This window comes from Sorex araneus, chromosome 1 (assembly GCF_027595985.1).
Source record: "Sorex araneus isolate mSorAra2 chromosome 1, mSorAra2.pri, whole genome shotgun sequence".
Classification (NCBI taxonomy): Eukaryota; Metazoa; Chordata; class Mammalia; order Eulipotyphla; family Soricidae; genus Sorex; species Sorex araneus.
Window position 1 is genome coordinate 291,432,328 of NC_073302.1, and position 70,099 is coordinate 291,502,426.

At 53.3% G+C, this 70,099-nt stretch overlaps 1 protein-coding gene across 1 annotated transcript; it reads left to right on the forward strand.

Annotated features, from left to right (window-relative positions):
* The first annotated feature begins 6,927 nt into the window (after positions 1-6,927).
* TM9SF2 (transmembrane 9 superfamily member 2) lies at positions 6,928-53,459 on the forward strand. The gene is made up of 17 exons (XM_004614064.2): positions 6,928-7,295; positions 22,084-22,151; positions 25,156-25,249; positions 28,212-28,339; positions 34,207-34,336; positions 35,861-35,985; positions 36,605-36,716; positions 39,532-39,611; positions 40,675-40,783; positions 42,639-42,771; positions 43,049-43,168; positions 44,901-44,958; positions 46,469-46,628; positions 48,780-48,931; positions 49,668-49,779; positions 51,070-51,241; positions 52,729-53,459. The coding sequence occupies exons 1-17, from the start codon at positions 6,933-6,935 to the stop codon at positions 52,794-52,796; spliced, it is 2,184 nt and encodes a 727-aa protein (XP_004614121.2). The 5' UTR covers positions 6,928-6,932; the 3' UTR covers positions 52,797-53,459.
* Positions 53,460-70,099: the final 16,640 nt, after the last annotated feature.

Consider the following 70,099-nt stretch of genomic DNA (forward strand, 5'->3'; position numbering starts at 1 on the left):
CACACCCAAGATGCTCAGAAGCTACTCCTGACTCTGCACTCAGGAGTCACTCCTGGCAGGTTCAGGGGACCGTATGGGATGCTGGGGATCGAACCTGGGTCAGCCACATGCAGAGTAAATGCCCTGCCGGTTGTCCTATCGCTCCAGCCCCCACTCCCATTAGTCTTAATGCATATTTAGATTTTATTAACATGCATCAGAATCAGGATTTGCATTAAATTGATCACCCCCAAATCTCTCCAGCCTTTTGCAGACAGAACTTCCCTCGTCCCTAATACCTGGCACTAGCAAATAATTTTTTTTTCTTTTTGGGTCACACCCATTGATGCTCAGGGGTTACTCCTGGCTCTGCACTCAGGAATCACTCCTGGTGGTGCTCAGGGGACCATATGGGATGCTGGGAATCGAACCTGGGTCGGCCGCATGCAAGGCAAGGTGTGCTATCGCTCCAGCCCCTAGCAAATAATTCTTTGTCGCTATAGATCTACATTTTTGAAAATGGGATAAAATGGATCCATAGAATCTGTAACCATTTGTTTTTGTCTTTGTATTGGAACCACATCTAGTTGTGGCTCAGGGTGGCACTCAACGAGACATGAGTGCTGGCACTTGAACCTGGGGTACCAGACCTAGGCACGTGCCCAGCCCTTTGAAGCATCTCCCAGGCCCCAGAGACCATATTCATCCCTGAGGTGCAGCGTTTCCAAAGCCCTTTCCTGCCCTGTTGTGCCGGAGTGTACCGTTACGTGAACAAACCGTGGTTGGTTTGTGCACTTCAGGGTGAAGGACCTTGGGTTGTTTCAACTCCAGCGCTCATGAATAGAGCTACTATAAATATTTGCGTATACAGTTTTGATGCACGTTTTCTTTCTCTGGCATTTAAATATGAAAGAGTTGAATGTGTGGGTCACAGCTAAGTGGTTTCCTACTTTGTAAGAAAGTGCCAGGCTTTTTTTTTTTTTCTTTTTGGGTCACACCTGGCGATGCACAGGGGTTACTCCTGGCTCTGCACTCAGGAATCACTCCTGGTGGTGCTCAGGGGACGATATGGGATGCTGGGATTCGAACCCGGGTCGGCCGCGTGCAAGGCAAACGCCCTACCCGCTGTGCTATCGCTCCAGCCCCAGCCAGGCTGTTTTTTGAGAGTGGCTATAGCAGCACAGGAGGATGCTAGACGTTCCGCCATCCTTGCCAGCACCCGGTGTCTTTAATTCTCATCATTCCAATAGGCACACAGCGATGGCATTTCATGGTTTTAGTTTGCGTCTCTTCATTGACTCATAATGTCTAGTACATCTGTACAGATTTATGCTGCACTTATCCTCTTGGTAAAGTGTCTTCTGAAGTCTTTCACCTTTTAAAAAAAGTGTTTATTCTTTTTTTTGGTTTTATTTTGTTTTGTGTTTAGAGGACACCCAGTGCAGTGCTCAGGGCTTATTCCTGGCTTTGCACTTTGCATTCCTGGGATGCTGGGGATTGAACCCAGACCATGTGCAAGACAAACACTCCACCCGCTGTACTATCACTCCAGCCCCTTTTCTCTCTTCATAGCCCAGAAACTGTCATGAACAGTATTGCAAACAAAGGCGTCTCAATAAAAAACGATGAAAATTACACCTAAAGAAAGGTTAAAAAAAAATCAACAATAATCCTAGCACAATTCAGTTTCTTGAATGCGGCGCAATTCCTCTGTCAGCCGGCGCCCGTGCAAGCAGGAAGTTGGGACAGATTCATGGCAAGTACAGTTAGCCCCATAGTTAGAGAATGTTCTTCGGCACAGAACCACAGCCCTGCAGATGTGGGTTTGGGATCAGGCCATTGTAGTCTTCCCTGAGTGACAGTTGGGCATTTGACTGTGGCTTTTGGGTGTTTGGGTACTGTGGTTCAAGTAAGCTCTCTGGTTGACCAAAGAATCCCTCTTCTTGTTGCAACTTGTTCTTAAATCCTGGAGAGTTTTCTTGAGGTTGGGGAAGGGGAGGGGATTGGGCCACACAGAGGGGTGCTCAAGTAACCCCGGGGCTACTGCGCTTGCTACAGGCGGTGCTGGGTGACCCCAAAATGTCATGGATCATACCTGGTGACCCAGAGGGGCATCTCCTGCTGACAAACTGTCTGCCCAGCCCCTTTGAGATATCTTTCCCGTCTCTCCTGGGAAGTTTTATTTTAAATGCGCAGACCTCTTACATCCGGGCTCTCAACCAGGGGGAGTGGTGTCTACGGCCTCCAAGTATTCACCACCAGGTTGAGCTCCTGGATTGCAGGATTTAGTCTGTGAAGGAAAAGCATGGATGACTTTTGCTCCCCTTGGAGGGTCACGACTTTATATTCCAGGTCGGAGGACATGAAGATGATCTCGAGCGTTGAGAAAGGTCTTACAAACCCATTCATATTTGGCATACACATAAACTAAACTACCTAATTGTGTTTATCTGAAAATTAAAAGCCCCCTGGGCATCCTATACCTTCCATCATTTTGCGAGTGGGAAAACGGTGGGGGTGGGTGGGAGGAGGGGGTGGAACGAACCAGCTGTCCACATCAGTCTGGCAGAGACAAGGAAAAAGCAACAGCCGGGGGAGCGGCCGGCCAAAGGCCAGCCCCAGGCCACGTCCTTCCCAGGACCAAGGCCCGGGTCACCGGAATCAGCGATTCCAGGAAGGCAGCAGCGTCACCGCCAAGGAAAAGTGCAAATTGCTTCATAATTTGCACTCGGCCCTTCTGCGGGACGGCAGCCAGCAAGGAAGTACCCACGAAGCGCGCCTCTCGCATCTTCCAAAGCCGACAAGGGGAAGCGCTGGGGACGCGGGGCCGGGCTCACTCGGGCGTCACGTAACCTAGGAAACCCGGGGCGGGGCGGGACAGGATCCGGAAGTGAGGCGCTGGCCCCGCCCCTCGACCGAGCCACGCCCCCGGCCGCCGCGCCGGGTGACGTGTCTGAACTCCGCAGGCGGAAGTCGGGGTGAGGTCGCCGCGAGAGGCGTCGGCGAGGCGCGGCCACCCGAGCACCCGCGCATGCGCGCCGGGCCGCTCCGGCCGCGTCTGGAGTCCCGGGACCGTTTCCATTGCTGAAGCGTCGGCCGCTCCGGGTTTTGGCTCCAGCTGAGCTCGGGAGGTGGGGCGGGGGCGGCGCGAGGTTTTGCAGGGAAGATGACTGGGGACCTCCCCCCGCCCCCCAACACACACACACACACACACACACACACACACACACACACACACACAGAGGACCTCCCCCCGCCCCCCAACACACACACACACACACACACACACACACACACACACACACACACAGATTACTCGTTTCCCAGACCCCTGCGCGCTGTCGTTTTCCCCCCCTCCCCCCTGCCCAAGGAAGTGGCTTAACCTGGGAAACTTCGGGTTCTTTGCAGCGCTGGGAGTCTGCGATTCCAAACGGGGGACCGAGAAGGTCGGGGCTCCCGCCGGTGGCAGCCCTGTTCTTAGCCTCATTCCGTGCCAGTCGCTGCTCCGGGGCTCCAGGTGGATGTGCAACGTCCGGGTTGCACGTCCGCCCGGGCACGGAGAAGCGGCTCATTGCAGAGTGGAAAGGCGGGGGCCGGGGGTCGCCGGGTGGCGCCCGCGAGACCTTAGCGCTCAGCCGAGAGGGTCGGGCGCGGTCCTCCCGGAGACCTGACACGTGGGTGTGAAGGGATGGGGGGGGGGGCGGTGGCTAGGACTGGAGCCACAGCTCCGCGGGGAGGACGCTTGCCTTGCACACAACTGACCCGGGTTCCATCCCCAGCATCGCCCGAGGGTCTCCCGAGCCGGCCAGGAATCACTCCTGAGCGCAGAGCCGGGAGTAACCCCGGAGCAGCCCCCGGAGTGGCCCACTCCCCTCCACCCAGAAAGTATTGGGAAGGTTTAGTTCAGCGGTGCAGCAGACAAACTTGCTGGAGGCCTTGGAGAGTGCAAGAGGAGGACAGGTGAGTTTCCAAGTTGGAGGGCCTGAGAGCAGGGGAGACGGGTGCAGAGGTGCAGTTTCCTGAGATGGGGACATGGGCGAAGGAAAGGCGGGCGAGGGCAGCGGTGGCAGCGACAGAGAGTGAGAGAGCCAGATGGCTCGTATCAGTTACTTAGTAGCACAGAATAAATAGAAGATCGTGAACTTCCTTTTCACTTTCTTCCTGGTTCCTTCCCAAAGGCAGAGGTGATCAGCTGCCGCCTGGTACCCCTGGAAATGACCTTGACGCCAAGTGCAGAGCATTCTAAATCAATTTCCCGAGCCCAAAGCCCCGTGTGCAACCAAGTTTGCACCTCAGTGATTGACTCCAGGGGGGAGCGTATGCAAAGGAGAAGCCGCCTCCACAGGCTTCTGCTCCCTGTGGGATGAGCTGGGGCAGCTGCAGTTCCTTCGTGCCACACCGGGCGCTTTACGCATGCGATGCCCACTTTGGTCGCCCTAGAGAGGGTGATCATTCTTCACTCCTTGGCCTCTACCCTGTTCGGCTTGATCCACGGGAGTGCCCAAGGTCACATAACTAGACAGCAGTTCTCCAAGGCTGGCGCACTGGAGCAAACTACCTGGACAAACATGAACTTGATCTTCCATTGTTCAGACGTCCCGGCTTACACAGGGCTGCTGCTGTGCGGCCCAGTATGACTTTTTGTTTGTTTGTTTGTTTTGCTTTTTTTGGGTCACACCCAGCGATGCTCAGGGGTTACTCCTGGCTTTGCACTCAGGAATTACTCCTGGCAGTGCTTGGGGGACCATATGGGATGCAGAGGATCGAACCCGGGTCGGCTGCGTGCAAGGCAAATGCCCTACCTGCTGTACTATCGCTCTGGCCCCTGTTTGTTTGTTTTCCTTGAAGGGTAACAGAGTCCTTTGAGAATGGAGTGAACCTTTAAACTTGCCAGAGAGGAAAGTACACGCAGGCGGAAGAGTTTACCTGGAATTACGCCACGCTTTCCTGCCCTGCCCTGAAGTTTAGCAAAGGGGCTGGTTCTTGAGTTCTGCTCTGGACATACTCTGGGTTATGATTCCTGGCTATTTGCTTTAAACCAATGCACTCTACAGGTTGGGGAATGTGAGGCCACACGGATTAGGTTGGCTGGAAGTGACACTGACATAAGTGGAGGAGCTCTGGCACACGGTGATGATAAGGTGATGAAAGGAGCTCGCACCAAACCACTGTCCGTAGGTGAGGTGGGAAGGAAGGTCTGACCAGAGGTGACAGGACCACAGTGGAGGGCCCTTAGGACGTCAGAGGCAGTGGCCAGTGACTTTGTGCATCAGTACCACAAATCTGAGCACTATCGTACCCTATTACCTAAACGGTCACTGTCACTGTCACTGTCATCCCGTTGCTCATCGATTTGCTCAAGCGGGCACCAGTAACATCTCCATTGTGAGACTTGTTACGGTTTTTGGCATATCGAATATGCCATGGGTAGCTTGCCAAGCTCTGCCGTGCAGGAGGGATACTCTCAGTAGCTTGCCGGGCTCTCCGAGAGGAATGGAGGAACCCGGGTCAGCTGCATGCAAGGCAAACGCACTACCCACTGTGCTATCACTCCAGCCTTAAACGGTATCACTGTATCACTGTCATTCCATTGTTCATCAATTTACTAGCGCGGTAATTAAAAATAAATACAATTGATGCACTTTCCTGACGTATTTGATTGACTCCAAGACCAAGTTGAACTGATGCTGTCACTGAACGCAGTAGTACCTTGAAAAGTACTCAGAGATCACACCATTCATGCACCCAGATATGGTGCACACAGGAACATGGTGTGTATCTCGGCAGGCAGAAGCAACAGGTGGAACTCATGCTAAGGTTAGCAACCCAGCTGACCATTTTTGGCTCCCACTTTCCTCAGCGGGCAGCTCCAGTGCCCCCTGCTTTGCTTACAAAGAAGTGTCAGTGCCACCCTCCGCCCACTTTGTCTCTGCACTGCAAACCCACTCAGGACTAAACCATGCGTTTATCCCTAGCCACCAGGGCTCCACTCGAGAAGGCACTAGCCCGTGCAGTGCTCAGACCTGTTGGCAAAGCAAACACCCTCAGGGCCTGTCCGTGCAACGTCCAGCTAGTTCACTTCCACTGGCTTCCTTCCGTGGCCCACTCCCCACTGCAGCCTTGGGAGTTCCCCTTCGCCCCACCAAGCCTGCTGTCCCCACCAGTGCTCTCGGAGCACCAAATTCTGTTCCAGGGGTGGGTGTATCCCTAAGGCCACTGCAGGAAATCTGGGAGAAACTGAGCCCAAGCAGACCTTTATTACTTCCCAGAGGTAAGTTCAAGGCAGCTTCTAATCAATCTGTACCTTTTTAATTTTTCACTTTTGTTTTGTTTGTTTTGTTTTGGGGCCACACCCGCATGCTTGGGGGGGGGGTGATACTAGGGGATCAAGGGTCCTTGCCAGAAATCAAACCCAGGTCTCCCACATGCAAACTATGGGCTCGGCCCTCAGAGCTGCCTCTCCCGCCCCTTTTCTACTGCTTGTCGGTTCCTGATGGCTCTGTTTTTTTTTTCCCAATAAATTTCTCATATTTGTCCATCAGTTTCTGTGTCCATGACACGTGCACATTGATTCTCTCTACAGAGAGAATTTTTTTCCTTTTTTTCTCTTTTCTCCTTTTCTAATATTTTATTTTTCATATCAGCCACATTTTATTTTGTTCCCCATTTATTTTTTTTTAATTGAATCAGCGATACGCACATTTACAAAGTCGTTCACGATTGGCTTTCAGCCGCACAACCCTCCAACACCACCCGCACCTGAGTTCTAGGTGGGAATTCGGAACCCGGAGGGGAGCCCCGCCCCGCCCCGCCCGGCCCCGCCCCGCCCCGCCCCGCGGGCGCGCGGAAACCCCGGGCCGCGGATCCCGGGCCGGCCGAGCGCGCGCGCTCCCGGAAGCGCGGCGGGGCGCGGGCGGCCGCTCGCACTGGGCCTGCGCGGGCCGGCGCGGCGCATGCGCGCTGGGGCGCGGTTCGGCGTCTGTTGCGGGAGCCGCGGAGCCTCCCGAGCGCCCCCCGGAACTGCCGCTCGCGGGCCCGGCCTCCCTGGGCGCCCCGCGGCCTGGTCGTTGCGCTCCCGCCCGCCGCCCCGCTCCGCGCCCCCTCCGCGCCCCGAAGCCGCCGTCATGAGCCCGAAGCTGCGGCCGTCGCGTCCGGCGCGGTGGCCAACGCGGCCCCTCGGGCTGCCGCCGCCGCTGCTGCTGCTGCTGCTGCTGCTGGGGGCGGCCCCGGGTCCGCGTCCCGGCGCCGCCTTCTACCTGCCCGGCCTGGCGCCCGTCAACTTCTGCGCCGAGGACAAGAAGAGCGACGAGTGCAAGGTGGGCGCCCGCGGGTGCACGGAGAGGGGGTGCGGGGGCTCCCCGGGTGCACGGAGAGAGGGCGGCCGCGCCCCGCCCCGTCCTGCCGTGTCCTGCCCTGCCCTGCCCTGCCCTGCCCAGTCCCGTCCCCCCAGCCCCCACTCCCTGGGAGCCGAGGGCCGAGGGGGGCGTAGCCGTGGGTGGGCTCGGCGGAGCCGGGGAGGCGCTGGCCGGGCGCGTGGAGTGGGCGCGGAGGCCGGGACCCCCCGAGTGCATGGGCCGCGGGCTCTGCCGGTCTGGCCAGGGACTCGAACCCCGGGACTCGGTTTCCCCCGCCGGCATCGGGGGGCTGGGGGCTGTTGTGTGGTGCTCGGGATCCCGGGACTGGAGGCGTGTCTCGGGACTCCGCGCCCCCACGACCCGGCAGTGCCCGGTGCGCCCGCGGCCCGGGGTCGCGCAGCTGCTGCCCGTGGGGTCCGACTTTCCCTGCAACTTGGGGGTGGTCGGTTTTGGGAGCTCTTTGCACGGTCCCGGCCCCACCCCCCGGGGTGTCTTTGAACTTGAGGGTTTGTCGTGGGGAGGGGCGGAACGTGGAGGGGGTGTGGAACCGCATCAGCTGCGGGGACAGCTGCTGTCTGTCGTGGGCCAGGCGCTTCGCGGTGGCCTTTTTAGTGGCATTGTTGTTGTTTTTAGTTGCATTTAAGAAAAAAAAAAAGCGTGAAAACAGCCGGGCCCCGCACCGTGACTTCCGTGAGATTGTTTCGAAACGCTTTCAAGAGGAGGCACGGAAGATCCTGGCGTTTTTTTTTTTTTCCTGCCCGGGGCTCCAGGTTTGGGGTGGACCGGCCAGTGGAGGGGGCGTCCTGCCCGGTGGGTCGCGCAGACCCCGCGACGCCGCAGTCTGGGGTTTTGCAGACGCAGCGTGAGGATTTTCTCCGAAACCGTTAATAATTTTAACAGTGCCAATAATCGTCTGGCGAACTTTTACAATCTATAAAGAGGTTCAGTTACTAAGTATGATTTTTTTTCTTTTTTGCTTTCCTTTTTATTTCATTTGTAAGCTGGTGTTTATTTTATTACTGCTCGCTTTACTGTAGCTGTGGATTTTGGCCTTGTTTTAGGGCACTAATGAATCTATTAAATGTTTCACCGCGCCTTGCATCTGTTTGAACACTCTCTCCCAGTGGCCAAGGGTCTCGTGGTTGCCTTCTGTCTGCATTGCTTGGAGTCCGGTCCCTCTTACAGATTGCCCGGCAAACACACGGAGGAAGTTCTGACAGAGAATTGGACACTTACGAAGCGGGTTGGCACTACTGTTTTTGTTTTTGTTTTTCCATTAACAGTTTGACCAGCTCTAAAACCAGCTAATTTGGTCTTGAGGTGCATTGTTGGGTTGGGTTTTGTTTTTTGTCACTTCGTTGTATTTCTAGTGACAAAAAAAACAACAAAGCCGACCCCAAAAATCTCCTTTTTGGCAGAAACAAAGTAAAAAATCATAAACTTTTTTGTTTGGGGGCCACACCCAGTGGTGCTTGGGGGTTACTCCTGGCTCTGTACTCAGGAATTACTCCTGGCGGTGCTTGGGGGACCATGTGGGATGTTGGGATGGAACCCGGGCGGCTGCTTGCCAGGCCAGTGCCCACCTCACTGTAGAATCGCTCCAGCCCCAAAGACATAAGCTTTTTAAGAACTGATGACCCGGGGCTGGAGCAATAGCACAGCGGGTAGGGCGTTTGCCTTGAACTCGGCTGACCCGGGTTCAATTCCCAGCATCAGGGTCTCCCTGAGCACCGCCAGGAGTAATTCCTGAGTGCAGAGCCAGGAATAACCCCTGTGCATCGCCAGGTGTGACCCAAAAAGAAAAAAAAAAAAAGAATTGATGACCGAGGTGTGACACATCGTGAATTACACTGGCGTGGAAAGGAAAGGTGTGTGGGACCCGAGCTTCCGGGTTGACTGCCAAGAAGCTGGATTTCAGAGAACCGCCAAGTGAAATCTCCTGGTGGCCTGCCCCCCTCCCCCCAGCCCTCTTCTCCACAGGCCCTTCTTGAGCACTTCACTGTCTAGTTCATCATAAGGTTGATTTCAGGAAGGACTTTTACTGTGAATTTTTTTTCGATTTTAATTTTTAATTTTCAAAGGTGGGGGATCAAACCCACAAGGTGATCACTGACCTGGAATGTTTGCCATCACCCTTGTGGGGTCAGTGGAAATTGCTGAGAGAGCAGCAGAATGATGCAGTTTGAGTAATTTTTGTCTACTATTTGGCTAGTGGATTTGAGGTCAACTCTGGCGTGTCTTAGCTTCTCAAAGAGGAAACATTGTAAACCGGTTCAGTCCCTCAGTACTCGGTCATATGTTAAGTTTTCTCTTCCCCGTCCCACATCTGATCAGGAGTACCATGTATGCACTGTTCAGGAAAGCGAAAGGGACCGATGGGAATGTCAGATGTGGGACTCGAGAGGTAGGGTCACTGTCTCCGCACGCTGCTGTGGGCCAAAGAGCCAGGAGTTGGAGGAATTGGACAGGTCTTGAGGCTATTTCTGTTCATTTTTCCATCTGCAAAATGGGAATGATTGCTTATTATTACATATTCCCCTAAAGGGTTTATCTTAAGGAGTATAATTTTCATTGGTTTGGGCTTTTTGTTGGTTTCAGTTTGCTTTGGGGCTGTGCTCAGGGTTTCCTCCTGGTTCTCAGCTCGGGGATCACTCCAGGTAGTGCTGTTAGAGGACCATATGGGATGGTGGGGATCGAACCCGAGGTGACCACAGGCAAAGCTAGCACTCTACCCTCTGTAGTGCCTCTTGGGCTGCAGGAAGTATGATTTTTGAAAAGTTGCTGTTGCCCGGAGATAAGTGTAGAGATGAAACAAGTGTATCTTTAATCTTAGTGTACTTTGTTACTTTTTATTTTTACTGTACTGTATAAATCCAGGGGCTGGAGCGGTAGCACAGCGGGTAGGGCATTTGCCTTGCATGCGGCCAACCCAGGTTCGATTCCTCCACCCCTCTCGGAGAGCCCGGCAAGCTCTTGCCCACACGGCAGAGCCTGGCAAGCTACCCATGGCGTATTTGATACCCCAAAAACAGTACCAAGTCTCACAGTGGAGGCATTACTGGTGCCCGCTCGAGCAAATCGATGATCAACGGGATAAAGTGATGATGATAAATCCATGTTGATACTCGGGCCACTAAATGGCTCTTTAGAGATGGTGGAAAGAGCCCTGAACATTTGGTCAGTTTTTTTTCTCTTAAAATCAGTTAATGTTCATTTTACTGGCAGAAGTTGACAAGTGAACAAAAGTTCCATTTATATTGTTCTGACTTCTGATTTATAGTCTTCCTTAGCCTCATAAAATACCATGACTAATTTCTGGATGTTTTCACTTGCTATGGTTACTGTATGCTTGAATATCAACTTAATGCACTTCCTTATTTCTTACTGACTCCATTGTATGTTGGAGGTGATAATACTGTGGTGTCCTAGCCACTTGGTTTTAGGCTATCCAGATTGGTGCCAGGTTTTCTCTGTTGCTAATAACCTCTGTTAGCATGTAGTTAGCAGGAATTACTTGCTTATTCCCAAATATATAAATTATGAAATTAAGCTGTTTAGCTCAGGTGACTGTTGTCAGGTTTCTGTCCAGAAAGACGCGCTTGCTAGCTCAGTGAGTCCTTCCATCTGCAGTCTTTACGGTTTCTAGCAATGTAGCTAGGTGGGGGTACCACGCCTCTGAAGGGGGTGCAGTGCTCAGAGGCTGTTCCCAGCCCCTTACTGAGGAGGTGGTGGGATCAGCCCCCAGACATGAAGCCAGGCCTTCTAGGCCATAGGCCTTTGAGCTTTCTCCCTGGCTGCCGCCTGCGTCCTGATTCACTGCTGCATTACTCTCAGTGCTCTTTGGGATTTCTTTGTCTTCTGTTTATTTTTGCCTTTTTTTTGTTTGTTTGTTTGCTTGGTTTTGGTTTTGAGTCACACCTGGTGATGCTCAGGGCGTTAGTCCTGGCTCAGGAATCACTCCTGGTGATGCTCGGAGGACCTTTTGTGGTGCTGAGGGATGAAGCCACATCGGCTAGTGCAAGGAGGGCACCTTTGCCACGGTATACTCTCTTTCCCGTCCCTGTTTGAAGCCATAAGTCAAAGGGTTGAGCCGTGGTGTTGCTTTCTTCTTGAATCAGCTTTCCTTACTCTCCCCAGCTTTTTTTTTTTGGGGGGGGGGGAATCACACCCAGCAGTACTCAGGGTGTGATTGGGCTTGGGGACCATATGTGGTACCAGGGATCAGTCCCAGGTCAGCCGTGTGCTAGGCAGGCACCCTGCCACAGTACTCTCCTCTCTGCCACTGCCACCCCCACCCCCTTTACTTTCTTACGTCTCTGGGCTGTGTCGACTGCAGTAGGCACAGCAGAAGCCCCAGTCAGAGGGGAACGGTGGATTGTCACCCAGTCCCCAGTAAAGCGAGCCGTTCCACTCCGCTCTGTAACAGTTTTGACTCCGATTAGTCGCTGCACGCTGTTTAGCTTCAGACGAGTCTGGAGGTGTGCTGGGGCATTCTGGTGGTTAATAGCTGAAAATTAGTTCACTCTGTAGCCTTTAAAATTCATGTATTGTTGGCTTGTCGGCATGAATTCAGACCTAACAGCTAAACTCTCCCAACCTCTTAGGTGAGATTAAGATTTCCTTTCCTGTACATTAAGGGGGAAAGACCAAATATGTCCCCTAGTGGTTTTCATTTTTAAAGAATGTTTAAATGGTTAGTTCAAGAACTTCTTGTTAAAAAGGAATCATGCTTTCAGACTTTCTTTTTTTTGGGGGGGTGGTTATTTTTAGGGACTTTTCAGAAATAATTGTTATTTTAAAAATCATTGTTATTTTAGCAGCAATTGCCTACAAATGTGGAATGTCAGAATTGAGTTTTTGATATTGCTCTGCGGGTATAGGAATGAGTATACATTCATTTGTTTTATTTTAGCCCTAGAAACAATTTGAGTTGTTTGGGGTTTTCCCCCCCTGGGTGTTTGGGCCACACTCCGCCATGTTCAGCCCTCAGTCCTGACTCTGGGCTCAAGTGTCACTCCTGATGGCGCCTTGGGGACCAGAGGTGGGGCCGTGGAAGAAGCCTGGGCCAGGTACACGTGTGGCGGTACCTCACCCACCGTGCCGTCGCTCTGGCCCGTGAAGATCCCGACATGCCTGCTTAGAGATAGCATTTACGTGTGTTTGTTGGTGTAGTTTATATTCTGGTACTCGGTTTCACATTTTCACAGCGTCCTGTGGAGGAAGAGCCCAGTCTTGGCTTCTGAGTCTAAGATGTGCTGTTGCAGGTGTGGTTTCTAATCTGAGGTCTGGCCTCGGAAGGATGTCTTCAGAGAGACTGTGTGGGGGGGCTGCTCGGGCTGACCCCCGGGCGGGCGAGCTGGGGGCACGGCCCGGATCCCGCCTGGCCCTGCGGGGTGGGGGGGGCAGGGTAGAGTGGGCCGGACGGCTCTGCTGCTGGGCTGGGCAGCTCACCCAGCTCTCTGGTTTCTTTCTTCCTTGTGCTCTAAAGTAGAGAATTCATTTTTCCCAAATGGGATTCCGAAACTCCGTCTCACTGGGGGAGGGGGAGGCCACATTCTGCTGATCAGGTGACTTCCGAGCTCAGAATCATTCATTCGTGAGGTCCAGAATTTCTTGTGATTATTATTATTGTTATTATTTTTAAAAGGAAGAGAAAGGAGATCCCTAACTTGTTTTGTTGGTTATTCTGGGGCCCACACCCAGCAGTGTGGGTACTGTTCCCCGGGCCCCGGAGGGGCTTCGAGACGCCCACCTGCCAGAGACAGAGCCCTCTGAACTCTCACCCCAGCCCAACTTCCAGAATTGCTGGTGAGATTATTATTTTTTTTTTAATCATGTCTCAGTTAAGACTTCTCATTTTCTGTTTTCTTCCCACCATGGACTTCTCTAACTTTTAGCCACTGAAAAGTCCAGGACCGGAGTGACAGCACAGCAGGTTGGGCATTTGACTTGCATGCGGCTGACCCGGGTTCAATTCCTCCATCCCTCTCGGAGAGCCCAAGCTACCGAGAGTATCCCGCCTGCACAGCAGAGCCTCGCAAGCTACCTGTGGCGTATTCAATCTGCCAAAAACAGTAACAACAAGTCTCACAATGGAGATGTTACTGGTGCCCGCTTGAGCAAATCAATGAACAACTGGATGACAGTGCTACAGTGCTATAGAAAAGTCCAGAGGTGGTTTTTTGTTAGTTTGTTTGTTTTTTAAAATAATGTTGGGTATTTTACGGTCATGCTTTGGAAAGTCAGAACTCTTTTGTAACTGGCCACTCCCCCAGATCCTAATTCAAAGCCCGTTTCTTCACTGAGATTTCCTTTTACTTTGAAAACCAATTGTACTTAGAAAACCAATTGTACTTGAGTGAGTTGGATTGTGTGTTGGCAGTTGGGTAAGACAGGGTCAAAGCAGAAACAGAAGAACAAGGAAATAGAAATGCAGGTCCAAGGCGTGACCCGTGTTCCTGAATGTTGAAATGAGTTTGATGACAGCTGTGGTCAAACGGACAGATTGGACTAGAAATGACAGCCCATTTAGGAGCAGGGGACTTAGAAGGGCGACCATAGAACTCTAAATTAAATAAAATCATTTCTTAGGCCAAAGCGATAGTACGGCTGATAGGCTCTTACTTGCATGCAGCCAGCCGGGTTGATCCCCGGCACTCCGTATGGGCCCCAGCCTGCCGGGAGTGATCCCCACGCACAGACCAGGAGTCAGCCCTGAGCTCAATCAGGTGGGGCCCAAAAATGTGTGTGTGTGTGTGTGTGTGTGTGTGTGTGTGTGTGTGAGATCATTTCTGGAAAAAATTTCTTCTGGGCTGGAGTAATAGCATAGTGGGTAGGGCATTTGCCTTGCACACGGCTGACCCGGGTTTGATTCCCAGCATCCCATATGGTTTCCTGAGCACCTGAGCACCGCCAGGGGTAAATCCTGAGTGCAGAGCCAGAAGTGACCCCTGTGCATCGCCAAGTGTGACCCAAAAAGAAAAAAAAAATTTCTTCTGTAGGATTTTAATCCATCTTGCATGCCTGGGTTTCATTTCAGCATTTATTCATAAGTTTCTTAAAAAAGCTTGAGTGTCATCGAGTCTTCCCCTGCTGGCTGGCCCTGAGACTCCCTGTGGGCACTTAGACAGGGGCGATGCACAGTGAGCAGGCCGAGGCTCTCTCGGGCCCTGGTGCCCGTGTCCTGTTGAGCAGTTTTCCAGAGGGAGACGCACTTGTTTGGACCAAGTGGTGCCTGGCGTTGAACCCAGAGCCTCACATGTGCAGGGCCTGGGGTCTGCCGCTGACCTCATCCCTGGCCCAAATGTTGCTATTTTAATTTGGGAAAAAGTACCTTAGAGGCTCAGTGGCTACCCAGGGGTGTGGGAATGGCAGCGTCACTTTTCAGTTTCACTGTCTCAAGCGCTGGCCTTGTCTCCTCCCCCTTTGGGTGACGAATTCTCCGGAGGCAGGTGCGCAGATATTTGGGCCATTGGTGAGCACCTCTGGACAGGACCCTGGGACTCAGTGCACGTGTCGGTTGGGTGACGGTCTCCGGTATTCCCAGGGCGTGTTGTCAAGGGGCGTCAGGTTTCACATGAGTTAAAAGTTGATTTCCCATATTTTGTAATTGTCCTAAAGTAATTTTTCCTGCTTCTGGAATGTCCTTCCACGCTTAAATTCACTCCTTTGTCTTTCTGATTACTTTGATTTTGTTTCCATTGCTTCACGTGAAGACTGAAGTCACCTAAAGTTTGAAGTCTTTTTTTCCCACATTTACTTATGACTGCATCAACATTCAGAAAAGTTGAGAATTAGTATGATGATTGTGTCTAAGACCTGGGCTGCACATGGAGCAGGGTTTTTGGGTAATTTTGCCTAATTGATGTGATTCTCTTTTTTAGTGAATGAGTGTTGTATCTGTAGAACTGTTCGTGACAGCTTTTAATGCTTGTCCATTGGGATTTTACGCATATTATTCCTCTCATACTTTTGAAATGTCTTAGTTCTGTCATCAGGGTTGATACTTAAGATATAATATTACAAATAAAGCAGACTTTAAAATCTGTTCTTCATTCTGTGTTAATGTCAATTTATATTAGCATGTCTTACGGTGCTTGCCGTGCTGGCTCTGGTTTGATTCCTACTCTCACTTGTGTTTCCCCCAAGCACTGCCAGGAGTAGCCCCCGAACACCTCCGGGTGTCACAAAAAAATACTATGAAAAGAACAGAACTAAGGTGTAAATTTACTCAGTTCGGTGTAGTTCACAGCAGGGGTGGGGGATCTCATTGAGTGGGGATGGTTGTCTCTGGTGGGCTAACTCCCCAGGAAGGTAAGTGTGGAAAAGTGTCAGACAAGATGGGAGGAAGGAACATGAGGACGGAGCACAGCCTAGGAGAAAGGTGACAGTCGCCCGTCCCATCTTACTTGGCTCACTCTTGTCTCCGGTCTGCAGTCTGCTGCTTGCAGTCTTGGAGTAGAGCAACAAGGCTGCGTTTCTGCTGGTCAGTGTTGAGATTCAGGAATGTGAGTTTCGTCAAATTTTCCCACTGCAGAGACTGCCTTGCTAACTTAACCCTGCAAGTTGCAGAGGCTGTAACTGTAGCACACAAATGCCCTATTACTCATAGTCCTGTAAACTACAGACATGGCATAACTCACAGCCCTGTAACCTACAGACATGGCATAACTCACAGCCCTGTAGCCTACAGATACTCCGTAACTCACTGCCCTGTAACCTACAGATACTCCATAACTCACAGCCCTGTAGCCTGCAGATACTCCATAACTCACAGTCCTGTAACCTACAGATACTCCATAACTCACAGCCCTGTAGCCTGCAGATACTCCATAACTCACAGTCCTGTAGCCTGCAGATACTCCATAACTCACAGCCCTGTAGCCTGCAGATACTCCATAACTCACAGCCCTGTAACCTACAGATACTCCATAACTCACAGCCCTGTAGCCTGCAGATACTCCATAACTCACAGCCCTGTAACCTACAGATACTCCATAACTCACAGCCCTGTAGCCTGCAGATACTCCATAACTCACAGCCCTGTAGCCTGCAGATACTCCATAACTCACAGTCCTGTAGCCTGCAGATACTCCATAACTCACAGCCCTGTAGCCTGCAGATACTCCATAACTCACAGCCCTGTAACCTACAGATACTCCATAACTCACAGCCCTGTAACCTACAGATACTCCATAACGCACAGCCCTGTAGCCTACAGATACTCCATAACGCACAGCCCTGTAACCTGCAGATACTCCATAACTCACAGTCCTGTAGCCTACAGATACTCCATAACTCACAGTCCTGTAGCCTGCAGATACTCCATAACTCACAGTCCTGTAACCTACAGATACTCCATAACTCACAGTCCTGTAGCCTACAGATACTCCATAACTCACAGCCCTGTAACCTACAGACATGGCATAACTCACAGTCCTGTAACCTACAGATACTCCATAACTCACAGCCCTGTAACCTACAGATACTCCATAACTCACAGCCCTGTAGCCTACGGATACTCCATAACTCACAGCCCTGTAGCCTGCAGACACGGCATAACTCACAGTCCTGTAGCCTGCAGATACCTGTGGTAACTCCCATTCCTGTAGCCTACAGACACTGGGTAACTCGGGGCCCAGGAGCTTCCCAGTACTTTGTCGTTTACACTGCAGTTCACAGACGCCGGGTAACGTGCAGATGCTGCTTACCAGCCACGGGCCGGCTTCTGTACGGTGCTTCTCAGAATAGGCAGTTGCCAGAGAGCAGGTCCTGGATATCAGGGTCGCCGGATACTGGATATCAGGGTCGCCGGGGACCTGAGTGGACTGGGCAGCTGCTTCTGTGTTGCCGACTGCCTGTGTGCTGTGTTCAAGCGGATGTTGCTTTAGCTGAATGATTTGTGAAAATGACTTCAGGGGGTTTGCTATTTTGGAAATTTTCTTGATAGCCCTTGGTGATTTTAGGCACAAATTAAATTTGTCTAGACGCAAGTATAAATCACAAAGCAAGGCTAAAATAGCCTCTGTAGGGGGCATTGTTCATTCCTTTGCTGTTCGGAAGCAGAGTTTTCTTCCGGGGGCTGGGGCATTTGTCTCCCACTGGCAGCACTCGGGGCCTGTTCCTGAGCCCTTGCCTGGCTCCGGGGTTCTGCGTGGGGCCAGTCGTGCAATTCAAGGGCCTCATACCCGCCGCTACCCCAGGAATGGAGTTTGACGCCATTTACCAGATCAGGAAAGGTTGGTCAAAAATAGGTAACTGTAATTGGTACTTGATGTTAGATAAAAATGCCAGGTGTAAGAAGGGTGAGACAGTAGGGCAGTAAAGAGTGGATGCCGGATCACAGACTGAAGCAGTCTCCTCAGTACTCAGGTATATATACCAAAGGGGGAGGCTGGTGGGGGCGAGGGGGGTAGTGCAGCCACGGCCTCTCGTGTAAGGCAGATGCCCTACCGCTGAGCTCAGAACCTGGCCGCTGAACACCCTAAAGGATTAGAATCCTAACGGATTGTTCTTCTGGAAGCTTGCATTGAGGTCTGGCCGTGTGGCTCACTCACAGGTGGAACAGGGTAGAACTCAGTTTGAGGGGAGCGCTGCGTGGAGGCAGAACTCCAGGATGAACACTGGAGGCAGTGAAGCGGAGGGGGCCTTCATTCAGCAAAGGAATGCGTGTTCTGCTGCTGGGAGTATGGTCTGGCCGCTGTGTTTAACAGGGTAAAGCCAACCGGGAATGGATTTCCAGGTGCTGGCCTTGGTTCGATCCCCGGCATCCCATATGGCCCCCTGAGTACCACCAGGACTAATTCCTGAGTACAGACAGAGCTGGGAGTAACCCTTGAATATTGTCACGTGTGCCCCAAAACCAATAAATAAATAAGCTACTAGAAAAAGCGGGAAGTAGTAAATTACTTTGTTTATGGTCAAGTGAAGCAAGTAGTGTTAAAGGTCTGGAAGAACAATTAGCAGTGAGCCCATTTGAGGTGTGTGCTCTCACACCGTTAGGAGGCGGGTGAAGGAAGAACGGCATTGAAGAACCTGTGCTTTCGGGCGGGAAGGCTCATGAAAAGTAACTGCCGTTCTCCGCATGGCTGAGGCTTTGATGTCTAGCCCTTGAATTCCGCTTGTGATTCTCGCTGCCGTATCTTTTAAGAAAGACATGAGAGGGGTGAGTTCCCGAGCAGAGCAGCTGACGCCGGCCAGGAGCGAGCTGATGAGAGATTAAGACCTTCCCTTTTTGAAAGGCCCAGACTCAAAGGAGATATGAGGGAAACCGGAGAATGAGAACAGGGCTTTCCCTCCGTCTTGGAATCCCACAGCCGAAAAATGTTCTATGGAACTTCAGAGGGACCTTCACAGGCTCCGCTGAAACCCTTGCCGCGTCCGTTAGCAAGAGGCAGGCGCGTGTGCCCTGAGTGTATGTGCCTTGGGTCCGGGCCCGAAGGTTCTTACCGTGACCGCAGATCTGTGGACCTTGTGCCCTGTTTGGGGTTCCTCGGTGTGTGCATTTAAAGGTCACGGAAAAGTCCCTAGAGAACCTAAGCCAGGATGAACTCAGCAGAAGTCTGTCCAGCGCAGGTTTTCAGGGGCTTTGAGCCCAGAGAGGAGAATGATTTAGCTGTGGAGTGAAAAGTATCGGGGAGTTCTGCTTGGGCCTTAACTAAAGTTTCACAAAGCCACAGGCCCTCACTGGACTGAGCAGTGCCCTGCAGCGAGAGGTTAGCGCACCAACACCCCTGGCCCTCTGGCCAGAGTGAAATTGCCAGAGGCAGTCAGGTGAGGAGGGCTGTTGCTTCGCAAGGGAATTGACTCTGGTTTGGTCCCTGAGCACCACCAGGTGTGGGCCAAAGAGAAGAAAGCCAGTTATCTTGAGGAGGGAACGGAAGCCGTGCTGAGCTCTCTTCTACTCTTCCCCGCGTCTGTGCTAGAAAATGCAGGCGCCAGTAGCCGTCTCTGATTGTTTCGTTTTATTTATTTACTTATTTATTTATTGCTTTTTGTGTCACACCCGGCATTGCACAGGGGTTACTCCTGGCTCATGCACTTAGTAATTACTCCTGGCGGTGCTCAGGGGACCATATGGAATGCTGGGAATCGAACCCGGGTCGGCCGCGTGCAAGGCAAATGCCCTACCCGATGTGCTATTGCTCCAGCCCCTGATTGTTTGGTTTTAATTCAGAATCCAAGTTTCCAGTCCCAAGAGATGGCACACAGTTAGGGTGCTTGCCCTGGGAGCGGTTGAGGCTTCGAGCCTGCTTCCTGCCCCTGCACACGTTGGGTGTGGCCCCCCCAAATAAAATCCCTGAGAGGTAAAACGTCCAATAAAGTTCTTCAGCCACGCTGACCACAGTTGAGGCCGCCTGTGGCCGCACGCGTGCCGAGCTGCAGCGTTGGACGCTGTGGGAAAGTGCTTCTCGCCGTCATGCCTCGTGGATCGCTGCCATGTAGGGTGAGTTCTGCGTGGTTCTTGGCGCCCGGCACTTTCCTCATCATTTTCTCAAAACCGCCAGAAGCTTCTAGAAACGAGAAAGCTGAGGCTAGGGAAGAGAGCTTGCCCAAGTCCACACAGCTTCTGGCCGAGAGGCAGGATGTGCAGCCAGACGGCCCGGCTTCAGAGTCCCCGTTTGTGGTCACCCCGTGCCGAGTCGGGTTGGGAGTGACCGCAGGGGCATTGTAGTGAAAGGGTGGCGCTTCCCTAGGGAAATGTGGCGCCGCAGAGTTTGAACACTGAGCACAGGACGTCGAGTTGGGTGTGTAGCTCTGAGTCCTTCTTCGGGAGAAGTCCGGAGGCAGGGCTGGATTAGCTGCGAGGCCAGCAGTCTGGGCAGCTGCGGGTGGACGGCGGGTCTGCAGGCCCGTGCCTGTCCTTCCTGGCCGGGGAAGGGAGGCGGTGGAGGAAGCCGTCAGCTAGGAATTTCGCTTCTACAAAAGTGATGTGTCTATTTGTGTTTGTTTCTCGATGGTCAGTTCCGTTATTTCTAGCTACATGACAAATGATAGTCTTGACTATGTATGTGTATGTATATACATAGATATGTATATGTTTTAGTTTTGAATATTTTAAACAAACACACACAGTTATAAAACTTTATTTTGCATCTGGGGCAGTTTTTGGCATTGAATTAATTGTCCCTTCGTGGGAGTAGGCTGTTGGGGGTCGGCGGTTCTGTTTTCTGAACTCTCCCTGAAGGCTGAGGTTTCCCATTGTGTATTCTGAGCCCTGAGTGAGCATGTACAGCAGCCTGATAATAAGCCCTGTCACTTAGATGTCAGTGTACGGCACGATTAGCACTCGCATTCAATCTGTAGGGTTTTATTTAGCATGTATAGAACATTTAAAATAACTCAGCCTTGTTGGAAGTATTTTATCAAGTTGCTGACTCACTCGTCTCCCATACCCCGGTGAGGCCAGCGCTGTTCCCTCCGTCTTGTGGGTAGAGAAGCTGCTGTGCGTTAGCCCGAGCGGGACCTGCAGCCAGGCAGAGGGCCCCGAGTCCACTCCTGTCCGCTTTCCCAGGAGCATCGAGCATCCTGTCTCCACTTGGGGCTGTTGACAGCTGTTGACGTCTCATACCTCGTGCACGAGATGCAGATGGCAGATAAGGCTTGACCGGCGCTGGGTCCAGTGGCCGCTGGGGCCGCCTCACTTTTCATAGACTTGTCCCCAGACTGTGAGTTGCCGGGGTAGCCTCCGAGTGCTTCAGGGCACAAGTTACTCCAGCCAAAAAATGCTGCCACCTGCGGAGAGGGGTGTGTGTGGGGGGAGGGGTGGCTTTTACAGAAGGTGAACTTGAAACTGGCCCCATTTCCTAAGCCCATTGAGCGTTCAGTGTCCCTTTGATTTGATCTGGTGACTTTCATTCTGAGCTCCCCCAGCAGTGGTCACAAGGCCTGGGGCCGCTGCCGGTGGCCGGCTGGGTCAGAGATGCGGGGGCTGTGATGGGGGTGGGGCACACTGTACTCGGCCGGCCTGGCTGCTTCCGCTGGTCAGAGCAGCCTTTATTCTCCAGTCAGACCGTGTTGTCCTTGTCGGTTCCTCGCAGGCTCACATGGCCATGGTGTCCTGTTTCTAGGATCATCGATCTAGAAGTTTCTTACTCAGCAGAGTTTCTTGGTTGTTGGGAGGACGATGGTAGTTAGGAGCAGACTGAGTCACTAGCATGTACCAAGCCCTGTTCAATCACTGGCGCTCCACACTCCCCCGATAGTATTATTAAAGTAAGATTTTGGGGCTGGAGAGATTGTGCAGCGGGGAGGGTGCTTGCTGTGCACACGGCCACCACCAGCCCCGGTTGATGCCCGGCACCCCAGCTGGCCCCCGAGCCCCGCCAGGTGCTATCCCCCTCTCAGCACCACCGGGTGTGACCTCAAAACCAAAACAACTTAAAAAAATAAAAAGTTAATCACAGCAGGATGAAATAGTGAGCTTTAAAATCCAATTTTAAAAGAGAGTCGAGGGCCAGGAACGTCCCTGGGTTTGAAGGCTGGCACCACCCGTGACGCTCCGCCACCCCTCCCCCCAAAAGCATTCGTATTGATGTGGTAAGTGATTAAAGTGCCTTCCTGAATATTTTAGATTTGTATCACTTAAAAGCACTTCAGAGCACGCTGGAGAGGCGCGCTGCTCTGAAGATGAAGGTGGGGGGGTAGCAGAGGCCCTCCCGAGCCCGCGGCCAGCACTGCCCCTGTAAGCACCCCTGAACTGCCCCCTCCCCGGGCGCTGTGTTTTAATCCTCTGTTTCCTCCTTTCCAGGCAGAAATCGAGCTCTTTGTGAACAGGCTTGACTCCGTGGAATCTGTTCTTCCTTACGAATACACAGCGTAAGTCTTTCAGCTTGGGGTTTCTCGAGAAATGTATGACGTCAGAGTTTCTGCACGTGGAACTTGACTTTTTCTACAGTACAGATACATTTCAGGGTTTTTTTTTTTTTTTTTTTGGTATTTGGTTGTTTTGTTGTTGTTTTGGATTGTGTTTTGTTGTTTGTTTTGGTTTGGTTTTTGGACCATATCCAGCAGTGCTCAAGGGTTTCTGCTGGCTCTGCACACAGGAATCACTCCTGGTGGTGCTCGGGGAATCAGGGAACGCCAGGGATCGAACCCAGGTCGGCCACGTGCAAAGCAGATGGTCCTTCCCACCAGCCCTTGTTTTTTTTTGGTTTTGGTTTTGTTTTTTGAATGTACAGGGCTTGGGCGGGGATGCCCCTGGTGGAGGGGCCCCACTGTGCACGCCTGGGGCCTGGCTTAGATTCATGGCATCCTGGGACGCGGTGAAGATTGCCGCCTCCCAGCAGCTCCCCGGGGCCCCAGAGAGTCCAGCTGGCAGGGCAGGGACCGTGCGGTGCTGGAGACTGACCGTGGCCCTCCAGCCCTTTGAGCCGTCCCCCTGGCCCTCCTAATACTTCGTAAAGGGCTTTTCTGTTCTGGTCATTTTCCCTTTTTCCCCTAAGATAGAGCTCACATGTAAGATGCTCTCTTTTCTTGCGTTGCTTTGCGGAAGACTAAAGCAGTGGCAATCTTTCTTTCCCGTGGCTGGATGAATCCCCATCGTGAGGGGCCAGGGAGACCGCTCAAAGGGCTGAAGTGCATGCAAGAGACCAGGAGACCTGGCTTTAGTTCCCAGCTCTGATTTTTTTTTTTCCCCTCGTGGTTTCTGGCCACATCTGGCAGTGCTCAGGGGTCACGCATAATTCTGTACTTGGGAGTCACTCCTGGTGGTGCTCAGCAGACCACATGGGATGCTGGGCTCAAACCCGGGTCAGCCATGTGCAAGGCAGACACCCTACCTGCTGTGCCAACTCTCTTGCCCCCAACCCAGCTCTGGTTGTGGCCCCATTCCTCACCCCCAAAGTGCATCGCCGGACCAGTCCCCGAGTTTTGCCTAGGAGTAAGCCCAAACACCTGAAAACGAAAGTGTCCCCAAACCTGACCTTGTTCTACATTTTTTGTTTGTTTCGGGGCAATGCTCGGGGCTTACTCCCGGCTCTGCACTCGGGAGTCACTCCGTATGGGATGCTGGGGATCAAACCCAGGTTAGCCGCGTGCAAGGCAAGTGCCTTACCTGCTGTACTATGGCTCCGGCCCCTGTTTCACTCTTTTGGGTCACACGTGGCGATGCCCAGGGGTTAGTCTTTGCTCTGCACGCAGGAATCAGTCCTGGTGGTGCTCGGGGACCATATGGGATGCCAGGGATTGGCCACATGCAAGGCAGATGCCTGCCCCGCTGTGCTGCCACTCCCCCGTTTGGCGTGTCTGGTTACGGGAATCCCGTGCGTAAGGGCCTGGGGGAGAGGCCGGGGCTGCAGGGCTGTGCATGGTCCCGGGATCGAGCAGGGCTGACTCTGCTGGTGAGCACAGACCGCCCTCAGACGCGGCTCCTGTGCAGCCTGCTCCTCTGCGCTTTTAGGCGGCACGTTCTAATGTGTGAAGCATTCGTACACTTGGGGTGTGGGGGGACACGGGGGTCTCTCGGTGTGCGAGAGACCCGGGGGCCCACCGGTGCTTCCCAGCTGACCAGGCCCGTGATTGTGTGCGAGGGCCCGTCAGGCCGCCTCCCTGACGCTCGGGACCGTGTGGAGCTGGGGTCTGAGCCGGGTCCGGATGCTCGTGCTCTAGGCGCTGTGGTGCAGCCCCTCCGTTTGTGTTTGAGTGGAGTCGTTTCAGACATTTCTGTTTGATTCCCCCGCCCCCCTTTCTGTAGTGTTTCTCTCTACACGGCTGCTCAGTCTTTTTGTTGGTTTCTGTGTCACACCCAGCAGTCACTCCTGGCTCTGCGCTCAGGAATCACTCCTGGTGGTGCTCGGGGAACCGTGTGGGCTGTCGGGGATCGAACCTGGGTCAGCTGCGTGCAAAGCAAGTGCCCTCCCTGTGTACTATCGCTCCGGCCCCTCGCCCTGGTTTTTTGTCGCCTAAATTTGTCTTCCTCTGCGAAACCTGGCCTGTGGTCCTCACAGTGGCCGGCCCTCTCCACCGCAGGTGCCCTTCCCTCTGGTTTAATGGAGCGATAGTGCAGCGGGTGGAGCATTTGCCTTCCTTATATGTCACTGACCTGGGTTCGATTCCTCGCATCCCATATGGTCCCTCCTGCTCGATGTGGCCCAAAAGCAAAAATAATAATAATAAAATTGGTCTCTAATGGTATGTGCGCCTGCAGCTGTGGGGTGGGGGTGTGCGTGCAGTGTGTGTATGCGCTTGGACACAGCCCTGCATCCCTGATCCTGGGGCCGCCAGATTCACACAGATGGGACTGACCCACGGTTTGGGCTCTCCGGCCTTACCGCGCAGACGCTCCAGGGCATCTCCTCGGTTTCCCGTTCTAAGGGGCCCAGCCTGCCGAGGGGAGGTGACCCTCACCAGTAGCGGCGGCGGCTCAGATGAGGGAAAGGTGGAGATCTGGCAGCTCTCCACAATGTTCCCAAGTAAATATTTGGGCTAGAGGATTCAAGCAAATGGAAATGGGTCGTGCAGGATTCGCTCGGAAAATACATGAGAATTGGATTGCCGGGCTGGACAGTAGGTCCTGTTGTCTGGACGGCTCAGGGCTCAGGACACAGGGGGGAGGGGGTGAGGGGGGAGGGGAGGTGTCTGTTGCGATGCTGGGTACAGGGCACAGCAACAAAATGGTTAAAAAATCATAATGCGGCAAAAAAAAAATTGTAAACTTAACAAGTCAACAAAAGCCCAATTCCAGGCACTGTTGCTTTGGAGGAAGGTGGATGGAGTTTAGCTGGCACGGAGCAGTGGGGTGCCTGCTCTGCACGCAGGGTAATGAGGTTTGATGCTCCACTGGTTTCGCTTCTGTTTGCAAACTCACGTTCTCTTCCCTCAGGTTTGATTTTTGCCAAGCATCAGAAGGAAAACGCCCGTCTGAAAATCTTGGCCAGGTGTTATTTGGAGAAAGAATTGAACCATCACCATATAAGGTTTGCACTCAGTTTCTTGGCTGTGTGTCTCTCTCTCTCTCTCTCTCTCTCTCTCTCTCTCTCTCTCTCTCTCTCTCTCTCTCTCTCTCTCTCTCTCTCTCTCTCTCTCTCTCTCTCCTCTCTCTCCCCAACAAAAAAAGCCCGAGATAACTTGATTCTCACCGCTGAGAAGGAATTAGTTTCTCTGACACATCCGCATCCAGAAACTCTTGCAAGTTAGAATTTAGCAGGTCCCTCTCCACCTTACAGTATGTCCTGGATCAGTCAGTCTTAAACAGTTTTAAAACCAGTAATCACATTCTTGGTAGTGATCAAAAGGGCATTGGCACCCCCCACCCCGCCTTACTGAGGGGCCCGGGACAGCCTGGCTCCCCTGCCCTGCCCTCGGCTCCCATTCCCTTGGGGGTGGTAGTCAGAGATTTTTTTTTTCTCAAGTAGCAAATGTGGTGCTATTTGGACACACCCCTGGGGCCTAGGGAATGTTAACCTTTCTATTTTGGTCATCGAACATATATTTGGAGCATCTTTTTGATTCATTTTTCTGGACGTCATTTCAGCCAAACAGCCCAGTGCACGGTGCCCTGGTCAGCGAGTGTCCGCCCCGCCCAGCCTCTCCCTTGTACATCCTGATCTCTGCAGCCTTTTGTTCTTCCGAGTTGCATATCCCTGATTCATTTTGTATCTGCTCTCCTGCTGTGCGAAGGATGACGGTCTCTTTCTGTGAAAAAAAATTAAATGGCACAGAGGAAAGAAAATGAGACGCTCCTCTCTCTCCCCTCCGGTGCCGCTTGGCAGCGCCGCGGCCGCTCCCAAGACGGTCCCTGGAGCCCCAAGCATGTCGCTGTCCATTTGATCTACGTCTTTATGTTTTCGTGTGTTCTGCCCTGCGCGGGCTCCCTAGAACTCTCTCAGCGTCTGTCCGTGTGAGCACGTTCATTTACGTTCATCTCAGTGCCTGTAGCGTGGCCCGAGAATTACCCCCCAGCCACGGTCTCCCTCTGGGTTCCGCCTTCACCTTTGTCCCTTCCCTGCTCGCACCCCACAGTTAGCTGCCTCCGCTTCCTCACTCAGCTCCGCATCCCTGAGCCCGCGCCCACCAGACCCTCCAGCCGCCTCCCTCCCGCCAGTGCTCCCCTTCCCCTGCAGCACCAGGAGCAAAGGCACAAATGCTCAGGTTTCATCCACGACGAGGCTGCAGTTTTTTTGGGTTTTTTTTGGGGGGTCACAGCCTGCGATGCAACAGGGGTTACTCCTGACGTTGCACTCAGGAATCACTCCTGGCGGTGCTCAGGGGGACCATATGGGATGCCGGGGATCAAACCTGGGTTGGCTGCGTGCAAGGCAAACGCCCTCCCCGCTGTGCTATCGCTCCAGCCCTCCTCACATACTTTAATTTGAGACTTTCTACCCTTCAGGTGACAGTAAATTAAAAAGAAAAATTTCCCCCGAGGACTTGAAGGTGTCCTGGGCTTGAGTCCCTGGTGCAGAGGATCTGAAGGCGTGTGGGCTGAGGGGAGCGGGCGCGGCGGGCATAATCAGATCATTTCTCCCCAGCGCTTAAGTGTGACAGATTATGATGATGATGATAAGGATTGGGGTCACACCCAGCCTGCTTACGGCTTGCTCCCGACTGTGGTCAGGGGCCACTCCTAGCAGTGCTTTGGGGGACCATTCGGAATGCTGGGGAACTTACCTCCTCATTTTGCACTCTCACGTCCATAAGGTTAAAATGTTGTGAAATGGCACGAACATTGCTGTGTGCGGGGGGGGGGGGGGGGGGGGGGTGGGCAGTGTGGCCAGACTGAGCTCTGTGGGGGGCGGCAGGAGGGACCCCAACCATTCCCAAGTCAGCGGCTGCTCCGCAGAGGGCTTCGGGCTTGTAGCAAATGATGTTCCCAAGAATGAATTGCCTAGAAGTGACGTAGGCACAGGTTGTAGTTTGTTTCTAACTAGAGTTTAATTTTAAAAACCATCCAGTTATGGGGCTGGAGCGATAGCACAGCGGGAAGGGAGTTTGCCTTGCATGAGGCTGACCTGGGTTCGATTCCCAGCATCCCATATGGTCCCCTGAGCACCGCCAGGGGTAATTCCTGAGTGCATGAGCCAGGAGTAACCCCTGTGCATCGCCAGGTGTGACCCAAAAAGAAAAAAAAAATAATAAAATAAAATAAAAACCATCCAGTTATGAAGTTTATAATTAGTTCAGCATACCAAAGAGCTAGGAAAATAAAGTTTTCAAACTCAACTCTACGTGGGCCCTGTCACTGTCACTGTCATCCCGTTGTCCATCAGTTTGCTAGAGCATGTTTCAGATCATACTTTACACACATGGACTTTCAGTCCTGTGCTCCAAGTTTGGACACATTGTCTCTTAACTTTGTTCTGCAAAGTTTCAACTCTGCCGTTTGTCTCAGCCTTCAAATAAACGGGAGCCTGAAAATTGACAGTGTCTCCGCATGCGGGTGAGAAGGATCCCTGGGTCTGGTTTCAGACCCCAGACCCAACTTTCCTACACCGTCACAGTCTGGGGTCTGCCATGGGGTCTGCCCTGGCGCTACACCATCCCCGGCCGCTCGCTACTGAGGAGCACGTGGGCAGACGCCGCCCCCCCTCCCCCCGTCGGCGGTGTCATTTCCTGGACAGTCTCTGGACTTCCTGTCGGCTTTACGGGGTGGGGGGCGCTCTCCCACTCTTCACTCTCAATGATGGTAAAAGGCGGGTGATCCCGGTCGACGCTGATGAAATGGTCCGTAGCCAAAGCTGTTACTCATTAAAAGAAAAACCTCGTGGCTTAAGGGTTGTAGAGAAACGAGGAGACGGAAACGTGAATCCGTGTTGAGGAACTTAAAGATGATCAGTGTCACTGGACTACAGCAGCTCATGAGACCAGTGCGCATGGTGTGGAGCGCCTGGATTCTTTCCTTTCTTCCTTAACTTGCTGTTTCGCTTTATTCTCATGCAGTTCATATTTAATAAAAAGGAGGTCTGCAAGCTTGTGTGTACAAAGACGTACCACACTGAGAAAGCCGACGACAAGCAGAAGCTGGAGTTCCTGAAGAAAAGCATGTTGCTCAACTACCAGCACCACTGGTGAGCTGCGGGCACGGGTTCCAGGCGTGTCCCTCTGCGGGGCGAAGCTCGTCTACTGCACGCACTGCCTCCTTCGTGCTGCGGAATACTGACCAGTGTAGAATGGGCAGTGGCCTCCTCGTAGAGGGTTTCTGAGGCTGACTAACGGACCTTTCCTCACTGGGGCTGCTGTGGTCCTGGTTCTGCTTGCGCACGGAGTCCCTTCTCCGTCCATCAGGAGGCGCGCACTCACGCGCTCAGGGAGGACCTGGTTCCCTTCACTTCACTCGTTCCTTTGTACTTGAGCTGTAAACCCAGGGAAAAGAGAATTAACAGTTTCTCTTTGATAAGCAGTACCTTCTTTCCAGAAGGCACACTCTGTTGTAGTCTGTTGTTTTAAACACATGTGGCGTCTACCAGTTTGTCCTGTAATCAAGAAACAGTTTACACAGTCACAGAACCATCAGCACAGTGTCTGAAAAGAGTCTCTAAGCCCACATTTCTCGAAGGCTCCGTCACTCTCCCGGATCCTTTTGCCCACAGTGGCCTGTGTCCTGTTCTTGCCTCAGAGGGGGTGAGCAGACAGTCAGCTGTCCTTCGTAGGTGTTGCATAACAAGAAGAAAACCAATTTGAAATAGTAAGATTTAGCAAATAATTTGGGTTTTTTGTTTATTTGTTTCTGGCAGAGAAAAGAATCAAACTGTATCTGTCTGAACAGTGCTTGCAACCATACCATAATACATGTATAATATAGACAATTCTACAGAAATTCAAAACTGAAAATTTACATATATACAAATAGAAATATTTTGCTCTTAAGATTTTTATTCTACAAACTGATACCAGTTTGGGCCAGAGTGATACACTGGCCGTAGGGTGTTTGCCTTGCATGCAACAAACCTGGCCTTGATCTCTGGCATCCCACGTCGTCCCCCGGGGCGATTCCTGAGTGCAGGTCCAGGAGTAACACCTGAACATCACCAGGTGTGGCCCCACAACGAAAACAAGCCAAAAAAAAGATGAGTTTTCAATTTTAATGTCTAAAATTGAGGTTCTGTGATTTACAGTACTGTGATCACAATACTGCAATTTGCAACATTGTTAATGGTTGTTAGTGATGGTTTCCACATACATATTCACCACACTTACCGCCAGGGTACCTCCCTCCCTCTGCAAGGATTCCAAAGCCCTTCTCTCTCCATCCCGCCTCTACATACTAATACATGGATTAGTTCCCTTTGGCCTAACTAATCAAGTGGTGTGACCTTGCTGCGTAATCACAGATAAGTGGGGCTGGACGGATAGCACAGCTGGACGGGCATAGCACAGCGGGTAGGGCATTTCCGGGTTCGATTCCCAGCATCCTATGGTCCCCTGAGTACCTGAGCACCGCCAGGGGTAATTCCTGAGTGCAGAGCCAGGAGCTACCCCTGTGCATTGCCAGATGTGACCAAAAAAGCAGAAAAAAAAAAGTCACTGATAAGTGAGGTCATTGTGTACCTGTCCCTTTCCTCTGTCTGATCTCACTCAGCATCAATGCCTCTAGTTCCATCCATGTCATGGCAAATTACATGACTTTGTTCTTTCTTAGAGCTGCATAGTGTTCCACTGTGTATGTATATCACAGCTTCTTGATCCTTTCATGTGTAGTGGGGTGTTTGCTTTTTTTTGGGGGGGGTCACACCCGGTGATGCACAGGGGTCACTCCTGGCTCTATATTCAGGAATTACCCCTGGTGGTGTTCAGGGGACCATATGGGATGCTGGGAATCGAACCCGGGTCGGCCTCGTGCAAGGCAAACGCCCTACCCACTGTGCTATCGCTCCTGCCCCGCGTAGTGGGGTATTTGGGTTGTTTCCGTGTCTGGGCTATTGTACTAAATGGTGATGACTACAGGTGAGCACATGCCCTTTGGAATGAATGTTTCCGTGTTTTGGAGATAGATGCCAAGAATTGGTATCACTGGGTTACGTGGCAGTTCTTTTCCAGTGTTTTGGAAGTTCATTGTCCACGTTGCACTAAGCAGTTTGTGACAAGTGTTACCAGTTGCAAACTTCAACTATTATCCTTAAAAAATAAACTGGAAAAGTGCTGATAAATAATAATTTTATAGCAGAATTATAAAAGCTTACGGTTTCCATTCTGGTTCTGCAAGCAAAATATCCAGGCTCTCAAGTCAGCCCACTGTATGTTTGGAAAATGTTGATTCACAGTGATGCATTCATCCGAAACGTTAGTTGGGTATACTTCTGTCCTTGACTTATTTCAGAAAACTTATGACTTGACCTTAAACATACGTTATAGACCCTTTAATCTTCGGGTAACCGTGAGCCTGTCGATATCTGAAAAAGCCCTGTAGACGTCTAATGTTCTCTCAGGGAGTTTCATTGTGAATGGCGTACTTTTTCTTAACCTGTGCTCTAGCCTTCTGTTTCGGCCCACACCCTGCAGTGCTCAGAGCTTCCTCCTGACTCTGGGCTCAGGGGCCCTCTGCTGTGCTGAGGATTGAACCTGGCTTGGCCACGTGTGAGGCAGGCGGCTTCTTCCTCTTCCTCTGCTCTCGGGCCTGACCCTCCCCAGCTGTGATTCTTGAGTCGGGTGGTGCTCTGTCTTTCTAATTGAACCGCTGTGAGGTAGACCATTACAGATCGGTTCGTGGGTGGGTTTCAGTCACACGGTCTCCAGCGCCCGCCCCTCCATCAGTGTGCGTTCCCAGCACCAGTGTCCCCAGGCCCCTCCGGCCACCCCCTCTCCATCCCCGGCCTACCTCTGTGGCAGGGGCTTTTCTCCTCTCTCTCTCCTCCCCTCTTGGACATTGTTGTCTGCAGTATTGATACTGATGGGTTTGTTTTATCTTTGTTTGTTTATTTGGGGGCCACACCTGGTGGTGCTCAGACTTATCCTGGCTTTGCACTCAGGACTCACTCCTGGCAGTGCTCGGGGACTCCGTGGGGTGCTGGGATAGAACCAGCTGGGCTCTGTGCAGGGCGAGCACGCTCCCCGCTGTCCTGTTACTCTGGCCCCAGTATTTTTTTTTATCTCTTTTTTGTTTTGGACAAATGTTTCAGTACTAGCACCAGAATGCTTTTCCCTTCACCTACAGGTTTGGGATTATACTCTCCTTACCTAAGTTCCCAAATCTTTGTGACAGTTTATTGATAAAGGTAGATTTCATGTCACTCATTAGGGTTCTTAAGATTCTCAGTATCATAGAACTAGTTGGTTGGACAGAAAGGGATTTTTTTAAATTTTTTTTTCTTTTTTTCTTTTTCTTTTTGGGTCACACCGGATGATGCACAGGGGTCACTCCTGGCTCTGCACTCAGGAATTACCCCTGGCAGTGCTCCCATAAGTGCTCAGACCTTATGGGATCCTGGGAATCGAACCTGGGTCGGCTGCGTACAGGGCAAACGCCCTACCCACTGTACTGTCGCTCCAGCCCCAGAAAGGGATCTTTGAAGATATTTTGTCTCATCAGAACTGAACTCCAGAGTCCAGGGAGCTGTCAGAGGGAAGTGAAAAATTCAAAACCCTCCTGAGAGAGTCAGAGTTTACATATGTTAAAATTATATGGAATAACTTAAGTGTCAGGTTCCTTTGCTTTAGGGTGTAGTTTTCTGAGTGTAATTGTGACCATATGGGATGTTTTGTTCTGATCAGAAACTGGGAATTGATTTGGGAAATGAGTTATTAGCAAGTAAAATTTATTGAAACAAGTGTTGCGAATGGAGCTGGGGGAAGACAGAGGTGATTGGTGGAAGGAGACCTCAGAGTGGGGTTTCGACGAGCCGTTAGACTTTCTGAAACCTTTCTCAACATCCCTTCCTATTCCCTCAGGTTGAAAATTTGACTTTAAAATGTGTTAAGGAGATAATTCAGATAACTACTGTTCTCACAGCCTGGTAATAATGGAAAACAGTATTCTTCCCGCTTTCTCCCAGTTATTTCTAAGCGCTTGAGGCGGTTGTCTATTTTTCATTTATTGTAGCTAAGGCAATGTGTTCACGATAGTGATGGCACTTACGGTCTTGGAGTACATGGTGACACAGTGATCTCCCCTTCCTGCGCCGTGGTGCCTCACCGCCCCGCCCACGTCCTGCCCAAGTGCCCATGGCGAGTGGGGTTGACCACATCCAGCAGTGCTCAGGGCTGACTCCTGGCACTGTGCTCAGGGATCACTCCAGGGGGCGCTCAAGGGTCATTCCTGGTGGGCTTGTGGTGTTGGGGATCGAACCCTGGTTTGAGCCACTTGCGAAACAGCGCCGTGATCCCTGTGCCTTCTGAGTTGTGACAGTTTTTAATGTTTTTCCTATTTCCAGGAAAAATACATAGATTGTGTAAACCAGGATGCATGCTTAAGATACCTCAATTGCCACTAATTGCTTTTTTTATAACTAGTGTGATAATTTTTATGTAGTACTTTCTCTGATACAGGTACCGTAAGAGACTATAATTAATATGCTGCTGGCAGATTAATTGAACTTTATCCTCTTTCTGAAATATTAAAGCAATTAACTAACTCTTTAGGCCTCTAGAAATCTGAATTATTTATTTGGTAGAGCATTACTCGGGTGCTTCTCATATTCTGTAGTCTTTTTGTGGGGACTACTAGCCTGCTGCTTCGAATAATAAGCAACTTTTAATAGTGAAGCTGTCTCTGACGTTGGGCATATTGGGTAATATTAAATGGCATTTAAATGTGACGAGGCCTGTTTTATTGGGCCATTAATGTTCACATTGGGTGCGTGGAGAGCCATAAGTTGACTTCCTAAGGCATAGATTAATTAACAAATAAAACACAGCCTGGGGTGTCGTCTCCGAATGCGGCAGCCCTGGGCGGGCCGTGCCGGGTCCGGATCTCAGGCCTGCACCAGCCCGCCCGCTGCTGCGGAGCCTGGCTCCTTGCTCTCACCCTTGTTGTGAAAATGAAGATTCTTTTTCACTGTAAATTTGAGGGAACTGCTGTTTCAGATGTGGCAGAGGCACAGTTTTAATAGAGAATATTACGGCTGTTGCTTTTTCACCTGGCCCTTGAGTGGGTCTTTCTTCTTTTTCTTCTTCATTTTTTTTTTCACCCTCTTTTGCGTTGAATTACTTTGGTAATAGAAAAACATTCTCCCCCTCATACTGTTTTATAAGCCTTCAAAGAAGGATTGAAATTGCTGTTTCGAGCTGGAGTGCCCTGCTGGAGGTGATTCATGCCCAGGTGCCTAACGACACCGTTAAATTAACAGTTGCCATAAGTTACTTGATAAAACAACTTTCCTCCATGCATTTAGAGCTTTAAAGACACTTTAATTTTCACAAAAGTTTACCAAATTTAGACACAGTGCTGTTTCTCAGGAAATACATTTGTCAGTAGGAATATATAGACATTGGAATTTCACCAACTGCTAACAGATTCTTTTTTTAATTTTTTTTATTTTATAAAGTAGTTCACAGTATTTGGTTACATTTAATATTCAAACACCAATCCACCACCATGACATCCTCCCACCACCACATTCCGGGTGTTTCCATCCCGAACCCCAACCCCCGCTCCAAAGCAGAACCGAAATAATTTAATATTTCCCTCTCAGTTTGGTTGCCTCCTGCTTTGAACCCCATCAGATGTGCGGTGCTCTTGGGCTATGGGTTGGGTGTGTCCTGTGAAGTGTCCAGGGAAAGGTTCACCTGGGGGTGAGGCTCGGCCCGAGCATGTGGAGAGCGGCCACGAGCAGGGCGGCGGGTGGGTTCTGGAGGTTTCCGGCTGCCGGGGCTGGGTCCCTTGGGGCGGGGAGGGCTCTCACCCACCCCCCTCTGGGGCGCCCTGAGTGAAACAGCTGCTAACAGATTTGAGTGGTGAGTCCAGTCGTAGCGGCGATTCCTAACCCTTTTCTGTACGAAGGATCGTGGATAACATGCCTGTGACCTGGTGCTACGACGTGGAGGACGGGCAGAAGTTCTGCAATCCCGGCTTCCCCATTGGCTGCTACATCACAGACAAAGGCCACGCCAAGGATGCCTGCGTCATTAGCGTGAGTCTGTCCGAGCTCTGCTGAGGCTCTTAGAAACCCTGCGCGGGGACTGAAGGGCCCGACTGGTTAGTCCTTGATCAGCTTTTCATTCTAATCATGTCATGGGGACATGCAGATGTTCCAGAGTATAACTGCTTAGATTGCTGATTGAACCCGATGGGCAATCTGCAGGTTTAACTCTAGAACTGAAATAGTTCAAAGTTAGTGCTGTGTTTACCGAGTACGTCTGTTACATGTCGAGCACGGTACTAATCGGCGGGACTCTGTTCTGTGCGGGAACAGAGACTCACAGAGCAAGTCTGGAGATGTCAATAGTGGAGTGCTGAGAGCAGCTCACACGCCTGTGAGACAGTGAGAGCCGGCCAGAGTGGTGACTCGGTGGTACCTACACCTGCTGAAGGCACTCACAGTTGTTTGGGTTACATAGTAGGGTGATGCTTTATGATTAAATCAGCCTGTTCGGAATAGACTCAAATCTCTTTGGCCGGGGGGACATCTCCAGCTGTGAGCTGGGTCACTCAGGGTCCCATGTGGCCCCAGGGTTTGGCCCTCCTACATGCAAAGGTCCAGATCTCTGTAACCCTCTGGGGAGTCTCCGTAACCCCGAAACCCATCTCCACATGCGTGTAACCTGGTTTGAGGCTAGCGTAGTTCGCCCAGGAAGCTGGTTCCTGTGAGAGGAGAGGCCAGGCGCCTTTGAATAATTTGGGGTTATGATTGCATCTGAAGTTTCCAACTTTCAGAAACATTACTCAGGTATGGAAAAATTCAGCATGACCCTAACATGGACATCAGTGCTGGAGATCTAGCCCAGCTCGCACACACGCACGGCACGGCTTGACCACTGAGCCACGTCCCCGCGCCCGTGATGTGTACGATTCTAAGGTTTAGTTGTGTTCTGAGAAGAACTGGGAAATATTAGAGGGATTCCTATATCGGAATGAAAACTTACATTTGAGAGTGTAATTTGTAGTCAGTTAATTTTTGACTCTTTAATAATCTAAGCCTGGCTTTCAGGGGCTGGAGAGTGCTCTAGTTACGGCACGCGCCCCGCCCGAGTCTCACCCCTGGTGTCCTGCGTCGGTCTCCACTGTGAGGAGAAATTCCTGAGTGCTGAGCCAGGGATAAAACCCTGAGCAAGTCAGACCAAAAACCAAAATCGAAAAAAAAAAAAAAAACCCCGAGACTTAAAGTATGTTTATAGGGAAGGACTAAATTTTTGTCTCAGGCTGAATTTTCCAAATTTTTGTGACTCCAGAAAGTTCTTTTTCAAAATTTTTTGTTCAATTCTCTTAAAATTCTTACTGCTTTATTTTTGTCTGGGGGGTCATAGCTGGCGGTGCCCAGGGCTTCCTCTTGCCTCTGCTCGAGGGTCACCCCCTGGGTGCTGGGCCCAGGGCAGTGCCCAGGATTCAGCCCAGCTCGGCCAGCCCCTCCTCGAGGCGCGCCCTCCGGCCCTCTTTTGACGGGTCTCTGTTAGGACGAGTCGTGATGCTGACGTCCTCACTCCCTCCTGTCCCACAGTCAGAATTCCACGAGAGAGACACTTTCTACATCTTCAACCACGTTGACATCAAAATCCACTACCACGTTGTTGAGACTGGGTCCATGGGCGCAAGACTCGTGGCTGCAAAGCTCGAACCCAAAAGGTAAGTCCCCGAGCAGGTGACGGGACGACTGTGGAGTGGGTGGGGAGCCCCTGAGGGCCTTTCCCGCTCTCCGGGGTCCCAGCATGCTCTGCTGGCTTCTCGGGTGCGTCTCACTGGGCCTCGCCCAGGGGTGGGGAGCAGGGAAACTGCAGAGGCGCCTTTCCCGCCGCCCTGCCTTCCACTGGGCCTCGCAGGGGCCCGGGAAGCTGGTCAGTGCCAGCGTGTGGCCAGCCATCGGCGCCCGCTCTGCTGGTCGTGTCTTGTCCACGACGCCTCTCAGGTGGCGCCTCCGAAGCCTTTGAGACCCGCTCGTGCAGGAGTGCTCGTGCAGGAGTGCTCGTGCTCGTGCCTCGGCGCCCTGCCGTGTCTGCAGAGCCTTCAGTGTTCCCAGGTGCCATGCATCTGAGAAGTTCGTTTCTAATTTTGAGTGATCATCTTGTGCCCCTGCACCGTAACTGAGTTTATTATTTTCTAAGGAACGTGTCACCTGCCCCTCGGGCATCCCGTGTGGGTTTGCTCCTGACTCCCAGCCCTGTGGCGAGAGGCGTCGGGAGCCTCTGACCTTCCCTGGTCCCGCACTGAGAACCTGCACCTTACCAGCCTCTCGCTGTTCCCACAGCTACAAACACACCCACGTGGACAAGCCCGACTGCACGGGACCCCCCATGGACATAAGCAACAAGGCGTCTGGCGAGATCAAGATCGCCTACACGTACTCCGTCAGCTTCCAGGTGAGCAGGCCGTGCACAGCTGACCGAAAGCAGCCATGACTGAGTTATCAGACACGCGCACTTCTCACTTGTGTGGCTTTTTGGGCCACACTCAGCGTGCTCAGGGCATACTCCCCGCTCTGCATTCCGGGATCGCTCCTGGTCAGCTCAGGGAGGCCGGGGGTCGAACCTGGTTGGCTGTGTGCAGAGCCAGCGCCCTCTCTGCTGTACTCCCGCTCTGGCCCCAAACCCTTACACTTTCTTGTTTGGTTTGGCTTTTTGGGTCACACTCAGCGATGTTCAGGAGTTAGTCCTGTCTCTCCACGGAGGAATCACTCCTGGCAGGGCTCCCCTTGGGACCCTAGGGGACGCCAGGGATTGAACCTGGAGCGGCCGTGTGCAGGGCAAGCACCCTTCCCGTTGTACTATTGCTCCGGGCCCCCACCCCTACGTTTTCACATGAGCTGGTGTGGGGACTAATTTGTCGCTGTGGCCAGGCAACGTAAACCACACTCCGAACTTCAGGGAAAGGAAATGTGAGAAATGGGGAAAATGAAGCCTGACTCAGTGTCAGCGGAACTGCTGCCAGTAAGACAGGAGGCGAAGGCCTGGTGCAGAGGACAGGGCGGGCGGGGAAAGGTCACTGGCCCAGTGCCTCGGGCCCGAGCGATAGGACAGCGGGTAGGGCAGGGCGTTTACCTTGCACGGCCGGCGACCTGGGTTCAGTCATCTCTCTGGTTCTCCACGTGGTCCCCTGAGCACCGCCAGGAGTGATTCCTGAGTGCAGAGCTAGGAGGAACCCCTGAGCATCGGTGTGGCCCTGCCTTCCCCCCCGCCAAAAAAAAAATGCAGAACAAGTATCATGAATCATGAAATCCCTGTTAATTGTCGATTTCTTGAGCGGGCTCAGTAACCTCTCCATTCGTCCTTTCCCTGAGATCTTATAAGTCTCTCTTGACTTGGCCCTCCCAACGAGGGTCAGGGGAATGGGATCCAGCTTGTTACTGACTTTAGCATATGACTACACCATGGGAAGCTTGCAAGGCTGTCCCATGTGGGCAGGAAACTCTCAAAAGCTTGCCAGTTTCTCCCAGAGGGAGAAGTAGGCTACAAGATATCGCTTCTGGGAACTCGATTTTAAGTCTCTGGGTGCTGTTGATGGAATTACACACACCTGGGTTCTTCTCCTGGTACCTTCATGCGTGAGGCCTGTCCGAACGTGTGGAGAGGGGCCTCGGGCATGGCTGTAGCTAGGTTCCGGTGGTCTTCGGCCGCTGGGAGCTCTGCTCGGGGTGGGGAGGGAAGCTGGAGCCCATCCCTTCCGAGGGACCCGGGGAAGACAGCCAGGCGTGCGGGCAAGAGACTTTTTTTTTTCTCTCAAAACAAGTAAATCATCAAAAAAAAAAAAAAAAAGATACTGGGTCTCTGGGAAAACACAAGGGTTTTTTTTTTTGTGTGTGTGTGTGGTTTTTTTTTATTGGTTTGTTTGGGGGCCATACCAGCAGTGCTCAGGGATTATTCTGGTGGTGCGCAGGGGACCATATGGGATCCGGGGTAGGACCAGGGTTGGCCCTTTGTAAGGCAAGCGCCCGATCCGCCGTCCTACCGCTCTGGCCCCCACCACTCAAGTCTGAGTAGCTGGAGCCTTTCCGTGTGACCGGTGATTCTCGGTGATTCTTGCGGAACTGGGAGGGTTTTCTTCAGGGACTTTCTTGGGCGGAAAATGAAGGTTCCTTGTCTGAGCCCCGAGGGAGCCTTCCTCCTTGGTGTGACGGCCTGGCGGGGTGGTCGCGCTCCACGCCGAGCGCTTCTGAGAGCAGCGAAATCTCCTTCCTGGGTGCCGTGAGCGGAGGGTGGGCAGCAGCTCCCAGAGCCCGCTGTGGGCCCGCTGGCCCGGCCGGTGTCTCCTGGGACAGAGACGCCACTGGAGCAAAGCAAATGATGCCGCTCATTTCCTATTTGCATTTTTAAAACATTTTGTTATGATTTAAAGCAAAACTTTTTAAAGTTCAAGTATTGGGGCGGAGAGACGGCACAGTGGGCACCTGCCCGGCACACGGCCCACCTGCTTCACTCCCCAGCACCCCATGGGCTCCCCCGAGCACCGCCAGGAGTAAGCCCTGAGCATCGCCGGGCATAGCCCAGGAACAAACAAATGAAAATAACAAGTATTAGACTTCCAGAAATCCTTTGTTGTTTTTTTCACTTACCTACTTCATTTCATTCTGATTTTCTTGGGACTTGCATAAATCTCCGCTTCCTGCATCTCAGGAAGTGGGCTGGAGCGATAGCACAGCAGATAGGGGTTTGCCTTGCACACGGCCGACCCAGGTTTGATTCCTCCATCCCTCTCGGAGAGCCCGGCAAGCTGCCGAGAGAATCCCGCCCGCACGGCAGAGCCTGGCAAGCTCCCCGTGGCATGTTCGATATGCCAAAAACAGTAACAACAAGTCTCACAATGGAGACATTACTGGTGCCCGCTCGAGCAAATTGATGAGCAACGGGACGGCAGAGCTACAGTGCTATTATTAATGAAGTTAGGATCATTGAAAGTTGCTTTTCTTGAGGGGCCGGAGGGATAGTACAGTGGGGAGGGCTTTTGCCTTGCACGCTGCTGACCCAGGTTCAATCCCCAGTATTCCACATAGTCCCCCAAGCACCGCCAGGAGTAATTCCTGAGTGCAGGGCCAGGAGTAACCACTGAGCGTTGCTGGGTGTGACCCCCTCCCCCAAAAAAGGGAAAAAGAAAATTGCTTTTGCCGATGCTGCGGGTCAGGTTCTACGAGGAGGTCTTAGAACGCTTTATGTGCTTAGTTTCTGCTTCTCGCCCCTGCAGGAAGACAAGAACATCAGGTGGGCGTCGCGGTGGGACTACATCCTGGAGTCCATGCCCCACACCCACATCCAGTGGTTCAGGTAAGAGGCCGCGCCCCCTCGAGTCGGCGTACTTGGCTCCTGGCTTTGGCGTGGCGCCGCCGCGGGTGACGGGAACCAGAGGGAGAGAAGAGCCCTTTTCTCTCTGCCCCAGGAGAATCCTCAAAGCAGTCAGGGCCTGGCTCGGAGCTTCCCTCGAATGCTGGCCGCTGTGCGGTCACACTCCTTTCCCGCTCGGCCGATCGATGCTTGTGATCTGTGACACTTGTTACATAACATTGGTTTGTCCTTGCTCCTCCCACAGGGGGTTTGCATTTATTGAGTTACTCCCACAACAGTGCTCCTAGGACATACCCAATTCCATCAGGCTCTAATAATCCTATATTGCTTTTCTCTTTCCTTTATGTCCTTTATATGGTTTAGCAATGTCCTTTTTTTTTTTTCCAGAACTACTTTTTGTTTTAAATTTATTTATTTGCCCTTTTGGGTCACACCCAGCAATGCTCGCGCGTTTTATCTGGCTCTGCACTCAGGAATTACTCCTGACGGTGCTCAGGGGACCATAAGGCATGCCGGGAACTGAACCCGGGTCTGTCACGCATAAGGCAGACGCCCTCCCCGCTGCTCTCCCTCCGGCCCCGAGCAGTGTCCTCCTTGCAGAGAGGCAGGAAGACGGCGCTGTACGGGGATGCAGCTGTGAGGAGGGGGGGAGCAGCGACAAAAGGTCCCTGACTGCTCAGCCTGGGGCTCTGTTCCTCCTCCCCCTCCCTCCTTCACTCATCCATCACCTTCGGCTGGCCGGGGGAGGCAACTCTGGGCCACCGAGCCTCCACCTGGACTCCCGGCCACTGTGCTGAGCGGAGTGTGCTCGGGGACTCTCGGGGCCCGCACAGTGGGAGTCGTGGCTGTTGAAGGATGTTGACTGCGGGCTGGGGGCCGGGCGTTTGCCGTGCGTGCAGCTGCCCCAGGTGGGATCCTCCGCACACATACAGTCTTTGCACCCCCAGGTCTAACCCCTGAGACCTTGCTGGGTGTGGCCCCAAACCACACACCTCTTCGAGAATCAAGCTACAGATAACTCTGGCTCGTGTGTCTGTCTCTACAGCATCATGAATTCCCTGGTCATCGTCCTCTTCCTGTCGGGAATGGTGGCCATGATCATGCTGCGGACGCTGCACAAGGACATCGCCAGATACAACCAGATGGACTCCACGGTGCGTGCACGGCGGGCTCGTTCTTCCAGCTGCCTTGCTTTCTTCTTGTTGTTGTTGATTTGGGTTTTGGGGCCATACCCAGCAGTGCTCAGGGGTTAGCAACTCCTAGCTCTGTGCTCAGGCGTCACTCCTGGGGGCTCCAGGAACCACGGGGGAGCCAGGGATCGAACCCGGGTCAGCAGGGCAGGTGCCCTCTCCGCTGTGCTCTCCCTGCCTTGGCTCTGTCTGGATAAAGTCTAAGGAGCCCGAGGTAGAGTTGGCGTCTCAAAAGCTGTCTTGGATTTGCATTTTCTTTTCTTTTTTTCCTTTTAATATTTTTTTTAATTTTATTTTTTATTTTTATTTTATTTATTTATTTATTTTTGCTTTTTTGGGTCACACCTGACGATGCACAGGGGTCACTCCTGGCTCATGCACTCAGGAATTACCCCTGGTGGTGCTTAGGGGACCATATGGGATGCTGGGATTTGAACCTGGGTCGGCCGCGTGCAAAGCAAAAGCCCTACCCGCTGTGCTATCACTCCAGCCCTCCTTTCAATTTTTTTTTAAAAAATCACTTTTTATTTTATTTTTTTTTGGGGGGTCACACCCAGCGATGCTCAGGGTGACTCCTGGCTCTGCACTCAGGAGTTATTCCTGACGGGGCCTTGGGGACCATATGGGATGCCGGGGACCAAACCCGGGCCAGCCACATGCAAGGCAAATGCCCTCCCTGCTGTGCCTGTGCTCCGGCCCCTCCTTTAGAGCTTTGAGGTGCCCTGGTTGGCAGTCGGGTGGGCTGAGCTGCTCCCTCGGCCAGCCTTCGCTTCCCTCCTCTTCCTCGACCACCCGCTCCTCCGTGGCAGCTCTCAGGGTCTCTTGCCCCTGCCCGTTTGCTTGAATTCTTGTTCTCAGACACGTCGAGGGTCCCCGGCCTGGGCGCTCGCTCGCTCGCTCGTGGGACCGGGGCTGGCGCTGTCTGGCGGGAGCCCTGGCTCTGCGCCTGGGCACTGCCCTCCTCCCCAGCCCTGAGCTGGTGCCAGGAGCCAAACAGACTGTTAACCCGGAGAGGGTCCGTCGCCCCCACAGGCACAGCCGGGTGTGGCCCACCGGCAAATTGAAGAAGTTTTGCCTCAGGGACGTGCCCCAGGGGCAGTGCCCTCAGGGCACAGGACTGAAAACCAGGGCCCACGTTGGACTGTGCTAGAGGCTGGACCCACCAGAACTAACTGGGTGTCACAGTGCCTTTGGGTCGGAACCAAACCAGCTCTTCTTGAGCACTGGAGCACAGTAATCCTTTAAAAAGAGTCAAGAAGGGGCCGGAGCAATAGCACAGCGGGGAGGGCATTTGCCTTGCATGTGGCCGACCTGGGTTCGATCCCCAGCATCCCGTATGGTCCCCCAAGCACTGCCAAGGGTAATTCCTGAGTGCAGAGCCAGGAGTAACCCCTGAGCATCTCTGGGTGTGACCCAAAAACAAACAAAAAAAAAAGAGTCCAAGAAGGGCCGGAGCAACAGCCCAGCAGGAGGGGCGCTTACTTTGTACCCAGATGCAGTCCCAGCACCCCCTGTGGCCCCCCCGAGCCCGCCCAGGAGTGATCCCGGGACACGAGAGCCGGGAGTAAGCCCTGAGCATCGCCCCGTGTGGCCCAGGAGCTGAAACCAAACCCCCTGGGCTCTCCTCTGGCCAAAGCCAGACTCTCGGGGCTTCGGTTCCTCGAACTGTTTCTATTGACACCATTTTTGGGCTTTAACATTTTGAAAGTGCCCGCACTGTCAGCAGTGAACAGGCCGTCTGTCTCTCTGTCTCTCTGTCTCTCTGTCTGTCTGTCCTGGTGCTCCCCCGTGATTGTCCGCGGTTCCCTCTGCCTCGCAGGAAGATGCCCAGGAGGAGTTTGGCTGGAAGCTCGTGCACGGCGACATCTTCCGGCCACCCAGGAAAGGGATGCTGCTCTCCGTCTTCCTGGGCTCGGGGACGCAGATTCTCATCATGACGTTCGTGACGCTGTGTGAGTGTGGGGGAGCGTGGCAGGCAGGCGCGGCCGGCGGCACTGCGCTTGGAACAGCACAGCGGGAGGGCACTGGCCTTGCACGCGGCTGGCCAGGGCGTGGTGACGGGGTCCTCTGAGGCCGTCCAGCCTGAGTCTGGGTGGCCTTGTGTCGGGGGGGCGGGGCTGCGTGTCTCCAGGTGTGCTTGTTTCTCGCGTCAGCCCCTGGTACAGCCCGTCCCCGTGAGCGTCTGACTTCCTGTCCTTGTCCCCGTGACCGTGACTTCCTGTCTTCCAGTCTTCGCGTGCCTGGGCTTCCTGTCCCCTGCCAACCGAGGTGCTCTGATGACCTGCGCTGTGGTCCTCTGGGTGCTGCTGGGCACGCCTGCGGGCTACGTGGCCGCCAGGTTCTACAAGTGTAAGTGAGACCCCACCGCCACTCGCACCCCTGCCCGCCCCGCCTCAGCCGGGCCTGGCACTGCGGCGGCCACCCTGGGAGCAGGGGCTGTGGGCGGGTGGGGCGCGGGGTGGGCCCGTGTTGGCGAGGAGCCCCCGGGGTCTGTGACGGGCATCGCTGTCTCTCGAGCGGTCCACTCACTGCCCGCGGGTCCTGAGACCTCGTGGGCAGGGTCTCAGGTGCCAGGCAGACGGCCGAGCTCGGGCGCCCGGGGTCCAGCAGGGGTTGCTTGTCATGAGGCAGGCCGGGCCAGCCCCGGCTCGAGGCTGCTTCTCCCGGCCTCGGCACGTCCCCCCGTCTGGACGGGGTGGGCGGTGCGTGCAGTGCGTGCGCGTCTCCGTGAGAGCCTGTGCTGAAGGGTGGTCAGAGAGGGCAGACCCCGGCCCGCGCGCTCCCCCTTTCTCACCCGGTGTGCCGCCGCTGGCTCCCCCACTTGCCCTGTCCTGCCTCCGCCGGAGTCCGGTCTACGCCCTCTCCCCTCCCCTGTGTAGGACAGCAGGGCACTGGCCGGCACAAGGACCACCCGGGCTCATCCCCCGCACCTCACACGGCCCCTGGGCCCTAACAGGAGCGACCCCCGAGTGCAGGGCCAGCAGTCGGCCCTGGGCACTGCGGTGTGGTGCCCCCGCGCCCCGACTTGCCCTCTGCCGCTCCGGCGTGTCGGCCAGGAGGACGTGGAGGGGGGTCGACGGCCTACGAACTCGCTGTTGCTGCCGGGTGTCGGCAAAGGCTTCTTGACACTTTATTAGACTTGAATTAAATTCAGATGTGGTTTCTCAAGTCTCTTACCGGAGACAGTTGGGGGTTCAGATTGTATGTAAAGGGTTGGCCCCCCTCTCCCGCCCTTTTTTCTTTTATCTTTTTCAAGGCAAGTGGTACTTACCCAGGCTTCAGCCATGCTAAAACTTTTGTTTTGGGTTTTTTTCCAAAAGCCAAAACTGATTGCCGCTCTGGGCCAGTTTCACCTTCAGCCCCAGAACCGAGAGTTCCTCTCCCTTGGCCCGGAGCACGGCACAGGCGTGTCCTCCGCCTGTTTGTGTGAGGAACGGGGAACGCCAGGAACTGTCGTCTCGGGGTCTGACGTTCTGGTGTCAGACACTGTCACCCTCACGACTGCAGACACCAGTACTGGGGGACCTTGCCCATCTGGGGTCACCGTGGAAGGGTCCCGGCCACATGCCAGGTTTTCCGTTCCATGACGTTTCCGCCAGCGGCTCGTCTCCGTCCACTGCTGCTGATGGAAACTGCCTGAGAATGTTCCGTTTGTTGCCGTAACCCGCAGGCAGAGTGAAAGGCAGAGTGGGCCTGGCCTCGGGGCTCCTGGACAGGTTTCCGTTATGCCACGGTGAGGTCCTTCCGGTTGGCCTGCCGGGAGCGCCTCAGGTGGCCATGGCGTGGCCAGGTGGGGGCACCATGGCCTTGCAGCCTGCAGGAGGGCTTGTCCAGTCCCACCCTGGGGCTCCTTGGGGTGGGCCGGAGTGACAGGACAGTGAGAGCACTTGCCTTGTACGCGGCCCACCTGGGTTCCATCACTGGCACCCCATAGCGTCCCCTGAGCACCACCAATAGTGACTCCTGAATGCAGAGCCGGGAGTGGCCCCTGAGCATCGCCAGTGTGGCTCGGAAACCAAAAAAAAAAAAAAAAATCTTTGGGTTGTTCTGTGTATTTCACTGCTTTTGTTTTCCTTCACAGCCTTTGGAGGAGAAAAGTGGAAAACGAACGTTTTATTGACATCATTCCTTTGTCCTGGGTAAGTGGAAGTTTCTGTCATGGCGTATCATATTTTTTTCTCTCCCCAAGATTTTCAGTCACATGCTTAACCCACGCCTTTAAACCACGCTCCTGAGAAAAATCTAATTTTTTAAAAAAGAGTGGAGGGCAGAAGAGATGGCACAGGGTGAAGGCACAGGCCTTTCTTAGCGCCAGCTCACTTTCGTCCCCTGGGACCGGGCGAGTCCCCCAGGCACTGCCAGGATGGACCCAGGAACAGAGCCAGGAGTACACCTACAGGTGTGGCCCTCCCAACATGAACAAGAGTGGAGGGAGTCTTAACACTTGCAGAGTAACTGCCATATGCCTTCTCTGGGGGGGGAGAAGGTCTGTTTCTTCCTGTGTAGAAGTTGGCCTGTTATTTTGTTAATTTTTTTTCCTGTTTCTTTGTTCTTTTAATTGAATCACCATGAATTACAGAGTTACAGTGTCCTTCCTGATTGAGGTTCAGGGGTAGCGCATTCCAGCACACTCCCTTTACCTGTCTGGCCTGTCCTTTTGCCGGGCTGCGGTCAAGGTTCTGACCGAGGGGCCGGAGCCGTAGTCCAGCGGGGAGGGCGTTTGCCTTGCATGTCGCCAGCCCCGGTTTGGTCCCCGGCACCCCAAGTGGTCCCCCAAGCACCGCCAGGAGTCATTGCTGACTGCAGAGCCGGGAGTACACCCTGAGCACCACAGGGTGTGGCAAAAAAAGCAAAAAAAAAAAAGAAAGAAAAGAAAAGGCCTGGACCTCTGGACAGGATGGCCCCAGCCAGCACGTCACTGAGCAGGGGCCTCCCTCCTCTGTGGGCTTCACAGAGTTTACCCCTTTCGAAAGAGTTGCTGCTGCTTTCAAATTTCTGGTCGTCCCTGTCCTAGTAAACCCTCTCATCCCGCCCATGAAAGCAGGTGCTCGCCGGTGGAGTGCTCAAGAGCCGGCCGAAGGGAGGCGGGAGGGGGAATTGGCTTCACCAGGGAAAGAAGCGTCCTCGCTTACTCACGTCTGCCACGGCCTTTTCTGTCAAAGAACACCTGGTAGGGCGAGTGTAGTAGGTACAGCAAGTGCCTTCGATAGTAGTAACTTTGTTCCTGGATTTAAAAAGGAATTTAGAGGCGAGAGAGAGGCTTCCTTATAGCAGTACCAATCTCGTCTTTAATTCAAGACCTGCATTCTTTTTTCCTTGTCTCTATTCTCTTGGTTTTCAGCCCACAGCCCACGTAGCTGTGACTCCCCTGTGGAGATTCCCTAAGGACTTGGCAGCCCGCGGGAAGAGCGCGTGGCGGGTGGAAACCCAAACAGCAGTAGCCCGAGGGTGCTGGGAGCCCTGTGGGGGGGCACGGGGCGGATTCCAGCAGCACGGCTGGCCGCTCCGGGCGGGTCTGCGCTCACACCTGCATCCCGAGCGCGCTGTCAGTCACTGGTAGGTCTGTAGGTGCGAGTGTTGGGGACGCGTCTGCTGCTGCCGTGGGCGGGGCCGGGCAGAGTTTCACCCGGAACCTGTCGTGTCTTTCAGCATCATGTTCGCCGACTTCTTCATCATAAACCTGATCCTCTGGGGCGAGGGCTCCTCGGCAGCCATCCCCTTCGGCACGCTGGTGGCCATCCTGGCCCTGTGGTTCTGCATCTCGGTGCCCCTGACCTTCATCGGTGCCTACTTTGGCTTCAAGAAGAACGTAAGTGGAGAGGGAAGGCCGCCTCTTTCAAGGGACATCCCCGTGGTGGGAGAGAGCGTCTGCCGTCGGAGGGATGAGACGCGATGGGGTTGGGGGGGGCAGTAGTCCAGAGGGGAGGGCCTGGCCTTGCACGTGGCCAGCCCGGGTCCCTCCCTGGCGCCCCGTCTGGTCCCCAGGCACCACCGGGAGCGATTCCTGAGTGCAGAGCCGGGAGTACACCCTGAGCATCACCCCGTGTGCCCCCCAGAAGAAGGAAAACATGACCTAAACTTGCCACGTAGGGTCTGAGTTTTGTAGAGACTTCTGAGTTTGATGGCAGGCGTTCTGAAAATACTAACGACCTCAAAGTGTGGACGAGAGACCAGAGATGTAAACTTAGATCTCAGAAGCTCTCGACTTAGTAACTGGTAACGAACAATGTCACTTACTTACTTATTTAATCTGAAAAAATGGCACGCAGGGTTTTGTCTTAGCAGTGTGCCTCTCTCCAGTGACAGTAATAAGGAAGCCTGGAATATGGGTTCGAATATAAGAAGACTAACTTGATGCAGCAAAAGTACCAAGTTTTCTGGGTGCTTTGTTTTGGGGCCACACCTGGTGGCACTCGGGCCTTCCTCCTGGCTCTGCACTCAGGGTCCCTCCTGGAGGGGCTAAGAGGACCCTGAGGGGTGCCCGGGGTCGAACCAGCGCCCTCCCTGCTGCTCTCTCTCTCTGGCCCTCACCTCAGAACTTTTCGTTAGCAGCCTTGGGAGTGAATGATGTAGTTTCTCCTGCTGCAGTTTGACTTAAGGAGGCCGTAATCAAGGCTCAGCTTCTCTCCCCTCCCGGCTCCCTCGTCCGTCCTGCCTCTCGTCTCCCTGAGGCCAGAGAGAGGAGGATAATCCTTCCTGTATTCCCGTCACTTCCTAGTTCTTCTCTGGAAGTGTCCGCCCGCGCTTCCGAGAAGCGGCGCCGAGGGAGGGCCTGGGTGCCCGCTCCCTGCGTCCCCCCGCCGGGCGGCTCTGGGCCTCACCTCTCGTCAGGGTTTTGCTTAATTTATAATAAAAATCCATGTTGCATAAATGGCAACAGAACAGTCTTCGGGATTTTTTTTTTTTCTTTTTGGGTCACACCCGGCGATGCACAGGGGTTACTCCTGGCTCTGCACTCAGGAATTACTCCTGGCGGTGCTCAGGGGACCATATGGGATGCTGGGAATCGAACCCGGGTCAGTCGCGTGCAAGGAAACGCCCTACCCGCTGTGCTATCACTCCAGCTCTCGGGATCTTTTTAATTACATAGATTTAGTAAGTATTTGAAATTCCCAAATGTACCAGTTAAAAAAAATCTAAAAATGGGGACTGGAGAGATAGCACAGCGGATAGGGCATTTGCCTTGCACGTGACTGACCCGGGTTCGATCCCCAGCATCCCGTATGGTCCCCTGAGCACCACCAGGGGTAATTCCTGTGTGCAGAGCCAGGAGTGACCCCTGTGCATCACCGGGTGTGACCCAAAAAGCAAAAAAAATAAAATAAAAATTAAAAATCTAAAAATGGACGAACAATATCTGTTTTTCTACCTGTGGACACACGCTCTCAAGGAAGAATGCCAGATTTTAACGTGTCATCACAGAAGCAGGGGAACCTGGTTATGGACTTTCCCCGCCAAGCACGTTTCTGCACGTGTGCCCTGTGTACCCCACACTCAGCACCATTCAGGGGTCAGTTCCCCTCCCTCACGGCGCCTCACGAGAGGGAGAATGATCGAGAGTACCAGGCACCAGGCTTGCAGTCAGCAGTCATTGTCGTCTTGTAGTAGCAGTGAGCCTTTACTGACCCAGACGGCACCGTTATCTGGGACTGAGAACCCGCCGGCAGAGTCCAGCACCTGCTCGTGTCCAGGGGCCCGTGATAAAAGGCCAAGCCGGCTGAGCCGCCCTCCATGCCCCTGAGAGCAGGAAGTGACCCCTCCTCCCCCGTGCGTGTCGGGGGGCAGGGCCGAGCCAGTGGGTCCTGCCCGGTGGTCTGAGGGGCTGCCGTGTGCCCAGGGTCAACTGCCCTGTGCCTCGCTGACCACACGCCCACTGGCCACTCGTGTCCGCCGGGGCCAGCGCTGAGCACTGTCAGTGGAGCCCACGTGTGCTGACCCTCCCCCTCTGCCTCTCCCAAAGGCCATCGAGCACCCGGTCCGGACCAACCAGATCCCGCGGCAGATCCCCGAGCAGTCCTTCTACACCAAGCCCCTGCCGGGCATTGTCATGGGCGGCATCCTGCCCTTCGGCTGCATCTTCATCCAGCTCTTCTTCATCCTCAACAGCATCTGGTAAGCCGGGCCCGGCGCGCCCGTCCCGCCTCCCCCGTCCCCCCAGCGCTTATGACACGGGCCACTCTGTGCCCGAGCTCTGGGCGCCAGGCGGCCCCTCCCTGGGTGCGAGAAGGAAGAAGGAATGTCGGGGGCGCCGGGCGGCTCCCGAGCAGGGTGCCCACCCAGGTCCCCCACCTTGGCCTGCGGGGCCCGGGGCGCGGGTGGCCCTGACACCCCAACGGCACCCCAGCTCAGGTGTCTGTTAGTGCCTCCTCTGACCGCTGTCCCCCAGCCCCAACACAGATGTGGCTCACAGACCTCACAGGGCCCCGTTCTCGGGCGAGGCCGTGCGGGTGCAGGATTTGCTGTGTCCCGGGGAATGGCCCGCAGCTCTCGGGCCTTTCCGACGCCTTCCCACTCCCACGGGGCGGGCGGGATCTCGGGCAGGATGCGGGCCTCCGTGGGCGCTTGGGCTCCTTGGGGCCGGCCCGGGCCTCCCGCCCCCGTGGAGCAGCATCTCCCAGGCCCAGCCGAGAGCGGTGCGTCCCCGCAGTGCGTCCCGTGTGCAGAAGGGCCCCTGGCAGCCCTGCGCAGGCAGGCGCAGTTCAGCCGCGCCCCCGCCGGGTCCGTGAGAGCTGGGCGTCTTCGCGGGGAGAGTGGAACCGTTGTGGTCTAAGGAGGAGTGAAAAGCTCGTGGCAGTTCCCGTGCTGGGGAGGAAATACTCAGCGTGTCTGCTGGCCCGTCTGGCGACAGGTCCCACCAGATGTACTACATGTTCGGCTTCCTGTTCCTGGTGTTCATCATCTTGGTCATCACGTGCTCTGAGGCCACGATCCTTCTCTGCTACTTCCACCTGTGTGCCGAGGTAGGCGCCGAGGCGTGCCCCTGGTCTGGTCCGCGCACCCTGTGAACGAGGCGACCGGCTCTCCGTCCTCATGGTGACTCCCGGCTCTGCTCGTGGGGCCACTCCTGGTGGAGCCTGGGGGACCCCATGCCCCTGTGTCCCAGCCAGGGCCTCCTGCTTACCCAGCGTGTGCACACCCCTCTGAGCTGGCTCTCGGCCCGGACTTGGAATATTACGAGCTGTGTGACCATTTCTGTGGTGTCCCTTTAGAAACAGACCTGGGGCTTGCACAGCGGGGAGGGCCCCTGCCTTGCCCACGCCTGATCCAGGCTCAGTCCCCGAAACCCCCTGCGGTCCCCTGAACTCGCCAGGCGTGACCGCTGAGAGCAGAGCAGGAGTCAGCCCTGCACATGCTAGACGTACTCGTCCAGAAACCGGAAATTGGCCCGTATTTCCGAATCAGGTGGTACCTTTGAACTCTGTGAGCTCTTAGCGCATTACTTTTTTTTGGGGGGGGGGGTCACACCCGGCGATGCACAGGAGTCACTCCTGGCTCATGCACTCAGGAATCACCCCTGGCGGTGCTCAGGGGACCATATGGGATGCTGGGATTCGAACCCGGGTCGGCCGCGTGCAAGGCAAACGCCCTACCACTGTGCTATCGCTCCAGCCCTGCGCATTACTTTTCTTTGGTAAAATATATTCAAAGATACATTCTGGGGCAGAGGGTAGTACAGTGGGTAGAGCACTTGCCCTGCCTCCATCTCTTTGAGCCCCGCCAGCAGTGATCCCTGACCGCAAGGCCAGGAGCAAGCCCTGAGCACCACTGGGCTGGGTGTGGTCCCAGAACAAGCAGTGGCAGCGACAAAGACAAACTCTACCTGTCCATTCCTGCTTAATCGGCGACTGTTGAAACTGAAGGTTTTCGTGGAGGCGCCTCCAGAGGCAGGTGCCACCAGGCCGGAGCCATGGACAGCAGGAAGGGCGTTGGCCTTGCACGTGGCTGACCTAGTTCCATCCCCAGCATCCCATGTTGTCCCCCAAGGCCTGCCAGGAGTGATTCCTGAGCACTGCCAGGGGTGGCCCCCAAACAAACCCACAGAGGTGGGTGGTGCTTTCTCTCCGTCGCCAGGGGTCTGAGCGGGGGCCCTCTCAGTGCTGCGGCTGCCGAGACTTGAGCGAGTGGCCCCGCACTTGCCGGGCTAACTCTCAGAGCAGCTGGGGCGGGCCGGGCTCCGAGGAGAGAGACGCCCGCTCTCTCGGCGCTGCTCCGTGCCGGGGACGGGAAGGTGACTCTGCTCCTCCCCGCAGGACTACCACTGGCAGTGGCGCTCCTTCCTCACCAGCGGCTTCACTGCGGTGTACTTCCTGATCTACGCGATCCACTACTTCTTCTCCAAGCTCCAGATCACGGGCACCGCGAGCACGATTCTGTACTTCGGCTACACCATGATCATGGTCCTGATCTTCTTCCTTTTCACAGGTAAGCCTGGCACTCCACAGTGAGGCTTCGGGCCGGAGTGACAGTGCCGTGGGTCAGGGCGCTCGCCCTGCACGCAGCCAACCTGGGTTTGACCGCTGCCAGCACCGTCTGTGTCCCCCAAGCCCGCCAGGAGTAAGCCCTGAGCACTGCCAAGTGTGGCCCAAAAGTCAACAACAACAACAAGGAATGTTTGCGTTAAATAATCAGGATGGTTACAAGTCTTCAGTCACTTATGAAAATGCCCATCCTGGCTGGAGCGATAGCACAGCGGGCAGGGCCTTTGCCTTGCACGAGGCCAACCCGGGCTCGAGTCCCAGCATCCCATATGGGCCCCTGAGCACTGTCAGGGGTGATTCCTGAGTGCGTGAGCCAGAGGCAACCCCTGTGCATCACCAGGTGTGACCCAACAAGAAAAAAATAATGCCCGTCCTTCTTTGTTCAAGAAAGTAGGAAAGTTTATTGAAAGGTAGAAGAGAAAGGCAAAGAAACTCTGCGGCAGAGATATTTAATCTAGGACGAGGTTTAAAATGTGCCCCTTTATTTATTTAAGCTTTTTTAAGTTCAATTATCTTCCTTCCCCCATAGCTACAAAGTTGTTCATGTTTGGGTTTCAGTCAGACAGTGTTCAACACCCCCCCACCACTGTCCCGGGTACCTGACCCTCTGCTGATACCCGTGAGGGCCCCTGCCTGATTCCTTCCGGGCACCGATCAGTAGCCTCCAGGAAGGGGAGCTGACTCCGCCTCCCTGCCCCCTCCCCCTGTGCACAGAGACAGGAAGGAGGCCCAGAGCCCCGGAGGGGACACGGCCCTCGGGCCCCCGGCACTCGCCCCCCTCCATCACTGCATGCTGTATAGAGGCCCTTCGAGTTTTTCCTTTAAGCCTTTGGAAATAGCGGTCCCCAGTGGCCACCCTCAGGGACGCTCAGGTGCAGTTCTGTGAGCCTGACAGTCAGTCTGCTGGGGCGATTCACCGCCAACCTTCTTCAGTACAAGTTTCAAACCGTTTGTGATTGAACAGCCTGAAATCAGCGAGGAAGCGTGCGGCCCGCATCACTTTCATCCTTTAGTAAGAAAAAGGAGAAGTTGGGCCCGAGCAATAGTATAGTGGGGAGGGCGCTTGCCTTGCACTCAGCCGGTCTGGGTTCGATTCCCAGCATCCCGTAGGGTCCCCCAGAGCACTACCAGGAGTAACTCTGAGCTCAGAGTTCAGAGTCGGGTGTAAGCTCTCAGCTCCGCCCAATGCAGCCCAAAACACAGTAAAAGGAAAAGCAAAGCTGACATGTAGGAAGTGCTGCACAGAAGGGTCTTGATTCCAGTTTCTGCCCCGAGGGTCAGGGTGTGTAAGAGCCTGGCCCTAGGGTATATTCCAGGTAAGCCGTAGTTTCCTGCCTTTTTTAGAAACTGACCGTGTTAAGTCTGCCTTTTCGTGAAAATTATGAAACTCCTTTTGAAAAAGTTTTTTTGGTTTTTTTTTTTTTCTCGTAGGAACAATCGGGTTCTTCGCGTGCTTCTGGTTTGTCACCAAGATATACAGTGTGGTGAAGGTCGACTGACAAAGCCCAGCCTGCCCAGTTAAAACAGAAATAAATCAATTCTTCATCAACAGAGACCTGGTTTTGTGACTACCTTGAGTTTTATCAGACTTATTGGCCTAGTAATCCTTCAGAAAAAACCTAATTCGAAATACACCTCTTCCCACACAGCTGCCCCACCAAAATGTGTTTCCAGCACTCAGACATTTGTATCGTGATCTGACTAAGTATATATTCAGTTGTTCTCCATGGAGAGCAAATTTAAATATTATGTGCATTTGTAAATACAATAGCTATACAACTTCCATCCTAATACAGGTAGAGGTGGTCATACTCAATGAAATGCAGGACTGTTTGTTGTAAATAGGATTTTCTAGGCTCTGGAGGCAGAAAGAATTATTTTTCTTTGAAGGAAATAACTTTTTATCATGGTAATTTTGAAGGATGATTCGTATGATATGTTTGGGGGGTGTGGCTTTAAAAAAACTCTTGTATTGGTTGTAACTGTTCGATATCTTTTCTGTGTTGACTCCATTATTCCCGTGGATTGGCCTTTTAAACTATGTGCCTCTGAGTCTTTCACTTTATAAATTTGTTATCTTAATAAATATTGTAAAAACGTCTGCATTGCATCTTGACCTATTGTATATTCGAGGACTCTATAAATACAAATCTATTTACCAATGGTGTTTTGAAATGATTTATACCATTTTGTCAGCTTTTCCTGATTTTTGTTTGTGTTTCCCCATTTGAGTTTCAATCTAAGAGAAATTCCAGCCTCCTGGGTTCTGTGACAATACTGGCATTTTCACTGGGGTGCAGTGACGAGCGTCTCAGCCCTGTGCCCCTCGCTGGGGAGGCAATGGGGACCTTTACTCACGAGGGGGTCTCCGTCCTCACGGGCCTGTTTCTCAGAAGACAACGTCTCTGATTCTAAGAAAGTCCGTTTTTGCGATTTGCACATTCATGGTGACTAGCAGTCTTCCTCTCTGTTGTTCTAGTCTCTTGATTTGTGTTTTGTAAACGTGTTTATTTCTTAGTATCACAAAATAACCGCTTCTCTTTTATGTTCATCTGACGCGTTGAAGCCAGCGACGTGGAACACGGAAGCCGGGGAGGGTGTGGGAAGCCCGAGTCTGCCGTCGTGGGGCGACTCTTCTGTGTCAAGGGCCAGGTCCTGGTGCTTCTGAGAGCAGATCCCGCACTGCCAGTCACCGGCAAGTCAAGTCACAAGCATGGGCTCCTGGTGGCCGAGCTCACACGGAATCATTCTTATTCCTCGCCCGCGCCCCCTTCTCCCACCCCTCCTTGTTGATACTTAACAATATCAAAAAGTGGCCTGTACTTCTGAAGGGCGGAGCAATTCCTGTTATTTCTGAACCTCTCATGTAGAGGATTCAGGATAAAGATTCGCTTCAAATCCTTTCCTATGCCTGTTGCGGTGTTTTTGTGGAAGGCTGTGGGGCCGGGGATCGTCCTGACAGTGTTCAGGGCCTCGAGGCCGTACCAAGGTCAGTCACAGGAGGAGAGCACCCAGATCGTCTCTTCTGGTCCTCTTGCAGTGGACTGTCGTCGTCGTCATCATCATCATCATCCCGTTGATCGTCGATTTTCTCAAGCGGTCTCGGTAACATCTCCATTCATTCTAGCCCTGAGGTTTTTTTTTAATTATTATTTATTTATTTATTTTAGGTCACACCCGGCAATGCACAGGGGTTACTCCTGGCTCTGCACTCAGGAATTACCCCTGTTGCTGCTCAGGGGACCATATGGGATGCTGGGAATCGAACCCGGGTCGGCCGCGTGCAAGGCAAACGCCCTACCCGCTGTGCTATCGCTCCGGCCCCTATCCCTGAGATTTTAGAAGCCTCTCTCTACTCGTCCTTCCCAGCTGCTGAGAAAATCTGGCGGACTCCAAAGATTTTACAGGGGCTGGAGCGATAGCACAGCGGGTAGGGCATTTGCCTTGCACATGGCTGACCCGGGTTCAATTCCCAGCATCCCATATGGTCCCCTGAGCACCACCAGGAGTAATTCCTGAGTACAGAGCCAGGAGTAACCCTTGAGCATCGCTGAGTGTGACCCCCTCAAAAAAGTACTTACAGCGATCTCTGGGTACAGACACTGGCTGATTTGGTTGATCAAAATTTCTTTTATTTTTCCTTCAGGGAACCAATCTGCTAATGATCAAATCAAACTGTCTTGATAAACGTTTTCTTTCCTTGGTGTACCCCTGTTAACCACATCTTGTGGTTTTTTTTTTTTTTTTTGCTTTTTTGGGTTACACCTGGCAATGCTCAGGGGTTACTCCTGGCTCTGCACTCAGGAATTACCCCTGGCCGTGCTCAGGGGACCACATGGGATGCTGGGAATCGAACCCGGGTCAGCCGTGTGCAAGGCAAATGCCCTACCCGCTGTGCTATCACTCCAGCCCCTGTTAACCACATCTTGGAACTGGTACTACGGCCTTTGGGAATAAAGTCCCCCCGCGAAGAGAAGGCAGTGGACAGGTCAGGGCTGGGGTGGGAGGGGAAGGTCCCCACGTCAGCCAGCAGGGTCGGCCGGCTGGACTCCAGGCAGCTTTTTCCCGAGTTGGGTTTGAGGGCAGAAAGTAGCTGTGGCCTGAGGGGCTGAGGTGGCCAGACGCTAAGGCAGGCTGCCCGCGGGTCGTGGTGAAAGCCCATCGAGGCAGGCTGAGGATGTTTTCTCATTAGGGAGATGGGTGGAGCTTTGTCCTTCTTGAGCAACAATCTGTCTCCACCAGGATGTTCCCTGAGCATTCACTGTGTAGCAGGACTGGACTCTTACATTGTTTTTTGGTTTTGCTTTTTGGGTCACACTGGGCGATGCACAGGGGTCACTCCTGGCTCTGCACTCAGGAATTACCCCTGGTAGTGCTCAGGGGGCCATATGGGATGCTGGGAATCGAACCTGGGCCGGCTGCATGCAAGGCAAATGCCCTATCTGCTGTGCTATTTCCCAGCCCCCTGGACTCTTTACTTTTAATGACTGTTTGGGGCTGAGGGCTGGAGTGATAATACAGTGCGGAGGGCATTTGCTTTCCGCCTGGCTGGCCTGGGTTTGATCCCTGGCATCCCATAGGGTACCCAGATTCTCGCCAGGAATTCCTGAGTGCACAGCCAGGAGCCCTGAACACTGCCGGGTGTCTCCCCAAAACAAACCAAACCTACTATGGGTAGGGGTAGCAGGGGTGTTGGGCCATGCCCGCCGGTGCTCGGGGCCACTCCGGGCAGGGCTGAGGCCGGCACCTAATCCCCACCCCGGCCAGCTGCTGAGCATTTTGAAAGAAAGCCGCCTTTGTGCCTGGGCTTGCTGAGCCGTGAGGATGTGTATTGGCCAATATCGGGAACATTGCCAGCCTTACACAGAACCCCGGGGCTCTCCACACTGTTTCTGGCCCCGAGCGGTTCCTTGTACCGAGCCCAGACCCCCTTCCCGGCCCCGTCAGTGCGTTTCCACCATCCTTCCCTTTGCTCTCGGTGCCTAAGCATTGCCAACAATTCTAGATTTTTACTTGCAGCCGCTGAGCTTTCTGGCGTGGGCTCCTGGCCGCCTTTGTGAGCCCCGCTGATGTGGTCCCCTGAGGTCACGTGACCCCTGCACCTCCCCCTCCAGCCCTGCGTCGCTGGGTTTTCAGGCTGGGCCCGCCCGCCCGCCTCGCCCCTTGCGCCCTGACCCTGGTCACGGACCAAGCTGGGAACCTGGACCAGCGGAGACGGACACCCACGTAGGGGACGCTGCCGCCCAGCGCCTTCGTCCTGATGCTGCCCGCCTCCCGGGAGAGTTGGGGTTCTGCGGCCCCCGTCTCCGGCCTAGCCCGCTGCTTGCTGTTCTCCAGGGTCCTGCTCTCGTAGCCACTCCCCCGCACCCCCCGCTGTAAGGGGGTGTCACTCAGGAACTGCAGGCTCATCGCGGCAAAGGCAAATCCACGTCCTGCCCGTGCCTCACGCCCGCCCTCTCCCTGCAGGACACGCACCCGTCCGTGGAGGTGCAGCTGCCGGGGGCCATGCCCGGAGCTGGGGACACGGAGGACCCGGTCTCCAGGTTGGGCCCTGCGTAGTCCTGCTCGGGGTCCCAGGAATATGAGTGAACATATTCCTGGACACATCCTAGGACACTCTCCCCACCATCCCCCTCCTGGCCGGCGACTTGGGCCCAGCAGAAGGCAGTGGACTCGGCGCCGACCTCTGCCCCTGCTACACCTGGCCAACGCTAACCATTGGGCCACGCTGCCATCCTCTCCACCCCCAAAAGGCTCCAGCCGCGTCCAGCTTTGTCTGCTTGTGAAGGTCTTTGCGTGTGAGCCTGAGGGGCTGAGCGGGGACTGGAGTGACAGCACGGCCATCCGGGCACTGGCCTGGCCTCCATCCCCAGCCCGAATCCCGCCAGGAGCCCTGCTCCGCTGGGGGTGCCCACTGTCATCCCGTTGCTCATCGATTTGTTCAAGCGGGCACCAGTAACGTCTCTCATTGAGAGACTTATTGTTACTGTGTTTGGCATATCCAATACGCACGGGTAGCTTGCCAGGCTCTGCCGTGTGGGCTCCATGCTCTCGGTAGCTTGCTGGGCTCTGAGAGGGGTGGAGGAATCGAACTCGGGTCAGCCGCGTGAAAGGCGAACGCCCAACCGCTGTGCTATCGTTCCAGCACCTCCCAAAAATTAAAAAACAAGGGGGGAAACTGGGCTCAATGGGACCCGGAAGTGGAGATCCTCCGCCCGTTTCCTCCAGCTCCGGCGACCCAGGGGTCACTCCCGTAAGCCACCTCCTGCCAGCGCCAGATAATCTCCTCAACCACCGTCCACATCACACGGCCGCTTCTCCCGAAAGGGAGCATAACATGAGGCCCCCAACACAGTGCCACCAGACTCTGTGCCAGGCTGTTTTCACTCGGGGCACCCCAGAGGGGGGTCGGGTGAGAGCCCTCCCCGCCCCAAGGGACCCAGCCCTGGCAGCCAAACCCCTCCACAACCAACTTCCACCACGCCCCAGGCCGAGCCCCATTCCTTCACCCGAGTCGCCTTGAGCCCTTGAAGTCCCCACATCTCAGTGCTCAGGGCCTCCCTGGGTCAGCGGTCAGCTGAAAGGAAGTTGGGGTTTTGCTGACAGGAGACAGCCTGGGGTCCCACGCACCGCGGCCCCTCCCGTGGCTGGACAGTCGCGCAGAGGCCGTTTAGCCTGCTGCTAAAAGTACCGCTTCAGCTTTTGGGAGCTTTGTTTTGTTTTGTTTTTGCTGTTAGGGTCACACCCAGCGATGCTCAGGGGTTACTCCTGGCTCTGTACTCAGGAATTACTCCTGGCAGTGGTTGGGGGACCATATGGGATGCCGGGGATCGAACCCGGGTTGGCCGCGTGCAAGGCAAACGCCCTACCTGCTGTGCTATCGCTCCGGCCCCAGCTTTTGGGGGCTTTGTTGTTGATTTAGGGGCCACTGCTGGCTGTGTGCTGGGGGCTGCTCCGAGGGCCGCTGTAAATCCTGCGATGCTGAGGATCAAACCCAGAGCCCTGTGCACACAGTTACCACGAGCAGAAGGTTTCAACACCACGAGTGCTCGGGAAAGCCGCGAGCCCCAGCTGTCTGGGAGCTTTTCTATCTTTTCCCTTCCCCTTCTGCAGTGCAGGCAGCCAGGGTCTCACACACGCAAGGCAGGTGCGGGCCACTGAGATGTTTCCAGTTAACTGGCTGGCTGGCGCGCATCCCCGTAGCTCATTCTGGGCTGTGGCTTGATGAACACAAGCCGCGGTGCCAGAGTCCGTTGGGGGAACCCTCACGGTCAAGATCTCTTTGCGTCTTCCCCTCCTGGGGTCACCGTCTCCCACTCTGGGGTTACAGGTAGGTGCTTTGGGGACGCCCCCGACTTCTCTTGATGGTGCCACGAATACGGGGTGGACATGGCACGTTTTCTGAACGAGAAAGAGATACTAGTCTGGGGGGGCTGGAGTGATAGCACAGAGGGGAGGGCGTTTGCCTTGCATGGGGCCGACCCGGGTTCGATCCCCAGCATCCCATATGGTTCCCTGAGCACGGCCAGGGGTAATTCCTGAGTGCAGAGCCAGGAGTAACCCCTGTGCATCGCCAGGTGTGACCCAAAAAGCAAAAAAATAAAAATCTCTCTGTCTGGACTGCTCCTTGAGAGGGCACCTCATTCCTTTCAGTTCCAAACTCTGAAGTAATCCAGTCAATTAAGTCAGTGCTCCCCAGAGTGAGCTGCACCACCTCCAGGGGGCGCTGGAGTGATTGGGTAGGGGCCGGTAGCCTCAGGGGCAGTTGGGGAATGCTTTCACGCATTCACCTTAAAGAAGGTAGATCTCCAGGGAGGCATTGGGGGACAGTATTTTTCTAGAAAGGGGAGATAGGTAAGTAAGTCTGGGGACCCCTGAATGCCAATATAGGATGTTAATGATATTATGAAGTATTTGCACTCTGCAATCGGTGCTTTTTCGGGTGAGCAGATTTGAGCCACACCTGAGGATGCTCTAGGCTGATTCCTGGCTTTGTGCTCAGGGACCATTTCTGGCAGTGCTAATAGGACCATACGGGGAGCCGGGGATTGGACCCAGGTCAGTCAGTCACGTGCAGAGCAAGTGCCTTACCCCCTGTCCTATCTGTTGGGTCCCTTGTCAGTGATTTAACTGAGAGGAGAAATGGCTCCTCTCAGGGAAGTAAACAAATATGGACTCTCGTGCCGGTCACACCTTGTCAGGTACAAAACCTGAGACAGACCCACTGGAAGAGACACATGGTCACAACGCTACCGGGCCATACTGGATCCAAGTGGTCTAATCACTTTCTTTGAGTTGATGTTTCACTTACAAATTACTAACCAGGGCCCAGGGTGACAGTCCAGTGGGTTGAGCGCTTGCTTTGCATGCAGCCGACTCCGACTCAGGTTCGATCCCAGACATCCCATACGATGCCTGTGAGCCTGCCAGGAGTCATCCCTGAGTGCAGAGTTAGGAGTCAGCCTTGATCTCTCCAGCTAGAGCCCCAAAACAAATAAGCAAACAAACCAACAAGACCGTGTGACTGGGGCTGGACTGATAGCACAGTGGGTAGGGCGTTTGCCTTGCACGCAGCCGACCCAGGTTCGATTCCCAGCATCCCATATGGTCCCCTGAGCACCACCAGGGGTAATTCCTGAGTGCAGAGCCAGGAGTGACACTTGTGCATCACCAGGTGTGACCCAAAAAAGAAAAAAAAAAGACTGTGTGACTAACATCATGCACTTTCACATAGAATTGCTAGGGTTATGCAATGCCAGCCACAAGAGACAGAAGCCGTAAGGTCAGTACAGGACTTCAGAATGTCCCCCTCCCTTTGGAGTCATTCTGATGAGCAAGGTCACAACAGGCTTGGGGGGTCTCTCATGTGTAGTGGTAATACTCCCACACTCGGAGTTGGGCAGATTGCACACAGCTGGTCATATTCTGGGGTTCACACCCTCACTGGGGCACTGGGGGTCCTAGACAGAGCTGCCGAGCCTGTGGGAGTGCTGGGGATCGAGCCGGGTACCTCACACTTTCAGGCTTTTCCACTAATCACTCCCTACCATGCTCCATTAAAAATTTTTCATATTAGGGGCTGGAGCAATAGCACAGCGTGGAGGGCATTTGCCTTGCACAAGGCCAACCCAGGTTTGATTCCTATATGGTCCCCTGAGCACCACCAGGGGTAATTCCTGAGTGCAGAGCCAGGAATAACCTCTGTGCATTTCGGGGTGTGACCCAAAAAGCAAAAAAAAAAAAAGAGAGAGAGAGAGAGAAAAGAAGAAAAAAAGACTTTTTCATATTAGTAGCCTTTATAAAATCCTGCCTTGAGATCTTAGGGAACAGAATAAACTTCTTTCCTTGTGCCTATGCATAGTGGGACATTGTAGTGTTTATTAATATGCAATTTATGTCATTGAGAAAATATGTCTCCCTGTTTCTATTTCCTCCATAGTACAGATGGTGAGTGGACCTACCTACAAGATTTTTGTGTAGGAAATAATGCTTGGGGGCTGGAGTGATAGCACAATGGGGAGGGCATTTGCCCTGCACGTGGCCGCCCCGGGTTCGATTCCCAGCATCCCATATGGTCCCCAGCACTGCCAGGGGTAATTCCTGAGTGCAGAGCCAGGAGTAACCCTGTGCATCGCTGAGTGTGACCCAAAAAGCAAACGTAAACAAATAAATAAATAATGCTTTTCTTTCTCAAATATGTGTAGTCATTGAACCAGTCCTGATTCTGCATTGATTTGTTCTTTCCTTAGCTAGGCAATTTTAAGCCTAAACACACACAAAGGGGGCTGGGGAGTTGGTACAGCAGGTAAGGCGCTTGCCCCGTACACAGCAGCCCAGGTTCAATCCCGGCATCCCATAGGTTCCCCCAAGACCATGAGGAGTGATGATCCGGAGGGCAGAGTCAGGAAAGTCCTGAGCACTGCTGGGTGTGTCACACACACACACACAAAAAAAAAACCATACACACAAAAATTGCGTTTAATTCTTCTCACTTTAGAAATTCTACTGTATTTGTTCAGCCTGTTCCTTTGCATTTTTATCTGTGTCTCTGATTTGGTTCTCTCTTATTCCCCTTTCATTCTTTGGCCCACTGATCTGATGGCAAGTAAGCCAGGTCAGTGAGCTCATTAATAAAATGAGCTGGGGGCTGGAGCGATAGCACAGAGGGTCGGGCGTTTGCCTTGCACGCGACCGACCCGGGTTCAATTCCCAGCATCCCATATGGTCCCCTGAGCACCGCCAGGGATAATTTCTGAGTGCAGAGCCAGGAGTAACCCCTGTGCAGAGCCAGATGTGACCCAAAAAGCAAAAAATAAATAAATAAATAAATAAAATAAAATGAGCTTATTTTGTAAAGAAGAAAGCACTTCCAAAGCCCTATTATTGTCTTTGCTATTTTAAGCAAAAGAGCAATGTATGCCTTATGAATAGTCTTGACCATGATAGATAAACAGAACTATTCTCTGTAATAGGCCCTTCATCTGTCTGAAAAGAGTTTAAAACAATGGATAAACCAACATGGTAGCCTGAAGGATGAATGATCATTTTTGCTTGTTTAGCTTTGTGTTTTATTTGGGGGTCACACCTGGAGGCCCAGGGCTTACTCCTAACTTTGTGCTCAGGGATCACTCCGGATGGGCTCAGGGGACCATATGGGATGCTGAGGATTGAACCTGGGTTGGCTGTGTGCGTGCAAGGCAAGCAAGCAAGCACCCTACCTGCTGTAGCATAGGTTTACGCCCCCTAGTGGTCACTTTTTAAAAGAAAGCATGTAGGGTCTGGGAATGGGACGGAGTGCATGCAGTGGGTTAGGAATTCAATCCCCAACACCACCCCAATTGTCGAGTATGATCCCCAACCTGCCTTTGTGAGTCCCAGTGCTATAAATGCAGGCTGCAGAACACCACAACCAAGTGTGTGAGCTCAGCAGCCAAGCAAGCAACCCCCTGAGGTCCCAGCAACAAGGGAAGGAGTAAAATCCTTGAATTGTAGTCATACCTTGCAATTATATTACATAGACTTCAAAACTGATACTGTTACCTCTCTGTAAGCTCAATAGTTTGGGGTAGCATAATTACAAAACCACAAATGGGCGGTGAACAGACTCTTCAGTTAGCTGAAACCATCTCAGCTACAGCGGCAGTAAGGTCTCTGCTCCGTCCTCCTATGGGCAGCCTGTAAGGTCAGCACACTGACCGCCATGCATCTTTTGTTTTACAACCCTGGTATCTAACAGCTCAGTTGGTACAGATAAGGTAGGAAGGCAGACAGCAAGGTCAAAGCAGGTGGAGAATTGCTGTTGTGTGACTGGGCTTTATTTATTATATATTCCCACCCCCTTAGTTGTTTCTGCTCTCTGATTGGTCACACCCTCTGATTGGAGTAACCAATCTTGTAACCACCTTGTAGTTGTAAATTAGTGTGGGCTGTTTGTGAAACAACCAATCAGATCACAGATGCCTTTATATGGGCATGTAAGATGATAGCATCTATCCTGGTACAAATACAATCTGGGACTGACCAATGGGATCCTGTATGCAAATTAGGGTATATCCTATAATCCTGCAGTCTTTGGCCCCTTCTTTCTGGTCCCTCCCCATTCACCGCTGCTAATTCTAGTCTGCATTAAACCATCTCTGGTACAGCAGCAAATTAAAGTGGGACCCCCTGTTGACTGGACTATCTCTATCTGCCATGAAGTAGGCAGCGGGGCTAGAGGCAACCACGCTGCAGAGCATTTCCTGCTTCAGCAAGGCCAAGACGGAAGGAAGCGGGTGCACGCAATCCATCCCATGGTTTCTTCCCTGAGAGATCAGACTTTGAGCAGAAGGGACTTGATCAGGCTCTTTGGTGCTGAGGAGCTGAGGAGGCAAGATCTTCTTCTTCTTCTTTTTTTTTTTTTTTTGCTTTTTGGGTCACACCTGGCGATGCACAGGGGTTACTCCTGGTTCTACACTCAGGAATTACTCCTGGCGGTGCTCAGGGGATCATATGGGATGCTGGGATTCAAACCCGGGTCAGCCGCATGCAAGGCAAATGCCCTACCCGCTGTGCTATCGCTCCAGTCCCAGAGGCAAGATCTTCTTTCAGGAATCAAGAAACCCTGTAGCAGAGCCCGAGGAAAGACTCTGTGACTCGATTCCGCTGCCTCCCACATGTGCCAGTCACGGGGGCCCAGTGAGGTCCCAGCACTACAGCCAGGCGTGTGCCCGCGTTGCAACCCCAGATGTGCCAGCCTCTGGGCCAGAAGAGCCACCCCCTGGAAGCATGTGTGTGAGTGCCACAGTGACACTGGGGATCATCACGGCCGAGAGAGTGGGCCAGTGAGCACACTAGCACCACCACTGAGGGTAGAACCCACGGCAAGCACCCTCAATCGAGGAGCTGTGAGCTGTCATCATCACAAGGAAGCCGTGGGGTGGGGGGGCAATGGGAAATGCCAACCAAGGAAGAGCCGGGAAGCCCTGGGGCAGGAGAGTGGGTTTGGCTCCAGGGGAAATGGGATCCATTGTTACTGGGCTCACAGAGCTGCCAGCAGAAATGGCCCCACACCGGGCGGTTTCCTGAAACACACCCAGGCCCTATCCAAGGGTCCCGCAGGCGACAGATGCTGGGTGGGGGCCAGGCACTGTGGCCTTAGCAAGCGCCCCGCCCCCACGCATGTGCCTAGGAAGCCTGCTGTCTGGGACAGTGTGTGTGTGTGTGTGTGTGTGTGTGTGTGTGTGTGTGTGTGTGAGTGTGTGAGACAGAGAGAGAGAGAGAGAGAAAGAGAAAGAGAGCATGCATATGTGTAGGATACATGGGTAGGTGTGAGTAGGTATGAATGGGTATGCTATGCAAATGTGCCTGTGTATGTGCGTGTAGGGTATGTGAGTAGGTGTGAGCAGGTGTGAGTGGGTATGCTGTGCGAGTATGTGTGTATGTGTGTGTGTGTGTGTGTGTGTGTGTGTGTGTTGGATATTAACCCTAAGTGCTTTAGGTTTTGTCAGTGAATTGCCCCTTTTCCTCCTTTCCGAGAAGCTTACCGAGCTCTTGCTAGCCTCCCTAATTTAGTTCAGGTTTATCTTTAACCTTCCCTTTACATTTCCCTTCTCATTGTCACAGTTCCCCAAGTCAGTCTTGGTTACTTATAAGCCAACACTTTCTGGTGATTCTGTGCTCTGTATTTGAAGTGCGGTGTGCTGGCCCCTGCTTTTCTATTTCCCCCATAGCTTTTTTATATTTTACTATAGACCATTGTTCTTTGGTTAAACACAGAAAGACCATCAATGCTATGCCCCTAATATTTGGGAGTTGACTGATTCTGAAATATATCTGCTCCTGGGCATAATTCTATGACTCAGGCTTCAGTTTCTATAATTCCTAACACCCCAAAAGGGAGGCTCCTTTGTGGGACTGGGATGGACCCGAGTGGCAAAGCTACCCTGCCATCGAAATGGGACATTCTAGAACGCATAAGTGCATGGTCTTGATGCAAGCTGTTACAACTTAAGAGACAGGACACCCATGGGGAAGGACAAGCTGAACTTCCCTGAAGACTTGGTCTGGGATTTTCTGTAAAAGCCTTGCTTGCTCTCGGCCCAGAGAACTAAGAGTTGGGATGTTTGTCTCTTACTGTGTTTACCCAAACAACTGCAAATACTGGTAACTTATACAACTAGAGGGAAAGATAACAGCAATGTGGATGTCCCTCGGAGACAGAGTGTCTTCTTGAGTTGATCTCCCCATGAGAATTTCCTCCGCCAATTGTTTGTCTATGTAAACTTCTGTATGTAAACGATCAATCACACGTATGTCCTCACCTCAGCCCCGCTTCCAGTGTTCTATAAATATGCTGGCATCTGCATTAAAGGGGCCACTTTCACCATCAGGCTGTGGTTCCCGTCCCTCTGTAGAGAGACGGGGAGGTGGCAAGTGTCATCGTCATCACAGCCCCTGCACCCGCTCTTTATTTTGTGAATTCACATGTGTGTATGTGTATGTGTGAGTGTGGGTGTGTATGGTGTGACTGTATGTGTGTGATCGTGGGTGTGTATGGGTATGTATGAGTGTGTGTGAATGCGTGAGCATGTGGGTGTGGGTGTGTATGTGAGTGGGGGTGAGTGTATGTATGTGTGTATGTGATGTAGGTGTGAGTGAATGTGTGTGAGTATGTGTGTATGTGGGTGTGAGTAGGTATATTATGTGGGTGTATGTGGATGTGTGGGTGTGAGCATATGGGAGTGTGTGTGTGTGAGCATGTGTGAGTGTGGGAGTGTATGAGTGTGTGGGTGAGTGCATGGGTGTGAGTGAGAGTGTGCCTGGGTGAGTGCGTATGTATGTCAGCGTGTATCTGAGTGTGTATGGGGGTGAGTGTGTAGGTGTGTGTGTGGGTGAGTGTGAGTGTGTGGGTAGGTGTGTGTATATGTGGATGTGAGTGTGTGCGAGTGTGAGTGTGTGCATGAGTGTGAGTGTGTGAAGTGACGGTGTGGAACCCCCCAGTCTTCAGAGCCCGGTGGGTGTGTTTCTGCCCCCTCCCTCGCCTCCCCTGCATAAGCGTCCCTCCCCTGCATAAGCGTCCCTCCCGTGCCTGCGTGGTTGCTGCGCTGCAGCCGGCTGGCCTGCTCTCTCGCCACCGTCCAAGCCACTGCTCTGACTCTGAGCGGCGGCCCAGAGAGAAGACAGACAGACAGACAGACAGACAGACCTCTCCGGGGCGGGAGTCACTGCTTCTGCCATCTCGGTCCCGCACCCAGGACACGGCCCCACTTTGCAGCTCATCAGATCATGATAATGGACCGAAACTAGAATTTAACTGACACGTGACAGTGAGTTTTGAATTTTAATGAGTTTTGAATTTCACCCCTGGCTCTGTGCTCAGGGTTCCCTCCTAGTGGAACTCGGGAGCCCAGATACAGCGCCAGAGACTGATCCTGGCTCAGCCACATGAAGGCAAGAGCCCTGCCCACTGAGCCATCTCTCTGGCCCCAGGAGGTCATGTCTGAAAAACACCATCCTGGGGTTCTCTTTAGTTCTCTGGTTCCAGAATGTGCTATTTTGGTTCCGTGAAGTGATGTTCTGCAGCGTGTCGCCAGCAGCGTTGTCTTGGACACCCGTTCCCGTTCACTGGCGATTGTTGAAGCAAGCCGGCTCCACAGCACTTGCTCAGTTCCTCTCCGTACTTGGCTTTGATCCGCTACCCGTGGAACCCGCTCCGACACGCAACTACAAAGAGGCTAATTGAAATCAGAATGCGGGGTCATTTCTCGTTTGAACAAAACAGATGGACCACCTTGCTAGGCTTCTGTCAAATTTGTGGGGAGACTGATGAAAAATGTTTCACTCCCACACACACTTATGGGGCGGTGGGGGTGGGGGCTTTGATAACAGCAGAACTTGCTTCCCTTTATTTGGAAGTTTAAGGAAAAGTGGGGGAGAAGCCGGAGCAATAGCACAACAGGTAAGGCCACTTGCCTTGTGTGTCCCCAACCTGGGTTTGTTCTACAGCACCCCATAGGGCCTCTGAGCACTGAGCAAGGAGTAATTTCTGAGCACTGCCAGGTATGGCTCAGCCTCCCATGTGCCCCCAACAAAGCCAGCCCCCAATTTTCCCGTCCTCTGCTCAGAATGCAGACCCTCATCTTATTTAACTGGCTTTGGAATCGACACCCACGTAGAGTCACGATGATACCAAGCTAAACCTGCTTTTTAACTTGATCTCTTGTTTCTTTGGATCAACTGACCAGACTGAAAAGAACCCACAGTGGGACAGGAGGATGTTCCTCTCCTCTCTCACCATTTTATTTTTATTTATTCAGGAGGGCTTAGGGCGGCCACACCCGGCAGTGCTCAGGACTTACTCCTGGCTCTGCACTCAGAAATTAGTCCTGATGGGGGTTCAGGAGACCTTCTGGGATGCCGGGGATTGAACCCGAGTCATCTGCGTGCGAGGCCAGTGCCTACCCACTGTACCATCGCCCCACCCCCTCCCTTACAATTTTAATCCCAATTTGCTTTTAGAGGAGTTCATCCACCCAGTGGTGCTCAGGGCTTACTCCTGGCTCTGTGCTCAGGGTTCACTGCGCAGTCAGAATATATAAAAGGATGTCAAGAAACTTGACCTCTGGACACAAGCCCCTGATACACTCTCCTGCTGACCGTGCACAAAGTTAACAGTTTCCTGAGTTTCTGTCCGGAAAGGGGAACTTCGTCTCTGATTGATGACACACCTCATATCCGGATGCCATTTTCATGGATGTCAGTAGTCGGGTCCAGAATAGTGTGAGGTTGTTTTCAGAGCAAAATAGTGGAGATGGTGTTGTCATCGCGCAGAAAGTGTCTGATGGTACCCTACAAAGAAGCACATTCTTGGTTCTTAAAAAAATACTTATTTATTTATTTATTTATTGGTTTCTTTGTTTCGGGGCTACACCTGGGTGATGCTTAGGGGTTACTCCTGTCTCTGCACTCAGGAATTACTCCTGGTGGTGCTCATATAGCACAGCGGGTAGGGCATTTGCCTTGCACGCGGCCAACCTGGGTTCTGTTCCTCCGTCCCTCTTAGAGAGCCCAGCAAGCTACTGAGAGTATCCTGTCTGCATGGCAGAGCCTGGCAAGCTACCCATGGCGTATTCGATATGCCAAAACAGTAACAACAAGTCTCACAATGGAGACGTTACTGGCTCAAGCAAATCGATGAACAACGGGATTACAGTGCTACATATAGAATGCTGAGGATCAGATGTGGGTTGGCTTTGTGCAAGGCAAATGTCGTACTTGCTGCAAGTATCACTCTGGCCTCTTGAAAAACACTACTTTGATACTGAATAAATAACACAGGAGAAAGGCACTTCTAAGAATCTGTTGGGGGGGGAAGAAATTCCAGGCCCAGTACATGGGTTAAGGCATGCGCCTTGCACAAGGTGGACCCAGGTTCAATCTCCGGCACCACGTACGGTTCCAGCCCCTCCAGGAGTGATCCCTGAGCACCACTGGGTCTTGCCCCAAACTGAGGGGGGAAATATGATGTTAGAGAAATCAGAGTTGGACTAAGAAATAGAAAGGAACTGGGGCTGGAGCGATAGCACAGCGGGTAGGGCGTTTGCCTTGCACGCGGCCGACCCGGGTTCGATTCCCAGCATCCCATATGGTCCCCTGAGCACCGCCAGGGGTGATTCCTGAGTGCAGAGCCAGGAGTCAGCCCTGAGCATTGCCAGGTGTCACCCAAAAAGGGGGGGAAAAAAAGAAATAGAAAGGAACTAAGGGGTCCTGGGTGGACCGAGCTGAATCCCACAGATGTGTTGAAGTCCTCGCCCCCAAACCCTCAGGAGCCTTGGGAAAGAGCATCCTTGCTGATGTCACAAGTTAGAGGAGCTTGGTTTCACCAGTGGGACTGGTGTCTTGGAGCTGACTCTGGCAGAGGGGCCAGCAGACTGAGAGACCCTGGCAGAGGCAGGACAGAGCCCCCTGTCGGCCTTCGGAGAGGGCAGACCCCCAGGGTCTTGGCGTCTAGCCTCCAGGATGGGGAGAGATGCATTTCTGGGTTTTGTTTTCTTTTTTTTTCCCCAGTGGATTTTTTTTTTTCTATTTGGGTCACACCCGGCGATGCTCAGGGCTTTCTCCAGGCTCTGCACTCAGGAATTACTCCTGGCGGTGCTCAGGGGACCATATGGGATGCTGGGGATCGAACCCCGATCAGTCCTGTGCAAGGCAAACGCCCTCCCCGCTGTCCTATGGCTCCGGCCCTGAGACACGTTATTTCTGGCATTTCCCCGGCGGGCACGTGAGGCCGCCCGTCCTCCACTTGGGGGAGCAGGATGAAATGATAGACTTTCTCCTCCAGGGGGAGCCATGGAGCCGTGCGCAGCTCAGACCCAAGCCTCTCCCCTCACACCTGACTCAGAACAGCTGTTCCAGAACTTTCTGGACAGCACAGCACAATCCAAAGGCATATGGATTTTGTTTGTTTGTTTGTTTCTGTTCCATGGAAATGCGGAATCCAATGCCTTGGCCCTAAGTGCAGGATGAGAGATAACAGGACGGGGAGGGCCGTGAGCGGTGGCCTTAACCATTTGGCGTGAAGATATTCCCAGGGATAGGAATGATGTGGGGGCAGGTTTTGTTTTGTTTTTTCAGGGCATAGGAAGCAGCAAAAGTCACTCCTCGGAAGATGCTTGCTTCATCTGCTGCAACCCAGATCATAATAAACGATTTTCCAGGTTCCTAGAGCGGGGTTCCCAGATTGGCGGCCGTCTCGTCCTGAGAACTTGCTAGAAAGGCACATTCTCAGGTCCTGACTCGGCCTTCTTGCATGAGATCCTCCGCAGGTGGTGGTGACTGATGTGAATTTAAGCAGCCCTGGCGGTGACACTGGTGACGTGACTGACATCTGAGAGGCAGAGCTGGAATCTCCTGCCAGCTGGGCCCTAAAGGCACCTGCTTTCCATGGGCCTTTCCTGCCGCGTCCCATCCACACTGTCTTCCTTCATGCCCCTGACTGTGTCGATATGTACATACACATCCCTGCTACGTCACTTACTCCTGTGCACGCTGTTCCTTCCTGCATGCATTGATTCTTACATGGCAGCATTGTTCACTCCCGCACGCTCGATGCATTCATTCATTTCTGCATGCACCATTCATTACTGTCTTCATGTGTTTATTCCTGTGTGCATTAGTCCATTCCTGCACGCATCCATGCATGCACCATTCGTTACTGTGTGCACATGTTTATTCCTGCATACATTCAAGCGTTCCTGCATGTACCATTCATTACTGTGTACATGTGTTCATTCCTATGTGCATCGATTGATTCCTGCATGCA

What these genes read in the sequence shown, in the direction of transcription:
- TM9SF2 (XM_004614064.2), top strand. Translation starts at nt 6,933, where the DNA reads ATGCGCGCTGGGGCGCGGTTCGGCGTCTGTTGCGGGAGCCGCGGAGCC. An exon ending in CTCAACTACCAGCACCACTG is followed by an intron (nt 28,340 to 34,206) that starts GTGAGCTGCGGG and finishes TTCTGTACGAAG; the next exon opens with GATCGTGGATAACATGCCTG. An exon ending in GATCTTCTTCCTTTTCACAG is followed by an intron (nt 51,242 to 52,728) that starts GTAAGCCTGGCA and finishes TTTTTCTCGTAG; the next exon opens with GAACAATCGGGTTCTTCGCG.